The 60,948-nt window shown below is 44.0% G+C and overlaps 7 protein-coding genes across 7 annotated transcripts; 5 read left to right on the plus strand and 2 right to left on the minus strand.

The window, feature by feature from the left end:
- The first annotated feature begins 15,884 nt into the window (after positions 1–15,884).
- LOC128727152 (uncharacterized) lies at positions 15,885–16,732 on the plus strand. The gene has a single exon (XM_053821028.1). It carries the CDS (start codon positions 15,885–15,887, stop codon positions 16,626–16,628), a length of 744 nt encoding a protein of 247 aa, XP_053677003.1. The 3' UTR covers positions 16,629–16,732.
- Positions 16,733–16,953: 221 nt separating this feature from the next.
- Positions 16,954–32,753, minus strand: LOC128727120 (uncharacterized). Its single transcript, XM_053820988.1, has 4 exons — positions 32,621–32,753; positions 31,215–31,517; positions 31,025–31,135; positions 16,954–19,212 (listed from the first exon to the last, which is right to left on the minus strand). The coding sequence occupies exons 2-4, from the start codon at positions 31,375–31,377 to the stop codon at positions 18,038–18,040; spliced, it is 1,449 nt and encodes a 482-aa protein (XP_053676963.1). The 5' UTR covers positions 31,378–31,517; positions 32,621–32,753; the 3' UTR covers positions 16,954–18,037.
- Positions 32,754–34,966: 2,213 nt separating this feature from the next.
- LOC128727600 (glutathione hydrolase 1 proenzyme-like) lies at positions 34,967–43,945 on the plus strand. Its single transcript, XM_053821530.1, has 6 exons — positions 34,967–34,974; positions 39,108–39,908; positions 40,076–40,501; positions 41,956–42,759; positions 42,838–43,266; positions 43,346–43,945. Exons 1-6 carry the CDS (start codon positions 34,970–34,972, stop codon positions 43,863–43,865), a joined length of 2,985 nt encoding a protein of 994 aa, XP_053677505.1. The 5' UTR covers positions 34,967–34,969; the 3' UTR covers positions 43,866–43,945.
- Positions 43,946–44,376: 431 nt separating this feature from the next.
- Positions 44,377–45,622, plus strand: LOC128727124 (60S ribosomal protein L7). The gene is made up of 4 exons (XM_053820991.1): positions 44,377–44,428; positions 44,498–44,874; positions 44,954–45,146; positions 45,238–45,622. Exons 2-4 carry the CDS (start codon positions 44,498–44,500, stop codon positions 45,499–45,501), a joined length of 834 nt encoding a protein of 277 aa, XP_053676966.1. The 5' UTR covers positions 44,377–44,428; the 3' UTR covers positions 45,502–45,622.
- Positions 45,623–46,869: 1,247 nt separating this feature from the next.
- On the minus strand, positions 46,870–53,125 carry LOC128725190 (DNA topoisomerase 2). The gene is made up of 5 exons (XM_053818914.1): positions 53,111–53,125; positions 48,440–52,465; positions 48,237–48,359; positions 47,784–48,113; positions 46,870–47,689 (listed from the first exon to the last, which is right to left on the minus strand). Exons 1-5 carry the CDS (start codon positions 53,123–53,125, stop codon positions 47,615–47,617), a joined length of 4,569 nt encoding a protein of 1,522 aa, XP_053674889.1. The 3' UTR covers positions 46,870–47,614.
- Positions 53,126–54,697: 1,572 nt separating this feature from the next.
- On the plus strand, positions 54,698–56,281 carry LOC128725331 (MAPK regulated corepressor interacting protein 2). The gene is made up of 3 exons (XM_053819063.1): positions 54,698–54,829; positions 55,161–55,464; positions 55,775–56,281. Exons 1-3 carry the CDS (start codon positions 54,822–54,824, stop codon positions 55,922–55,924), a joined length of 462 nt encoding a protein of 153 aa, XP_053675038.1. The 5' UTR covers positions 54,698–54,821; the 3' UTR covers positions 55,925–56,281.
- A 1,133-nt stretch (positions 56,282–57,414) lies between these two features.
- LOC128723052 (E3 ubiquitin-protein ligase CHIP) lies at positions 57,415–60,513 on the plus strand. The gene is made up of 5 exons (XM_053816757.1): positions 57,415–57,537; positions 59,423–59,763; positions 59,876–59,981; positions 60,091–60,147; positions 60,216–60,513. The coding sequence occupies exons 1-5, from the start codon at positions 57,418–57,420 to the stop codon at positions 60,456–60,458; spliced, it is 867 nt and encodes a 288-aa protein (XP_053672732.1). The 5' UTR covers positions 57,415–57,417; the 3' UTR covers positions 60,459–60,513.
- Positions 60,514–60,948: the final 435 nt, after the last annotated feature.

The raw sequence follows: 60,948 nt of genomic DNA on the forward strand, positions 1-60,948 counted from the left end.
TCTTTTGCTATGAAGCTACTAAAGCGTGAACGATGCGTCAGGCATATGTTCCACCAGCAACCATTTCCCTACACGTATTTTGAGGGTTGATGGATGAATTTTGCAGGTGGCGTTCTGTGGCGGATTTGCCTCAAATCTGAACATCAAACGGATACCTCTCTGCACCTTCTCGCTCCTCTACGAGCCATGGCCGACACTCTTCAGGTTCACCGTCTGTGAGGGAAATCAATCCATGACCGCATGTCGTTGGTGAGCAAAGGAGTAAAAAAACACACACACACGACGTTGTATGTTTGTCTCTCTTTGTGCGTCAAGATAAGGTCACGAACGTAACATGCTGCTTTTGCTAGCGCTGGTATGGGGTCGAATAATGTTCCCAGTCACAGATACGCAGGTGTATGCGGTATTTATGATCCAACATCGCAACCGGCTCGATGAGACTGAGCGATGGTCTTCCACCTGACAGAGGAAGGGGTTCGGAGGAAACGCTGAGAATGAATAAGATAAACAAATAAAGATATTGATTACATCAATAAACACCTCACGATCGTTGACGAGCGGGTGACGAACGAGTCCATGAATGGGGGAGGATTGCTTCTGCGAAGGGTGCGTGCTGCAGCAGGATTGTACGGGATTCAGCCTGAGGACATCGATGAGCGGAAGAGGAGGGAGTGGACCGGACGAATGGGCGAAGATTTCCACGACCGGCATGACACACCTGCAGGGTTCTTCGTCGCCTCGGGAAACAGAGGATAAGCGCCCACGCGTATGAAAATAGCCATCTTCAGATAGGATCGGGTTGGAGCTGGATCAGGTTGGAAACATTCCTCGAGCTGGAAAATGGGCCGGCACGGTGATATCGTGTGTCCGTTTTGTGTGATAATATGTTTACATCATAGAGCCGGAATGAGTGGGTTTCTAGGAAGCCTTGATTCTAGGGAGTACATCGCAAGGTCGTCTGAATATAATTCGAATCACAGAAGAAACATCTTTTTGATACAAGACGAATAAGGAGCACAATCGGCAGCATGGCAGGAAGGATGCAATCAATTAATTCTGCGCGAAATATATTAAATTAAATTGTATTTTTTTCATATCGTTATTGTTCTTATCGTATCGTATTGTTGTTATCGTATCTTAATCGTATTGAAATTCATCAATCAATATATCAATACATTTCAAATTTTGTTTAAAAAGATGATTAAATTTTACTCTTTATCATTATAATCGAGGCACTAAAAATTATCTCATAGCAAAATTAATGGAGAATTCAATCAAATATCTTACATGAACGTGAGTGCATTACGCCTCGACGTAATATTCAATAAGGTGCATTTACCACCCAGCTCACGTTGAATCTCGAATCTCGATCGGAATTCCCTACCCGTACATGTATACCAAACGGATCAACAAGTGCCGAGTAGCGGTCACGAACCGCGGAAAAAGGGCTGATTAAGTACTTTACCGGTACACATCCTGTAATACCCAAGCACCGGACAATGCCCAAGCCGTTCGAAATGCCATTCCTTTTTTTTATGTTGTCCTTTCTGCTTCACCTGATTTTTCCCGAGTTACGGGAGTTAAACGGCCCACCTTCGCTTGACGGAAGAATGAATCAAACACCGGTACTGGTTGCTGCTCGACCGGACACAGCGAGACGATATTAAAAACTTGTGCAGCAAATCGTGCGGTAAATATTGACGATCGTGGAAAATTCCTCCCATCGCGCCACACCGGATTCGATTGGTGCGTGATCATAAATGGCTTCCCTTGGTGACGTGCCTGTGGCCCCGAAAGGGTGCCCTGTAGGCATTTTTCCACGCTCGATAAACCCGCCTCGATGTGGACAGTTAATATTGTGCTCCTTCCACGCGTCGACAATGCGTAGCCGTGGAGAAGTGCGGTCGTAATCATTGCGAGGATTACTTTCCAGCACTCAGCCGTTTCCCTTCGACCAAAGATAAAAGATCCACCACCCATTACTCTCCATTCGCGAGGGCCGGTGGCGTTAAGCTGGCGGAAATCTATTTCCGGTGACAGCACACTTCATTCGATCTCCCAGCCGACAGAGCCAGCCAAGTGTAGTAATGCACTTGTCACTGATGGCCTCATTCTCCGGTGGTGGATTTAATTCAAAAATATCCCGCCAGCAATAACGTCCTATGTCCATATTCTCCCGTTAGCATGACGTGCGCCACGCGCCCGACAAGAAGCCGCCTAATTCAGAGGCAAATACGCATCGTCGGCAAACGACGCCATTCGCGAGGTACGTGGTTTTGTTGACAAATTATCCTTATTTGCCCGACAATCGTGGGTTCCATTTTGGTCAAATTTTTTTTTGATGGTGGAAGGTTGACAAGGCATGAAATAGCCTGCCCCTATATGCATCCAACGCTGGACGCTCCCCACTAGGGGCCACGGCACCTTCATCTATTTCCCGTTCAATTTTCCAACTGTCACGAACTGAGCAGAGTGGGCGAGCAGCTCGCAAAGCTTAAAATACACACAATACCCACGGTCTTGTGGACGGACGCAGGTTAGGATGTACCATTTTTATCACTAGGCTATAATTTATTATGATTACAGTTTGAATGTTTCGAATTAATCTTACTTCCTGGCGTTCCCCGGGAGCTACGAGACATGGGCTTTGATAGGCCCTCCCTTGGCGAAGAGTCCATCGGAGCCATGTTAGTGCGTCGCCAATAAGGACATGGGCGGCTAACAGTTCCTTGCAATGTGATTTTTTTTCTGACCTCTTCTTTTCCGGGGCTGGAATGATAATGAGAGTACTGAGCGAGTTCCCTATTATGCTAACCAAAGACCTATTCTGTGGAACGGAAAAAGACACGAAAAAAAATTGTAGCATATAGTTGAATAAGTTTACGGGAGGAAACTTACAAACCAAACCTCAACGGCACTTACGTCTCGCAAGTTACTTGTTTACAGCTCCAACACCGGCACCATGTGTCCCATTCCGGTCACGTTTCTTCGCCTAAGACAGCCTTCCACCAATGTCGCCCGCGATTGGGTGGAGAGATTTCCGAGCACAACAATATTCCGACTAGCCCTCCTCCTAGTGGGCAGGATGGAACAAATCTGTCAAACGCCGTTTCCATCCGATATAGGGTCGAAGTAGGCGTTGATGTCGGGGCCCAACGAAAACATGCCAACGAAGGCGGCCAAAAACTTCTAACCTGTCCATCCACGCTTGTGGGACACATTTTCGCTGGGTTACCAGAGTTTGAAGCGCGTTAACTCCATTAAGCGCAGAGGGAAAATTATTAAAATTGACTGCAAATCTCCATCGGATGAGATGTGCGGCGCATGTGTGTTTGTTGGGTGCGTGATTGAAATGCAAATTCAATTTCAAAATCCTAACGCGTCCTTCGATCGTCGTCAAATAAACGTTAGAGGGATGCGAAAACAATAGTACAGGCTAAGGTCAGGAAAAATAGTACGTGTTGACGTATGTTAAGCCGATTGACTGCATTAGCTGGGCCAATTTATTTCAATACCTCAGAAGGATGTATCAATCAAACAGCATTTTATAAGTGAAAACATAACAAAACGTCTTCGTATACACTTTTACAACCTTTCTTTTGGTTTGGGCATATTGTATATTTAAAGTCTGAAAGCATAAAATGTAAATGAATCTTAATTTGACAAATAGCTCTGCATAAAGAAATAAGCATTGAACGAAACTAATCAAAAAACTAATGGATCAGTGGAAACCTGTTAGTTTTCCCCTTAATCCATGTTAATTCAAACATCCTTCAACCCGTGATTAAGCCACAAGAATTAAATTTAGATAAGCTACAAAAATTTTAATTTGAAACAGAAACTCATAAATCCATCAAATCAGAATAAAAGCAGCACAAAATGATAGTTCTACATATTTGTCAAACTCAGGATATGCTGCGACAGGTAAAACAGACACCCTGCTGTTACTGCAGCGTCATCAAGCGCCAGTTTTTGCTTTCGATTAGGCGCTATTAACATTCTATTTTTATTTCAACCCGTTACATCACTTCTCTTCCACTTACATGTTTTTGACTGCACCGTCAGTGTGCTTGACAACGCGATTGGAAAAAAACCTAGCCTACTCTTCCAGCGTCACAGCATGGCATTTCCCTTCGCAAACTCGGCCACTTTCTCAAACCCATCGAGCTGGTTTCAAGACGCTACCGTACATACAATGCCGGTTCTGCTTGTCGAACATCGGCAAGCCATCTTGAAGGATTAATGCCCGCAACCCTCTGCTTGTACAGCACTCGAAAGTGCGTCGGGTGAAATGGGTGCTCCCATTTTTTTTTGCTTCTTCTTCTATGCTCCAGCGACGAAAGCAGCAAGCAAGAGAAAGGGGTAAGGCACCAACCGGGAAAGTCTTCGCCATCGCCGCGCACCATCCTCGTTATATAATTGAGGTATTAAATGAACTGAGAGTGCTATTGACGTTTTCATTATTATCGCTATAAAGTATTATTGTTTCCGCCAGATGCGCACCGTCGGGGACGGCAAATGGGCGCGAGAAGGCGCCCGAACGGCACAAACGGAACGAGAAACTCCAAAGATGGCAACGCAAAATCAACTTATGAAACAAAGCAAACAGGAAATATCTTTAGAAACAAGTTGATCGTGATACTTTCGCTGACAGCGAAGAGAAAAGAACTATCACACTTTTAAGCAGCTTCCAAAGGACCGTTGCCGGTTGCAGGGAGAATATCTCCCAAGAAGCTAAATTGAGACAAATTGCATTAAACCAACGCGGAAACGGAAACTACCTACGGCCCGTCCTCCGTTTGATGAAAAGAACGCACCCCAAAAGGTGTACCAAGAAACAGCAACAGTTCCAAGTGAGCCGCTTCTAGAAGCTGAGTGTTTTCGGCCCGACCTCGACCCACTGGACGTAAAGCGATCCGAAAAACGGTTTCTCCTCTCGGTTAAGCGTTGTTTTCTCCCAATCATTAACGAAGTCATTTCGATTTAATTGATTTATACTAATGGCATTCAGAATTGGACCAATGTCAACTCATCCCGTGCGGCAAACGCCCGTTCCCAGCGGCTAGCCAGCGGTTATCCGTGGCTTCTCTTTCGCCAGGAACTCGCACGCACTTGCTCGAAAAGCAGCGAGGCGGATGATTATGGCTAAAAAGGACACCAGGATCGGCACCTCCATCGCGCTAGACCCCAAATCTTGTGGGCCGTACGTCACGGCGAAAAAATTAATCCAATTAAGCCAAGCGCAAACGCTTAGTGCGAGCACATAAAGTCCGGAGGGTAATAAACGGGGAATGCCTCGTAGCACGATTTATGGGGCCAGAAGGTTGATGGCTTGTAATCCTTCGGGTTTCGGTGGCGTCGAGGTGTACGGCTCGTCCTTGAGCGGAAGCGTTACGCAAGCACACGTTGCTCTTCCAATTTATCCCTGCCGTTCGGTTGCTGCCCGGTGGGATTAGAAGTTCGATGATTTTTGGGTCTGAGAATCAAGGACGTACTAATTTGAGAGGGTGGGTCGAAGCTTTACATTGCTGAACCGGAGGTACTCGTTACTAGCAAGTTCCACAAATCGTAAGAGTGATACCTATAACTGTTTTGAAAAAGCAGATTTTAGTGAGGAACGCACTTATGAATGGACACTGCGCTACCGGGTACGTAAATTTATCGATATTTAAATTGTAGATTTGTAACACATTTTTCCTCTGATTTCTTTCTTTTTTCCTCTTGTTCATAACCATAGTTTAAAAGAAGAATAATCCTTATAATACTCTATCTGTTATGCTAGACGAACAGCTCATAACCTCAATCGTATTTGGTTCGGCACGTGCTTCAACCCGCAAGAACTATGTAACACAATAATCGCATCTAATCGTTTTTCACTCTTTACAATCCATCTGCTCTGCCAACATTGCGTCAAACAATCCTTTGTATTCGCGTTAATCGATCCGCTTCGCATTATCGCCGTTCGATCCACTTTGCTTTTCGTCACTTTGCCGTTCGGTTGGGCAAACTACAAAAGGAAAACAACTGGCCGCAACCCATCGATATCGTTTGCCAGCCCCAATCGATTGGGAACCGCTTAACCGCCTCGGTGGAAGCGGTGTATTTTCTTCCATAAGCTTGTGCAAATATTGTTCTGCCCCTTCCGGGCACGGAGCAACCATGAATATACCCGGTCGAAGATCGCGCCAAGAACATCCTTTCCGGTGCATTCTACGCGCCTGAGGGTGCCGCACAACGACGAGGGACGACTTGTTGTTTTTCGACTCACGCCGCGGTTCGAGCGCGGGTTCGATCAGGGAAACTTCGTCCGTCTGCCGTCTGTTGACTTTGGGATGTTGCAATATGCCCCGCAGCACGCTGGATCGCGTCTGAGTTGCCGTTCGATTAAAGAAACCCGCAAAGTTTCGTCCTTCGCCGGATCGGATGCAGTTCCAGCTCGCTTCGATGGAGGCAATAAAATCAACCCAGCGCAACAAGAGATCCCTGAAGTGGAAACGGGCGGCATTACAGAGGCGTAGAGCGTGGCAGATAGTTTGATTCGCTCGGGAAGCAATAGAAGTTCATCGCCAATTTGTCGCGCGGAGGCGAGTGCACTTCCGTTCTACGGACCGCAGCGAGAACGGAAACTGATGTGGGAATGGGAAATTGTGCCCACAGATTGTACCGTCGGCAGAGATAACGCGTAATTGTGGTTTGAGGAGCAACAGTTTCGAGCCACCCATCCGACCATCCTTACAATTTCCGATTGTTTATTGTGTAAAATTTGAAAGCCATGCCGATTTGGTAACAGATTGTGTGAGATCGATTTGTTACCCTGTCGCGGGGAAATAAAAACACATAACATATATCAACATATCAACGTGTAATGTAAATGTTACCATACTTTAATTGTTTAGCTTTTAGTCCTTGTTTTACGCCGAAATGTATGCAATCATGACACTCTTTTTATCCTTATTAATTCTAGTTTCTATAATCGTTCCTCCAGTGACTCTGCTCGGAGTTTAATCGACCTGAGTCGGCGTCAAAATGCCGAAATGAAATAATTTCCAAATTTAACGAACCGAGCCCGAGTCTATCAACGCGCTCATTCGTCCTCTCGTAAATGGGGCGGCCAGTTGGCGCTGTGCAACAGCTATCGCCCTTCAGTTGCTTCCTCCCTCGGGGAGCGAATCCATTTTCCGCTCGCCCCTACGAATGGCACTCCCGGGAGCGCACTTTACACCCGCAATTGTCGATATCCATGTCAGTGGAAAGTGTGTGGCCTGGACTGGCGCCTGGCTGGCGATTCATTATCTCCGATGATGCTGAATTATAATTTGTAACCATTTTCCTCGCCTATAAAAATAGCTACGAGGCGAGTGTTGCCTTTCGCTTTCGCACCATTATGATAGTGGGCAATTGCCGGGATAAAAGTCAAGAAACAAATTTGAGATTTTTGGAAAGTTGTTAATTTATTCTGAAACTAAAGTGTTAAGCTTAGTTAACACCAAAATATTATGGATATTATGGATACATTCAGATCAGAAAATTGAGGCAAATTCACCTTCCTAACTTTAAATGAAAGATTATTTGAATGGAACCAGTATATTTATGAAAAATATTGTTCTTACATTTTGACTGTTGGCTTATGTTATGAGGTGTGGTGGCTTGTATAACAAATACTTTTTCCATGGAAAATCGTTGAATTTGTGGTTCAACGCCTAACGATCATGAATGTTTTTATTAGTCGGGTTCTTACATAAGTTCTATTGCACGTTATAAGCATTTGAAAGCAAAGAAACAATGAAGACATCCTTGTTACATCAGTGTCGTTTTTTTATGTAACATAAAATAAGCAAGCTCCGGTTAATACAGCTGAATCGGAAATAATTACCATGTCAAACAAGTGATATTTATTAAATGGATCAAATACGATATTAAGTCATAACGATATTTTATCAGTTCTAGGCAATTTAAGAATAAGTTTTGTTCCAGATAATAATATAAGTATACACTTATTGAACTGCAATGATATAATCGCACCTAAATTCCTATTCGTATCGCAACTGATCTTATTTGACGGTAATGTGTTCGGATTTTTTTCTCATTTGCCATGTAACGCTATTATTTATCTTACAACTATATTATTTAAATTATTTTGTGACTACTCCTTCATGAGAAATGATAAAAATTACCCGATTGCATACATACATCCGTTAGAATACATGAAAAAACTTTTTTAAGGATGTTAAATATGCAAAAGTGCAAGAATTACCAAAAACTGATCATATATCATTTTCATTAATACCAAATTGTTTTTTTCCATCAAATGTTGTGGTAAATAATGGCGCTAGACTTTTATCCCCCTGCTTGTATGGGAGTGCCCACTGTGCATTGCCGTGCTCATCGGCCCGGCTTCGTCCTGGAAACTTATGCTCGATTTTGTCGCCCTCTCTTCCACGCCCTTTTCAGCGATACACCGCCCCCAGAACTACACATCCGCTGGCGTACGAGGGCGGAGACAGAGGAAGCGACCGCGACTCGCATGAATGCACCCAGTGAAAGTGTGCCGTTTGTCTGATGGCGCAGCTTGGGACGCCGCAGAGAACCTAAGCCGCGTGTGGCGAACGGACAAAGTATGAGCCGCTACAGCGTAGTGACAAAAAAAAACAGAAGAATACCTAGAAAATCCTGCCATAACCCGGTGATGACATCGTCCGATGTGGTCGTGCGTGTGTGTGTGTTGGTTGTTGGTCGGCGCCAATCTGGAGACTTGAACGCCCCCTTTTTACACTAATAAACCCTTTACCCGTGCCCGAAGCCCAAAGGATGCCCGCCTGTGTCGGTTTTCCGAGCCCGTTAACCTTCCTTTTCCCGGTTAGGGCGACGGTGTAAGTGTAGGTTGAAATCGTCATTCTGGGATGCTGTGTAGATGGGTGTTTGTTTGAATTTTGATTTTCACCTTCCGGAGCGCCAAGCGGGAGTAAAGATGCCACGATGATAATAGTTTCAGATGCCAGCCCATAATCCGTTCGACGAACAAATCAGACACCATCATGAAATTCTAATTTCCCCGCCAATGAAACGATGGTCGAGGTTGAAAAAGAATCGTTATGACTGTACTCCTTGGTGACTGCTTGTTTCGGTTTAGACATGATTATGTTAACAAGAGTGTCTAGTAAAATAAACGGTAAATAAGTCAACATAATAACATAACCCTATACATTCGGAAAGCTTCTTATTACTACTCAATCGAAAACTAAAAATGGAGCATAGATATAACTGAACCAATAATTTTCAGCTTTATCATTCAGTTAGCTTTTAAAAAAAATTAAATGAATTTGCGAGATTTGTTATGGATATCAATAGTATTTATATCGATAGATGCTGATAATTTATTTTATCAATTTAATATCACACCTCAAAAGTCATTAACGTGTCCCATGAAGCCCTGCGCAACCTTTTCCAGTAGTTTGTAAAAAATGCCAACTAACCTGTGCTCCCGATCGTTTGGTACTCTATTAAAAAAGCAAAAAAATATGTACAATCCACGACACCGAAGGTCCTTCCGAAAGGGACGACCTTTAGGCGAATGGAAACCATTATTATGTAATTTAGTGTTATTTTCTCGCCTTCTTGCGATACAATGTGCGCTGATCTGCTTTCCAACGAGGCCAACGTTAAGCCCGGAGACCGGCACCGGCCGTGTCACGATCAGGAGATTGATTGAGTGCCCGATTGTCTGGCGATGAAAGGCTAGTTAGAAACTTAATTCCGTGTCGCGATTGTTCGCTTTGTTTTCAGTCCCATTTAATCAATTGACATTTGATAGCACTTGTGCTGTTGCCAGCGCACGTTCATTATTGCTGCCGGGATTGCAACGTGCTGTAACCTTATGGAATGTAATTGGTTTTCCATCATGTTATTTCAATCGCTGTCCAGCTGTTTGTTGCTTAAAGCACAGCTAGTCACAGCTAGTAAAAATTGTTTGCTTTTTACGCTCTTTTTTTCAGTATAAAGACTCAATTTATCTGTTCGTTGTACACGACGACACCTAATTTCCCATTCGACTTGCTCAAACGGTCAAATAACACCGATTCCCACCTAATCCTGGAGATTTTGCTCCGGGAATCAGGATGAGGTACTAAAAAACCCTCATCTTGTCACCGTGCCCCACGAGACACGAGATTAGTGCCAGGGGAGCTAATTTCCATCGGCGGGCAGGCGTGAAATGTGAGTCCTGAAGTTAGGGAAAACCTCACCACGTTTCGTGCGCAATTTATCCCTCCTCGATCCCGCTGAGGGGTTTGCAAACGATGCTCCTGCACGGTCCAAAATTTGAAAGTAATGAATTAATCACCCCAAACGAGGATTTCCGTTTCAGCTGGGAATGTAACGCTTCCCTGCCAACAAACGTATACTTCTTTTACGTTTGTCGATGGCTTAATGAAATCACCGAAAAATTTCGACAAACATACGATCTGCCAATGCCGTGAGACACTTTTCCGTTTTTTTTTCTTTTCCACCCTGGAGGGTGCGATCTGCGGGATTAGTCTCGGCGTAGGGAGCTAAGGAACCCCGGCGAGATTGCCTGAACTTGAAGCGTTTATCAGTTCGCTCCAGACGTTCCACAGGTTGCTTTTCGGTTCGATTGGTGTGGGAATTTATTTTATGTGACATTTTTCTTCCTATGTTTTCGTCGTCCTTGCATAGTGCGTGATTGGGTACTTGAGAAAGTTGCACGTCTTTGCTACGAAGTAAATTCAATACAGTTTTACCGTTGCGTAGTAAAATAACATATAACAAACACAAAACAGTGATATAAAACAAGCAAATACTGCACTGTTTAGTTTACGTATGTGTAATAAAAATAGCTGCTATCAACCACATAAAAAGCATACAAAAATCGCATTCCTAAAATATTTGTAATAAATTAATATCCTAAAACCACCAAAATGAATTGTTTCCAGATAACAAGCTTCTTGCTTAGGTATGTTAGAATGTTATAAAAATAGCTATAGCCGGTTTTGTTCCACCCCAACAAAAAATACCTCCCACCCTTCGTGTCGCAGCTGCAGCTGAACCGTTGCCAAACAGTAAATCGTCTATTGTTTGACGTCATTCGAAATCTCGGCTCGAAAGCCACCCACTCGCGTCACGCTACTTACGAGCAACGGCGCTAACTTCCATTGCTTACCCCTGCAGACATACACACACACACACAAATGCGTCCGAGATTGTCCTCGGTGGTGAGTTGTCTCCTTTCAGCTCCTTCGCCCCAGGAAAAGCCTCTCGGTGTCGAAGCGTTCCAGCAGCTTGCACTGAACATGGGCGCAATGTGCCAACAGTAAGCACACACGCAAACTTACCTATTCCGTCACGCAAAATATCCTTTTTTTGTGCTCGCTCTTCAAAACCCACCATCGCTGTAGGCTCAGAGAGGGGAATAAGTGGGATGGGATGCGAAATCCTGGCATCACTTTCGCCCATACTTTTATGAGATAACATGTGGTCCCATTTATCGTGTTTTTCGTATGTGTGCACCGGCGCTCACACACATGTGTGTTAGCAAGATACGCGCACTAGCGATGCTTGAAATCTTATTATGAACTTTTCAATACAATTTGGCGCCACTCTTCCCGGCAGTCTCTTCCTTGCCCATTTTCCGACTTCATTTTGTTTCCAGTCGTATACGTTTGCTTCATCCCGCCTGGTCCGCGTCCGGGGCAGCCTTCAAATCGATGAATATTTTCCCACCGTCCACCCTCGCGACATCCGCGGCCACCCTCCTCCAGCTTGCATCTGATCGGTGGGCGCAAATGATTAAAGCGAACACACGAAACCATCTCCCGGGCGGATCCGAGGAGCAAAAGGATCGAGTTTTCTGTTTTCTATTCATAGTTTTTTGTCCCGCGGTCGCGTCCCTCGGCCCCGCCTACCATTATTATTGTTGCCTGTTCGCGTTCCTGATCAGAAGCCCGGGAGTGGGAGCAGAATTTCCTTGCGGCGCACGTAAAACGACCTAGTCGCCCGAAGCCGGCGCTCCGGTTTCTGGCGATTGCCCCTTGTCACTACCCAGTTGGTTGCAGCGCGAAGGAACTAACCGGCAAAGAAATCAATCCGCCGGAAAGGGGGAATGGTAATAATATCAAAGAAACATAAAAAATAACTAACAGCCGCTGCGGTGGAAAGAAATTAGAAACTTCATAAATCTGCATATGAAAAGTGACGCTCCGGGCTGGTTCGCCCCGAAAGGCTCGGCTGCTGCATTGCTGCAAGTTTCCCGGGTCGGACGATCACGAGTCCGGCAGGAGTTATAAGTTATGGGATTAACAGGCTCTGGCACGGCTGACGTCGGGACGTTGTGGGAACTGCGACGGGCGATGCTTGAGATTGCGAGTTTCGTCGAAGAAGTGAAGATGTGAAAATTCGACACTCAATTACCGCAAGTCAAGCTGGAGAGTCGAATCGTTTTTCCGGAAATGCGTATGGGCGATTGACGTTTCCTAACGACCTCGTGTGAACATAAGGAGTGCAAAAATGATTGGAAATTACGAAATTTGAAGTGAGGATACATTGTTCACGTAACAAAGCTATAAAGCCATGTATCATAAATGGATTTTTTTAAACTAAAAATGACATCCATTTACAGAAAAATCGATAATGCTCACTCATCGAATCCTCATCGAAGCATAAGCTTTTATTACAAGGATGCCTGTGGGTTGGTTCCATTTTCGGGATTCTAAAAACTTCAAGTTTTGTCTAAAATTCAATGAATTTAACACCGATTGTTTTCTTTTTTCGAACGAATCTATACAATTTGAAAACACACTGGAAGATACATTTCTTAAACAGTTTTGTGTCCCCGAAAACGCTTGCTATCCTTTCAAAATAATTAACTGCTATTGTGGGCGACAAATCGGTTTCCTTGGAAACCACGAGACAGGCCTCAATGCTGGTCGCATAAATTCTCCCATCTCGCACAGCTGAACGCGCCCTATTTACGGCTCCTTTGTACAGCGTCAATAAACAGCTACTCTACAACGAAAATTCAACCGGCACCTCCGTTGCTATTCACGCCAGCAGCTTCTTGGCCAGCATCCCCGGATCTGCACGCCACGTCGGCCACCGAATATTACTTGCCGGGTCAATCTTCCGTTATCCTGTTCGGGCGAAGGGCACAACCGGGGTTTACGCCTGGTGGGTAATTTTCGTACGATTGTCATCAATCATGCATCCGGACGGGAGTTGCCCGATCTGGCCCAGCCTCCTCTAGGCACCTAGGCGCCGACCATAATCAATTAGCACCATGGGCACCGTGCTAAAGCGCACGACAAACGGACGCTGGATCGCTAATTAGCGTCGAACAATGAAGTTTCAATTTCACAATAATCGACTTAGCAGGGATTCAGTTTCTACCCGTTCGCCCGCCCGTTCCAGTTCCGGGGAAAAGCGCTAGCGAATAGGCTCGCTTAAGATGATGGTGACAACATTCAGATCGAACGAGGGGCAGAATCACACTTGTTCCCTTTAATTGTGGCTCCAGTTTTCTGGAAGGGGTGGCACGAGATTCGGAAGTCAACAAAACAACCTCGCTAATGGCGTTGTCCACACGTTCAAGGCGTCAGGACGAGTGGACGAAATCTGAGCAATGCTAGCAATGCGTGGTGGAGTAAATACTGGATGCAAACCAGGACGGTCGTATATGTAAGGATTCGTCACAAATTGGAAAACGATTATTGACTTCAGTCGTATTGGCTGCTTGGTAGTAATGCACTACAACACCAAAATTACCCTACACTAACAACTGAATTATTGATCGACGGACGACGATTAATGAGATTAGATAATCATATCAGTTCCCTTCAGCTTAACCATCATATTATATCAAGCAAATTTTGAATTATATCAAAATAGCATAGATATTTTTCTATACGTTAATGCCTTAAAAGCTGTGTGGGATCAAGCATTAAGGACTGTTTTTTGTTTTCATCTTCTTAACAATGGTTTTGGTTTTTAAGTATAGTTCATTTAAAATTGCTTCGTCAGTTGATATCACAAAGAAGATTACGATTATGCAACCAACTGAGATGGTTTAATAAGAAAATATCCTTACTTACAACAGGACGTTGCTTACTTGACGTCTTACATTAACAGTATGTCACCTATCTTACTTTGATCAAATTGAATTAGACTATCTCTGTAGGTTCCTTATACAACATGTTCTATTTCCTGTTAGCTTGTAATAAATAACAATGAGCAAGAGCTTCTCGTTGTTCTGTAATATTATTTTGCGATAAAGCGCCTAACAGAGCGTACCCATTTATCGCCTATAAAATAAGAAAAAATGGAGTTATTGCTGCTTTTCTGATCGTTTCATGATAAATGGGAAAACGATGTCGATCGGTGGGGGTAAGAATCGATGGAATGAGAGGTTTTGTGATTTGTTCATTTTCCGCCATCGCATGAATGACCGTTGGATCCTGTTTTGCTGCAGTTTGGCAATTTAATGTACCCATTAATGATGCATTGATGAAAGCGGCGTCGTCTCGCCGACAGAAACGGCTAAACTCTAGCATTTCTTCCTGTTCCATTTTCCATCTGTTAATTGCGTTAGTTTTTCAATTTCCATCCCGCACATCAGCCGGCTGCTGGATACAATATTGAATTTTACATTCGCCACCTGATGCTTCGGTTGCAGCCGACATTGCAGCAGTACAATGAATGCGCCCGACTGGATGATGCATCGTCGAAACTGTGCGTTCACGAGCGACGGTGATACACGACGTGAACGAGCCAGAACGGTAGCATCATCCATGCAGATTCGCCCAGCATCCGCGGTGCAATTGCACTCTTTGTACCATGCACCGGCACAAACTCGTTGGGAGCATGTCGGTAGCAATCCGGAATGGGATTTCTGTCAAAACAGCTTTTGAAGTGCCAACTGCAATTGGAATCTCATTTTTCCCGATTGTTACATTTACTGCGTGCAGTTCAGTTAAGAAGAGCTGTTTCGCTTTAAGGCCAATCAGTAGTGCATCAATAATAAAAATGGACACTAGTCTTGAAGTGAATTTTTGATGAAAAACATAATTTCTGAATTGTTTCACATGGCTCATGTTTCAGCATTTGCTCATGGAAAAATCAATGAAATATAAATCTTATTTACTATACTATTAATCGAAATTAATTAAACATTGTGGTAATACCATTAATGACCATAAAGAGCTTAATCAGTTGAAAGGTGTAAACCAATTTGTACTACAACTATTTTATTTATCATCAATGTGATTTCTTAATGCTTACCTCATCGCTTTATTATTCGGTTCATCGCTGAACAGCGGTTATATAAAAGCAAATTATATTATAAAATTTCAAATAATTTATGCAATGTTCTGACAGTATCGGTTGACATGCCACAGCTGTTCGTTTGATTTGACACCTTGCATAGATCTATACACAATAACATTAAATGCTGGTTTATTTTGATTACACTCTTTTGGCAATGTAATTAGGTTATATGTTTTGTTAAATTGAATATGCTGGTACACAAAAACATGGTGTAATTGGAGTGTGAGTAGTTTACGAATAAATCCAATTGGAACAAGATTTCAAGGACATACTCCGCTGCGTGTGTTGCTTTCCTGGAGGAGTCTTATAAGTCAGTTTCATGTTGCAACTTAAGCCATTAAATTAGTAGGTGATTAAGGTTAAGTGATCGTGCAATCAAGATCAGTTTATCATCGTCAGATACAACATTGAAATCGCATTTTACACTTCGTATAAAATCACGCAAGGTACGCGTGAACAAACATTGTAGATGATGAATAATAGATGATTGATGATTTTTATCTTTTTTTAGCGTTTGTTTATGTATCGATACTGAACTTCTACCGAAAATGGGAATGGAACTGATCGATTTGGACGAAGACTCGTTGATGGAAATATTTTCATACTTCCACTTTAACGAACTACTAACGCTATCTTCCGTTTGCTTGCGCTTCCTTCATATTTGTCAGAGGCATCTGCGTACTATACGCAATTTTGAACTTGACTATCGAGCGGTGGTTGCCCGTGACAACTACACCGAGTACCTCCGAAATGTTTTCGCAATCCTCGGTCCGACCATGGAGGCCTTCCGATTTTCTGGCGGATACATTATGGACGAAATACTCAAACAGACAATCGTGGACAATCTAGCAACGCATTGCACAAACCTTCAGCATCTGACGATTAACTACACGGTTCTCAATGAGCATCACTTGCGACCACTTGCTACCCTGCTACGCACACTCGTTAGCCTCGATCTTGGCCGATGCGACATGACGGACGAGAATCTAGGTGAGTTTCTACAATCAAGACCGTTGAAGCTACGTTTCCTTGCCATTCCGGGCAACCCAGCTCTGGAGGGTGCTTTTTTCAAACACTGGACCACAGCCGAGCAACTAGAGCAGCTAGATTTGAGTTACTGTTATTCGCTTAACATTGACGCAATGGAAGGTTTTATGCAGCATGCCAATCGATTAATGGCCGTGGATGCCACAGGCAACCTCTGGCTCGAACGGAATAAAGATATCTTTCGAAGAGATGGTCGTTCGATCACGATGGGTACGAGTATGCCTGCGTTGGAATACTTCAGAGCAGGTTGAAGGATGATTGAATTCAATGCGCTGCACGTTGAGTCATTCCAAAAAAATCCGTATATAAATGCGTCAAATGCATACGTGCTGTTCTACAAGAATATTTTTGGAACCGTTTTATTGAACGATAGATAAGGCTCTAAAAATCCGTCCAAAGTATCATAAACCGTAATTAAAGTTTCCGCTTATCCGTCATCTCTTCGATTCGATGATCTCATCGGAGCTTGGCGATAATTGAGATACTGCGAAACGCTACTCACCTGTGCAATTATTTCGCTTGCGCTCTCGGAGAACGATTCTTCTCAAAACACAATAAACCACAAGACGAGCGGTTTTTCTTTCCCCAATAGGTTTTAAAATTTAAAAAAATATATGTGGGGTTTTATTTTCTGTGATTATCGTTTAGAATCCTGTCAGTGATAAACATATTGAATTCGCTGCCTAATTTGTGCCTTATAGGTTTTATATGGAAATAAAATGTTTATGCATGTTTATGTGAGAGTTTTTTGTATCTTGTTTTCGACTTATCTTCACCGAACAGAAAAATAAAATGCTTACTCACGCATGGTACGGGGTTCCTATAGTTTGTTTACCTCCTCAACTGCGAATTCAATACGATCCTGTTCTAGATACTCTCGCAGTAACCCCGAGATCTGAGCTATGTTTCGCAAAGCTTCGGTACAGCGCAAACTACACGTCATACGCGGAAACATCGACCAATCCTCGAGACAACTTCTGGCAGAGCACGTCAAGTTTTAAAAATAGAAAAAAAAGGTAACGGCTAAAATAAAATCAACTGCGACGCATGCTAATCCGATCGAAAATCCTGACTCTCTACAACTAACTGCAATGGTGATGATGATCGATTGACAACGACAACCGAGTGGTAGTCAAGTGGACAGAGATCAGACATGTAATAGACAATTGCCGTTTTCAGTCCAGATGCTACCACATCGCAAGCCTAGCTCTGTTAAGATTCTTCGACTTCTCACGACCGTTCCTTTAAAATTGAGTCGCGGCTTTGCAATCGGAGGCGTTCCTACTGCTGAAGGGTATACCGTTTCATCATTTTTGCCGTCGTGAAAGGAATGAAGATAAAAAGTTTAAAATTATAGTAATCAAATGTGCTCAACCGTGACCCAGCAGCACAATGTACCGGGGATGCATGGTTGGTTTCGAACGTTCGTCTAGAGAACAACGACAATCGCTACATGTCGTCTACAAGGTAAAAGGTACGCAAAGTAAACGTTTCAGTGATCTCTCTCGAGCTTCACCTGCTGGGAATATTCTCGCTCACCACAATATCCTGATTATGTATTAATTTATTGCTTTTAGCAAGACAAACCGTAAGGGGGCGTAAAATATGTAAAGACGATTAGTGTCGGTATACTATAATGTCGTTCGAATGGGTAAACGTCTTAGATCAAACCCTTGCTCTGGTACAGCTCCCGCATCAGGTTCTTCATGCAGCGGATTTCGCGACCCAAGTCAAGCGATTTGAACTTTAACTCTTCATTCCTTTCGCGCAGCTTGCTCTCTACAATAAGAATCTCTTCGATTTCGGCCTTCTTCTTCTGGCGGTACCGCGTGGCCGCATTTTTGTTCTGTTCCTTTTTCCGGGACTTCTTCTCCTCAACGCCACGACCTCGGGTGGAAACTGCAACGCGCTTCTTCGTGACCGCACCTCCGTTACGTTGACCGAGGTTGAGCTTCTTGGTTTTCGACGGGCTCCAATCCTCGTCATCGCCATCGTTGCGACCACTGTAATATGCGGACGATTCCGCCGAATCGCTGTAGGTCGGTGAATGCGCCACCACGGACGAGGAAGACGACGACAGCAGCGTATCACCGTTCTCGATGGAACCGGTTTCAGAAAATCCGCACGATTCGTCATCCTCCTCGTTAAATCCACCAAACAGCGGCTGCATGGGCTCGCAATCCTTGGCCGACGAACGGGCGCGTAGCGACTCCTCCACCATCTGCAGACTGCGCACGATGCTCTCCATTTCGTTCATCTGCTGAACGGTGTATCCTTCGGTGCTGAGACTGAAGGGATTGGTACCGATGTCACCGGGCACCTGCTGCAATGGTTCGGAAGAACCTGACTTCAAGGGAAGCTGCTGCTGCAGCTGCACACCGCCGTTCGTTCCGATATGCGTCATGGCGGCATATTCATCCACTATGTAGTAATCGGATCCAGAGGTGTTATCTTGGAAAGACAGTTGCTGCTGTTGCTCCGCGATGGTCATCGGAATGTACATCGTTTGGAGCTGCTGCTGGTGCTCCATCGACATCGGGATCGGTTGCAAGGGTGCTTGTTGCATTGGCAGAACGCAACCAATGATGCCTCCAAACGCCGTCGATTGGGGTGGCGTTTGTGGAGGCGTCAAGTGGTTCATCAGCTCCATATTTCCGGGCGCACAGTCGAACTCCATCAACGGCACCGTGTTGCCGGCGATGCTGGCCTTTGCCTCCGGCTGCAGGTTGAACTCGTAGAATCCATCCTCCACAACCGTCGGCAGCGGATCGTAGTCACCGAGTATTACGGGTTCGCTGTTGGGCGACAGTTTTAGTTTGTCGTCGTAACATAGATCTAAAAGTAAAAAGGGAGAGCGTAATGAAACCAATTAAAAATAATGCAAAAGATGCAGCACAAGACATCCCAGTGTTGAACCTAATGTTAATAAATCGCCACCATTATCATCCTAATACATTGCCCAACAGAACACGTAGCTATTGAGTGATATTGCCCTATTCTTCATTCTCCGCACTCAACAGTCAATCCGTTCGTTGGTAAAAAAACGACATAACTTTTTGCTAAGATATGACAAACAAAAGAGAGCGAGAGTGTCAAACAGGTGATAAGAGGCATACTGGTTGGAACTAGCTTTTCGAAAGCTGCTTGTTAACAAAACCGGCTGTCGTTTCCTCAAGCATTATCACCTTTGACCGTCTTCGCGTTCGCCACCACATTATCGCAGCAGCAGCAGCTGTATCACAAGCGCAGCAAGCGATGGTCAATCAATGACTCAATGAGATTCCAAAGGGCGCATGCAAGAGTGAAAATGCGAGGCGTACGAATCAAAGAAGCAAGTCGCCTGCAAGCACGTTACCATCCTCATTTTAACGGACGACACATACTCGCCAAATAGCGAAACGAAGAAAATTGCAGTTTAGTATGAATCAAACAGTGTTGGAAAGCATTGAAAGCAGCTCGCGTATACATCCGAAAAAGAAACGAGATAACGATTCAGTTTTGAAGTGCATAAATTTTGCTCCCAAAAACAGATAAGAGAATGATAAGACGATTCAAAATTACTTTCACACCCTTAGCAACGCAAAACTAGCATATACCGTACGTGAATGTAGCCGATCCACGTCTCTCATCGCTTCAACATTTTTCATCGTTCCTACCTGCGCCGGAACAGTGGTAGTTAAACATTTCCGCTCGTTATGTGTAACGTAAGGCTTTTGCGTTGTTCGCGGGATTCGGCTCGAGGAATCTGATGTAGACCGCTACCACAGCAAAAACCGTGGTTCCGTGCCACCCAACAGCGGACCACTCCGCTCGCCGGCGTTGTTCTGACACCCGGCAAACAACGGTGCAGCAGATCGTTGGCTTTTATATTCATTGACACAAAAGGATGCTGATGTCTGTGCTCTCAACGGTAGGACTCGGAAAAAGGGACGATCAGACCCTTCCACCGAGGGTCACTGAGTCGTGGTTTGCTAGAACTTGAAGTTTAAAAACGGTGCGATAGTGGAGATGACCACTCTGTTTTCTTCCTCCACGGTAACAACGCTTTTCTAACTTTGTTGGTCAGTGTTCAAATTGCCAAAATATGATTCTTTTTCGTTTTAGCGGAGCCAAAATGGCAAACGATCGCTACAAAGCCAGCCAAAGGGAGACATTGGTAAAGCGTAATGCTAAAAATTATCTCGCACACACGATGATTCCCGGATGCACTAGCACGAGTAAACGCATTATGAACAGCTTAAGGAGCAAGGAGGACTTTCTTTTGTCAGTCAAATTTTTCCAGGCTCTCCAGAACAGCGCACACTAGCGGTCGGTTGCGAACTAACTTGTCCTTTCCGCTCGCAGTGTCCAACGCGGGACGAGTGCGACGCTTATCGGCGGTCCGAACTCCGATGATAAGGGAGTGCTGCCTGGTGTCGGTGGTCGGTGGCACGCGATCTTGAACCATCTCCCTCCTGTCAGGGGTTAGACAACTAACTAGGAGAGATTTGCCAATGACATATGGCGAAGGAACGCACGGTCATCAAGGAAGAAACATTCGCACATACAGCTTAAGCATACTGAAACAGTGGAGATTCATCGATCGATTTTCACTTTTTTGCTGACTTCAGCAACCGGTGCTTATCAGCCGGGGAGATCTGTTTCGGGGACAATGGTCCTTTCATCAGCACTATGATGGTGGCATCGACATCCTTATGCCCCATAGGTCAGGGTTTTGCAACGAGCAAGAGTTCAAATGGCAAGTCTAATATGAGATCAAATACGTTAGACATGTTATGCAGGGAGTAAAACAGCGAAAAAGCAAACCGACAAATGCCAACAATCTAATTTGTTAACAGAAAGAAAGCACACACAAAGTCTACAAAATAAAGTCATTGATCGGCTCAAGGATTTGAACTGTAGCAGAGGAGGCTCTTCCGGATGATTGTACTGTGGATCATCGCCACCACAGACTTTGCAACCATAAACAGCATGAGATTTACCATGCCAGCGTGCCTTTTACACTTTGTCACGATGGCCTCACGTGATCACATCTTTTCTTGATCTGTTTATAAACGTAGTTGTAGTTTAAAAAATAATGTGACAACAACATATGTTCCACATATCAAGTATCCGATGTAACATAAGGTGACACATGCTCGATTGCTACATATCGATAGAGAATTTGATCTCCTTTGCTGATTAAATCATTCAATTAAGTCAACGATTAAGACCGTTCGATGGATATTATGTACCTGTCACATTCTACAAGCTTGTGTGTCGCCACAATAATTCGAACGACTGAAACCTGTCTGCGTTTTGTCATGTTTTACTTGTACGTGGTACGATATGGCTGAGAAAAAATGTTTCAAATTTTGCGATCAAAAGAGTACAACAACATTTTACCACACCACCAGCAATTCTTTTTTTCTTAATCAATGAACAATATACTAGAAAATTCTGATTATAACATTATCACTCAATTTGTACTTGTGCTGTGCATCCTGCATCCCAAGGACTCGAGCAGCACAGCGCCATTGCGATCTCAATTTCATCAGAACGACCTAAACCTTCTCTCTGTGTTCTCTTTCGAGCGCTCCATACGCCAATGGAGTTTGTGCTGACCTACTTCGGAGGCTAGCAGTCCTCAATTCGTTTAAAATCAAAACATTGAAGAAATAGAAAGGCAAGGCCAACAGGTCAATTCATTGATAACTTCCACAAAAACCCTGTACACGCCTGGGGTCTTCGTTGGACGTGCACGCTTCAGACCGATGCGTGATCTAGTAGGGGTCGATGGCTTGGGAAATTTTTTTCGCGAATTTTGCGAGCTGTTACCCTTGTTTGCTGGTGGGTGTTCAAGGTCAAGTCGATCTTCGACGTTTCCGGAACATTTGATGATTCGAAATTCATATCCCACATTGGCTTAACATTATCACAAAGGAAGTATAAGGTCCTTGGACGGATCGTGACGATTAATGGGCGTTGATTGAACGTTTAATAAACAAAATTGCATACTTGTTACAAAATGGTGCGAAAAACAAAGTAATAAACAATGTTCATAGATGCAATATACACTCTATCTCTCTCACTACCTTCCTCGCACAAACACTTTTACGCCTTACTTTGGGAGCAAACGAGGCCACAAACTGCGTATTGCTTGCAGTGGATTATCGATGAATAAATATTCATTGGCATCGAATGGAAATGGAAACTGGAAGCACCCGCCGGTAGTGCATCGCCTCCTCTCGGTGTGCGGTCAGAAGTGAGAAGGTTTAACCAATTCGTGCATCCAACGATCGTTCCACGCTCGTTCCCATCCAATCCCGAGCCCAACTGGGCGTTCACAGGGCGTCCGTCAAATGGAAACCTGTTCCGTAAGCTCTCAACGAGCAATTCAGCAACTTAGCCAAGCAAACAATTCCTCATTGTAGTCGAGAAAATGCGGCGCTTGAAACGAGGAACCGAAACCTGGCATACCGCAAACAAGCCGGTTCTTTTCTTTTTTTATTTTGTTGCAGGTGCGCAATCGTTGACGGATTCCTGGACGCACGTAGTTGTCCTCTCTGATGGCGACCCCCGGTTGAGGCGAACTGGTTAGAGGCGGTTTATGCACTTAAGTGCATTTAGAACGCTGTCGCCGCCACCCGACGCGCGGCGTTCCCGAGACGTTCTCGGGGGACAAAATTGTCATCCGTGAGCCGGTTCAAAGGGAGAGAGGCGACGGCCACAACACCTGAACGACAGTTCAAATACCAGAGTGAGCGATTTACATGCGCAGTCAAATCGGTTCGTAATAAATGGACTCGTTTGCCGCCACCGGCTTATCCATCCGCCGGTGGACAGTTTCCTTCCACGTTGCCCCCGCACACGAGCGCATTATCAATGCAAATGATAATGTTTCACGTTGCGAAGGGTAAGGGCGGCGAATTCCCGTCCCGTCGATGGGGGAAAATCCCGCGCATGACCCGCACCTTCAGAGGGGTTGAAATGTGGTTCCACTGTTTCGATTCGCTTCCGAACCAACCAAGGGCGCTATCCAGCTTACTATCGATGAGCGTTTAACCCCACAAGCACAGGGAAGGAAAAACATCAATCTCGCATGCCCAAGGAATTGGGTGGGAAAAGCGATTATCTTACAATAACAGTAACACACAAGCACTGTGGATATGCGCTCTAATGTTACGATAAGTACGGCGATGCGTTCCATTCATAATAGCTGCCGATTCTATCTATGCCCAGTTCGTTTAAGATCTCAGCAAAAAAAATAGTTGCCTACGTTTTTACGCAACTCTACACTATAGCTCACGATTTGAAAGTCAATGGCAAACAATCATTCACAGCAGGTTCGCTGTTTTACTCCCTGCCTAACGGCTCCATTCTGACGCACGTTGCTTTCCTGTGCATTCCGCTCTCATGCTTTTGCGAATACATGTTCTGCATATCATTAGAACGCTCATAAATTATTAGCAAAACCATAATGCAAATAGAACATCAGCAATATTGGCCTCAACTCAACGTGCAACTGTCGGTAACCTAATTTTGAAAGCAATCGAATCTCGAAACATAACGAAACCAAAGTCACGGTTATCTCTTGAACTCCCCCCTTTGCTCCTGCTGGTGTCAATCAATTAAATAAGGGCGAATGATCGTGCCCTAGAACAACAAATGCGACCACACATACACACCCCACTCCGTACAGAATCAATAATGGTAACATCTTTAAGAAATGGGCATCAACACGATCCGCCTTTTAGAAGCGTGCGCATCAGAATGGTTTCAATTTGGCCTGGTTTATGCTTATCAGTGATGACGAGAACAATCCATCAGTAATCTGTACATGCTTCATCATTCGAAGCATCAGAATAATGCGTATGCCTTCTTCATCCTAAAGAATCAGATCGTAGAACAATTTTGCGAAAAATCTGCCTTTTGCATAGCGTACTGAGCGACACAGACATACACTGGAAGATCAAAAGTGGCAACTGATAACAGGCGAAAGGCTGATAGTGGCTTTGTCTGTTTTACGTTTGCAAGCGTACCCATCCGATGACCCAAGAACATGCTGATTCACACGAATCAGTAACCGTTACCTAAAAATCAGATTCCTATAGAACATAGTATGGTTGGATCATATTGCATAAATCATACGCGAGTGAAGGGAACTTCCATACTAACCGTAGACATTCATTTCTCGCGCGAATGATCGGGAATATTGAGCCCAAGCGAATACAAGCAATGCCTTGGAGCAGTGACTGTTGCTTTTGTTGTTGCTGCCGCCACTGAGTAGCCTCTTCCTTGCACGCCGAGCTTTCAAATCGACTATTGTTTCGTATGTTCCTATCTATTACAGATTTTCCTTTTTATTGCAGCAAATGCTCCGAATTGTTTCCGCGATGTTTAGACCTTTCTTAAGAAGCTCCGTCTTCCGGCTGCTATTTAAACGCTATGAGTGTTTGATTTACTACTTCCTGTCGAGTTGATACAATATTTTCTAACAGAAGTGCCTAATACGATCCTCAGAAGAAGTGATCGTTTCCTCCCTTTTACTCCCACAGACAATCTATTCGACGGTGTTCTATTGTAACGCTAAAATAATCTCGGTCCCACGTATTCTACGGTAAGCCTGACTGCTAAAAAACTAGACTTAAAAACACACCCTTCTATTTGCTATAAACGCAGTTACTGCTTAACATCCGCCAGGGACTCGTAAATATGGGCACAAACGAATTTTGCAACAGAATGCAATTTTTACTTATCAATAAAAACAGAGTTAAGAGAGATAGAAACGCTTCCTTTTTTTGTCGCTATCGACAGCTGCAAATGCCAAATACCGAACAATCCGAGTGCATGAAAAGATACCGAACGATGGCCACTTCTCGAACGCGACACGCGTCCTTCAGGCGTACTTCCCCCTGAGAGGAAAAACCGAGCTGTAGCGTAGAAGCCGAGATTAGAATTTCTTCTTTTTTACACTACTAAGACGCTCTAAATTTAAACAAGCTTCTATAAAACAATCCTAATACACACAAAACAAGAAAAAAAAAGCAAACAAAATGTATTTATCAAGTAATAAAAAAAACACAGCAATTTTCGATCACAGATATTGTTGTTTGCGTACCAAAAGAGAAACAAAAAAACCTCACGTCGATCGGAGCTTTCGATCCGAAAAGCTCTGTCGCCGTATCGGTATTCTAAATATTGAAGTGTATCGCGCTTCACGTGAGTATACAGGCGGACGTTCGTGATTTGGCAATGATTAGCCCTTAGAAGGCGACTTTGGATCGCACGATATATATTTTACTTTCCCTTTCGTACCTTTCGATTACCCTCCTAAAACAAACTTCAAGCAAAGCTGGCAAGAGAGCTTTCGTAATTTTCCTTCAGCTAATGGCGCTTCCTTGTAATGCTTCCGTTTGTCGTGGTATTTCCTTAGCATCGGCCAGTAAAACGAGTGAAAGGAATGTTCTTTATCATACGTCTGAACCGTTTAGTCGCAAATGATCGTCCCCTTCTGAACGCGCAAAGCAAAAGGACTCAGACGGCGGCAGCAAGCGATGGGCAGCAGCGCTCCAGTCGTCTCTTCACCAACTTCTGGGAGTTGAACACGATCTCGCGATTCCAAGTGTAACGATAGGCCACCGCAACGACGGCCACGCGGCTCATGCTCACGGGTAGTGACGGTAGCAGTGTGTGCCGAATTTTGCCAGCTCCTGCGAGTACCGCGTGATTTACATTAAGCTTCCGGTCCTGGGATGGCTCCACCGGACAGCACCAGGCAGTGGTTTACTACCTTCCTCATACAATCGGGCGGTGGGCAGCGCGATCCACTTGATGCTCACACACACTCAACGCACACTCTACAGCCACAGCACCTCCGCGAGGAAAGGCCACACGGAAAGGAAAGAAACCACCCCGTCGTGATCGGTTTCACTTTTTTCCTTTTAATGGTTTACGGCTTTACGGTATGGTAAGCGCTCGCTCAGCTACAGCTTAACACAACATTTTTTTTCAGAGCTCCTCAAAAAAGCACACATTCGTCACAAAGCACGATTGCAATTTTGTTTGTTTGCCCGTGGGGAAATAGGTAAAAACAAAAAAAAGAAGAACTGCGCAAAATGCTCAACTGACGCAAAAAAAAACAATCACGCGAACGCGATTCAACCGACGGCCTGAACACAACTGATCACTAGCCATGCTGTTGCAACCCCCTACGGAAAGCAGAGCGCCTTACGGTGAGCTTGTGGTAGTGTGGTTCTAGGGGTAGTGGATCCACCACATTCGATTTTTCATCCCCCTAACGCTGGTGTGATGGAGCGCGACCGGATCGAGCGTAAGAGGGTGCAAGTCTAGGGGATGAAATATGGTCGAAACGATCGACTGGACACGCACACACGAACGAAGCGCGTGTACGGTATGTGTCACATGTGGCTCCTGCTTCCATCGACCACTAGCAAAATGGCGCTAAGCGAGGTGGGTTAAGTGCCTTGTGTTCGACCCACACGATGGGAGAGACGTTGCACCAGCGACCACCTCACTGCACCCTCCCATCGGAAAGGGGTTCCTCAAAACACTATATCAGCGACTAATCGAGACGGCTGAAACAACAGGCCGCAACCCTTAATCCAACCAACACGCCGCCAGTTCCACCATTAACCTGGTCGCACACAAACAACGCACAGAGCTCAGGAAAGTTCGGTCGGAACAGATTACGAGGCCCTCGCCAAGACCCTTCACCCTTGGCACCCAACTACCCTTCGGTCCATTGTGCAGGGTGTGTTTGTGTACGCGTAATGGCGATAGTACCGTAGAGACCCCGATAACAAGGCTACAGCAGTCTCCTCACCCAGAATCTCTGCGCCGTACGTTTTCTTGACTCATGCATGCAATATAAAAAAGCACTAAAGCCACACAAAAAAAACGCACGTTTCATGGTGGTGATCCGCCACAACAACCAAACGAGCGAGTCCATCCACCAAAATATCCACCCCGATGTCTCTTCCAAATCTCCTTTGTCCTTCATTGAGACACCCAGCGGCACCACTGCCGGGGTGGGGCGAGAAAAGTGGAACCTGTTCAACCACTTCCCGCGTGGTACAACACACCGAGGTTCGAGGGATCCGAAACCCTTTGCCGCACTTGTCCGTTTGACTTCCCTCTGCCCACAGACACAGTCACTAATGGTTGCAGAGTTTTGCGTGAGGACCACGCCGGCCACTACCTGCTGGAACCAGACGTCCGATGCCCGAAAGCGGCGGCCCTCCTTGATGGCAACCCATTTTGGACCTGCAATAAACGGATTCCAGTTTCCCCAGGGGGGAGCAGACGAAACAAAGCAAACCACCGATATCTTGGCCCGCGGAGGGATGTTGTCTGGAATAATTTAACCAGATCACCACCACTGCACAGTGAAAGTCCACCGTGAAAAATGTGTTGTAGCGAGACAGCGAGAAGCAAAGGGCAGAGGGATTCATAGAGGACGGGGATCGAATCACCTGTTTGCCGTGAAGCACACTCGAAGCTATTAAAATATTCGAGGCCTCGACAAAGATGTTTGGTGTTTTCAGAGCCATAGCCAGGAGCCCTATGGTTTAAGGCATGAGTTGGAGTTTCCAAAAAGTGAAGAGGATTTGGAAATTGTCTACTTTGTATAATCTTATGCAACGGCGCTTACGTTAAGTACTGAGCATATCCAAACATAGATAGAAAGGAACCATCTTTTCCTTTCTGTCGGTACACATGTGAGCACATGTTGGCATTTGAATAGCACGATCAGCTAATAATAAGCTCTAAAATGAGTATCAGCCTGAGCATGGATGGAAAATGAACAGCTAAAAGACGTATGTTATGCTATGGATTAAGTGATGGATTAAGCTTTAAACCTAGGCATAGTCCAATTGCAACACGCTATTTGCTGATTGTTACATCCGGAAAATAGTCCACAGAGTGCGAACAATCGTGAATAGGTCGAATGAGATAGAGCCACTCGAGGGTGCATCTAGCGCCCAGATACATCTTCGCTGCACATTCCCACATCTTCTCAGCTTGGAAAGTGTAAGCAGCATGCATGAGCTCATGTGATATTCTTCTTTTGTCTTGAAAAAAAAAAACACAGCCTACAGGTCATCTGTAAACCATTAACCATCCCCTCTATTATCTTATCTCGTAGAACACCCAGAACACGAACGGTAGTCCTTTTTTCTGCCAACAGTGTAAGGCAACAATGCGGAGGACCAGATCAGCAAAATGGGAGGTTGGGATGAAATGTTTCAGGCAAAACCATCACAAATAGAACTACCATTCAACGAACAGCGCAAATTCGTCTAATTGAGCAACAAATGTCTCTGAACTGTAGCGTTTTGCAAGTCTCAATGAATGTGAAACTAAATCTACCATAGAGCGTGTTCGCGCAACAGAAGTGACATTTTTCCTCGGTCGTTCGATCAACATCACACCACGACGACGACGCAAATCCCCAATCACGGGCGTCTCAATTAAATCGTTTAAATTATTTATCGTTTACCAATGTAACTCACATCAGCCACCCTTGGCGGTGCAGATGGAGTAGCAGCGCCACGAGAGTATATGCAAATTGAGACACAACGCGACACATTATTGGCGGCGAAGCTATGTTATTGAGACAAATCACTTAACTGCTTTACCGCACACACTCTGAACCGTGATGGCGGTGAGAGTGAGATTGCGGAATAAAAAAACGAAAACACGCGGAATCGCGTGCGTCCGATTGTCCGACAGCATGACATCTCTCTTGAGCCCTTTTACGCTGCGCGGTAATGTGTTAGCTTAGGAGCCGCTTCGTAGTAATTAGGGGATTTCCAAACGATCGGAAAACGTAACAGTGTTGAAAAGGGTTTTCCATCTTTCCATAACCCCCGTCCAACGGAGGCGATCCGAACCGGTTTTCGAGTGGATTGTTTTTGTATAACAAAAAAACAACTCTCTCATGGAACAACCACGTCGATTTGAAGTAAGCCCTTTGCATCAGGCGATTTCAATCTCGTCGCATGAATAGTATAAGGGACAGTAGCAGCGCACTATCAACCACCAAGCGTTCCGTTTTTGTAGTAAAGTAACCCCGTCGATACAACCCAACCTGTAATGCCCAATGCAGGAAGCTATCTCGTCAAGGTTAAGCTGCTACTCCGCGCCTTTTCTTGTGGCGACAGTGCCACCTATCAATCCTACGAGCCCTTTGTAATACAGAAAATAACGAGAGTTCTTTTATAATACGGACGCGGTGCGGACGGATGAGGATGAAAAAAGGTTTACAAATATTTCGCGATCTGATCATTAGTTATTAATAATTAAACTCTAAGGCCCCATAATGCTTGAACGTTGAAACGTTACTATATTGAAACAATATAGTATTTCATTCTGCATTCCTCAGTTCGTGACTAACACGCCCGATAACCGGTTATAGAACCTCGAACAGAACATCTACCTCATGTAATATTGATTGATTACGTGTTAATCGATTAGCATATCATACATCTCATAGGAAAATGAAAAAAAAAACGTTTCCCTTCGCCGGAGGCTTTTAGTTATGTTTATAAACATAGTTAAATGCAAATAACATTGCCTAAAACAATTTGTACCTTTACAGAAAATTGACTTCAATTTTTATCACGCGATCACATCACATTCAACGAAAAATCACATCATCATCGAAAAATAGATATCTTATGATACCTGACGTATCGAATCCCTTGCCATTATAATTCCCTTGGAATTGCAAGTAATCGATTCATAACATATTTAAACCTCTCTATAGATAGGTATAACATATTTACGATGTTTACTATATGAGTTGTTAACGTATAAATTTTATAATTATAAAAATTATAATAAATTATAATTATATAAATAACTGTTTGCAATTTACAATTGATCGCACCGTGGGTTTATGATCGACTTAACAACAAATAACAAGAGGTTTGAACCAACACGTACAAGCAGCTTACTGGAGCACAGAAATCACCAAATGAGATAATCGAAATATGGCAAATTACTGGAACAAACAAAATTTTACTGGAACAGACATCATCAATCAAAGGCTTGGACGAAAATAAAAAAAAAACGTAGCCAACCTATAGAAAATATCCACAATTAATTACAATTTCATTCCATAGAGAAGTTCCTCTATTTTCTCCAACATAGGATTGATGTCCTTCAGAAAGAGGATTTCCAGCAAACATATCCTCTTTTCCACATCCGTGCTTCGATGCAAAACAGTAACATATGCATTTAATATTAGTAAACTAGGTTGTATTTGTTCAAACTAAATATTACAGTGCAGCTGACAAGAAATATATATATAGAAACTTTTGTTTAGAAACTGGCAATGTAGCCAGCAAAGATAAAAAAAAATTTAGCAGTGCAATTATATTCAGTTTGTATAGTAAATAAGCATTGCATGTTTGCAGAGAATTCAATATAAATTATATGTAAAAATAAAAGTTCAATTTGCGGAAATTTGCGCTAAAAAGTAAAACAAGTTCTTTTACATTTTCCAAATCTCTTTTTCATGGACTCGCTTATAATTGAGCTAGTCGTACAGACATGATTCAGTTCCTATTTAAAGTAAATATTAAATAAACAAACAACCAAAATGATCCCAATGTTTAAGACAAAATAATAGCACTCCTACCTTGGGGCAGCTTGGCAATGGAAACGGTAGAAACGTCTCCATTGAGTAGCTCCGACGGATTAGGCTTGAGGTCTTCTTCTAAATCGATGAGAGTGTTATTGTAGAGTCCTTCTAAAATGATTAATAAAAATAAAAAAACGGTTGAGTCTCGTCTCCTATTACTAAAGAAGAGAGTTTTCAAAAAACGCACCATTGCAGTAATCGTAGATGTCACAATCAAATATGCACTCCTCCTCAGCATGCGAATGCTGGGAGAAGTTCGATGGAGACGACGGCTCCATCTTGCCTTCCCAATCGATCTGCAAGGGAAAGGTCGTTGGCGTCGATAGCAGGTCCATTATTTTGGATTGCATATGGACGGAATAGTAGCGATGATGTTGATGATCCGCTAAATTGCTCTTCAGCAAGAGTAAATGATGTTAAAAATTGTTCTTGATCGGCGGCGTACGTCGCTGGGGACTTCATTTTTCTGGTGTGGGTTGCCATGATGGCTCTGAAATAATTCAAAAGTAAATTAGCACACACGATTCAATCATATTCAACATATCGTACCAATAATCCCTAAGCAATCGCTTCATTAAAAACAACAAAATCCCGAAATTAAGTCCTTTCTCACTCAAAAACGTAATCTTCTTCCACGATTTTTCCCGGATTTGTAAAGTATACTATCGCATCTTGCATCTCTCTTATCATTTCGAAAACGCAGTAAACAAATAAACAAACATCGCTCTTTCGATAAGCCAACACCGTCGCGTATACAAGTGTTCGATGCTCAGAAAATGAAACTACGGTCAACACCCAAGCGCGTGCCATGGTAACGATGACCGGCTACAGCGATGAGAATATAAATAGGACGATATGCATAGTATGCGTCGCCTACCGGCTTCACATGGGGTGGTAGACGGAAGAAGCAAAGCAGCATCATTTCAAAAAGCGCTTCGTCATTCAAACATGATGCTAATAGCAGAATGACGTCACCCCCATATATCGAACGTTCGTGCTTCAAAGGGTTGTGAAATTGAATCCAAACAGAAGTTGAAAAGAGTGCTTTTTTTCACTCTTAAATTGCAAACATGCACGAGATTTGAGTAAAAGTAAGTCAACATAAGCATTTTGGAAGGGGGTAAAATAAAAAAAAATTGTGCTCAAAGTTGCTATCCGAGTGCACTTTCCCTCTTCCTGCGCTCCTCATAGTAGTGCCTACGCGAGTCTAAGCGTAAACCTGTTTTGCTTTCTTGCCCTCCTCTGCTCTGGCCCCTGTCCAACCAGCAACATAGGTCTTTGAATTAGAGCATACCACCAAGGGACATGAATTGCAAGCGCGCGCATAGTACATTACATCATGGTACGCCAAAAATATTTTCCCTCCAATTTTCAGATAGCCAGGTGGCATTCAAAAGATGATTTTGAATCCTTTCATTTGATTCCAATTTTGGGCAGATTCGGCCACGATAAGCCTGAAAATAATCGTTTTTCGCTAATGCAATTTTCTCCCCCTCCCTCTACCCCTTACTCAAAAAGACAGAGTATACAGTGCACATGCCTCGGGTGACTCATCAAACCTAGAAATGTAAAATGTATGCGTGAAATACTCACAACTTGTTGATTTGCATGATTTTGGGTGTACTTGGGGCACCGGAGTGCGCTGCTTTTCAGCTAGTCACTTAATCCATTTTCACCTTTTTATAAACACAAGACAAAATTTCGACACGTTCTTTCTTTGAGGCTGCATTTGTTTTTATGAGAAAAATTTGTTGGCACCCTTCCTGACAGCTGACGTCTACTTATTGCTCGTTTATACGAGTCAAGCTGTGGAACAACAAACTAACGCAATTACGCAGCAATATAACGTAGTAATTAAAACATTAGAGTGATATAACAAAAATGTCTGCTATATTATTGAGGATTTGTTAACTATCCCTAATATTTTTAATTTCTGTGTTGCTTTTGGCTTATCCATATTTTGTATTGCTTTTTGCAAGTGCCGATTATTTAATGATATAATTGAAAGAAAATGTAATGTTATAATGATAGATAAAAATAAATATTTCGCAAAAGATAATTTTATTATATGAGTGTAGCTGTATTTATGCAAAAAACATCATTTATGTGGCAAACTACTATTTTAGAACAACTTTAAATTGTGCTAAAAAATCAAACAATATTTTATATAAGAAGAATTTTAACAAATTCAAAGCATTGACAATATCAAGATATTGTTTGTATATTACTAGCTGTATTTAAGTCCTTTTTAAATTTATCTTTGATTACACAGTATTAAGTATACAGCGCAGATTAGATTGATATCCGTCTTCGGAAGTGCGCAGCTTACCATCTTGATTATTGATATGTAAAATGTCAGTTGATCGTATCAATAACTTCGTTACGTGAAAACAAAACAGTAACAAATTGCAATAATTCGTGCCGATTTATCAAGTATTTCTGATAGTGATTTAATTTTATATTATATTTGATATTGAAATGTAGCTTCTCTTTTACATAACTTTTCAAAAGTCTATTAAATGTGATTGCAACAATTGTAGTGCAACTAGTACACGTGGTAAGTGGTAGAACGATCTTTTTTCTACAATATTATTAACAAATTTTTATGGTGTGGTATACTGCAATGGAAATATAAGATACACCTAAATATAAATTGAGTTACTATTTTCGCGTATTATTTATGGTTGGTTATGTATTAATTGGTTTAGATAACATTGCATAAATGTGTGAGGATTTAAAGAAAGGTGTTAAGATCGAATATCACATATTTACTTACTAGTGAAAGTTTACGAATTTTTAATAACCGATAAATAATTCAAGAATTCTTTACAATGTATATGATTTACAAAGGGTTTCATTCATGGTGTAACAAAAGCTAACGCATTTCCAAAACACGCAGATTAGCAGATATATATGTGGATTATGTTCCATGTGTTTTCATTAAATCGCTTCTTATCACATTATCGTATCACATTTCATATCAAACAGTAGGTTTAAATTATTTTTATTTTCATGCGAAAAATGCTGTAATATCAATGATGATCAATCAACTATGCCCTAAAAAAAGTAAAATATCAAAATCAGATCACACCGCAAACAGTACAATACCTAAATTCGATTGGTATTTTCAGGATTTAGCAGTTATTGTGTTAATTAACTGCAAAATTTCAAGAAACATTGCACGATCTATAGCTATGCCAAATTCATCATCACACAGACAGTTCTATTTGCAGTTTTCTTTCTTTTTTATCAATGGTTTTATATTGACGACTGTTTTTTAGTGTATTTAATAAACGAATCGATCCTTTATCAAATGCCGCCGATCGCTTCTATTCGAACCGTAGTCGACAATTAGATAATTAATATGCTGTCTCCTAAACAATTGCCACCGATTGTGTCGCGAGATCGAGATCGCTTTTGCCCTTATAGTAAACCCCACCGCAGCTTTTACGTACGGCGAGTGCATGATGCTCCTCGCGATCTCCGTCAATGCGCGAGTGCTCCCACCGGGCTGTTGCTTGTTCACTGTGTTAGTGTCCCGACGGGGGATACTTCTCCGGCCGCGGGAGTATATTAGGCGGTCCATATCGCGGGGCTCTGCTATCAGTCGTTTCAGACGAGGTTCGGCATCGGTTTGCGAGAGATGTGGTTTTACTACGGAGTGATCGATTTTCCAACGTGTTCCTTGTGAGGCAGACTTCACAGACATTCGTCCAATTCTGCTACAATTTTTGGGTTTGGATACTTAAGCTGATCTCCTTGTGATTTGCCGCCCGTACGGACCACCAGTGCTGCAAGTGATAAAACACCAGTGTTGTGATTCTAGCTGTGAGCTTTGCTCCAGCTCTGTGCTGTGATTTTTAGTAATCACCTATTTTGCCTCTGGCAATCATTTTGGTATTTTTGGCTTCGACCACCTAGCGCCCCGTGGGTGTAAAAAAAATGATGTAAGTGCCCTCAATTGCTAGCTTGACTGAAAATTAGCAAAATACAACGAACACCGCATCGGCTCGCACCTGAACAAACCTTTGTTCACGCAGGCAGGCTTGTGGACAGGTTCTGCACGCTCTACGGTTGTGTGTTTCTCCATTTTCCATATCCCGGCTGACAAGATTCTATCAGTAGACCACCACTACTCGAACTCCGTTGCACCTGCACATGCAGGCACCCATTCCTTCACTTTGTCGCACTTTACTAAACACGATGCACATCTTCTTGCGAACGATCACGAGCGAGTCCGACCATGCGGGCCGCCTTTATTTAACCCAGTTATTTAGCATGCACGGGGATGCCTTCCTTAAAGGCACTGTTTGCTGATAACTTCATCTCAATTACCTTATCCTTCATCACCATCGCGTTACAATAGTACGAAACCGCGGAGGAAATTTTTCCTTCCTATCTAGCCTACACATATGCGGTTACTATTCGAAGTAAGAACCGGACCCATTAAAAACTTCATTAAATCGCGCTCCTGCGAGTGAACGTGAGCGTCGACGTTCCACTTCGTCATGAGTAAACATCCCTCTCGTTTCGTACTAGTGCTCGATGTTATCGGGATGGGCTTTTACAACCCGAACTCGGTGACGATAACCCAACAGAAATAATAACCGGTAATAAGTTAAACCCTTTTTTTCCTGAATACTATAGCCGTTGATAACGCTGTCGTACGCCAGTACTCGATTGTTAGAGTTTATCTAAGCGAGCTCAGCGTATGACGTGCTGTAATCCGGTATTTGAGAATCATTGTGCACGATGATTTGCCATATCTTTGCCGACACGGTCGTTAGTTTTGTAAAAGAATGGTTTTAGACGAGGTTTGGGAAGGACGGTGAACATGGGGGGTGGGAGAAACAACCGGTGATTTTGCCTAAGCGAATCGCTAAAAGTTTGGCACAAATTTCACAAATTACGAATTGCAACAACAAAAAATGGCTGGAAAATGCCTTGCTGAATTGTGTATTCTTTTTCCCGGCAAAACACGAACCGAGAAAGGGCCAGGGAGGTCGTCTCCGTTGTGTGCTTCACCATGGCGATGAATACATTATCGGTAATGATGGTCACGACGGCGAGCATCATTCATCCTAGCTTGTGGGGAGGGCTATGAATGGGAATAATAGAATTGTACAAAAAAAAAACCGAACAGCATACAGACAATTAGTGTATGTATAGTACATTTGCATGTGCTTTTTAGCTACACAGGTACGCGATCAACCTTTGCTCATGTCAGCCTTGACCAGAGATAGCAAGAGACCGAGCGGGACCGATCATAACGATCAGCCTAGCCTAGCAAGCAAATCATGCTGGCGTGTGTGATCAGCATCGTAGGGAAAGCAAACGAGCATATGAGCGACCAGCTGTTGAAGCATAACTGCCTTGGTGGGCCAATCAGCACGCGACACGGACATCAAACCGTCCATCAGCAGTCGCAGCTTATGCAATGTTGTTTTTTTTTTTATTTTCGCTGCCCCATATTTCTTTCCTTCTCATTTGCCGTAATAATGCGGCCGTAAGATCGCCTTGTGGCCGTGACTGATTGATACGAGCGCCCGCCGGTGTCTGGATGTGAAGCAACCGACACACTTTAAGGATCACGCGGCGCGGAGTCCTTTCGTTATTTGAATGGGAATTGACGAAATAGGCGATAATTGAAGAAATGGTGCACAATAAAAAGCACCTCAAAAATAGCAAACAAACCCATTTAACAAGCGCAAACTGCCGTACTGCCCGCTCGAGGCGGATGTTCTAATCGTCTCGGAAGAGGAAAGAAGCAATAAAGAAAAAACACTCAACGCCCATTTCGTTCTATTTGGCAAATCAAAACATTTCAAACCAAATGTAGCGAAATCAATCACCCGCGCCATATACGGCCCGCTCGTGTGCTTGTATGCGTTCGCTTAATTGACGTAGGTCGTGCAAAATGGGAACGCCGAGGACCAGGACGCACCGGAAACTAGGACTAGTTCAACCAATCAATTGGCATTGCAATTGGGCTGCATTAAAGCGACGGGAGAATGGCTTTAGCGCCGTGTTGACTAAACTGTTGCGGTCTCGGGTGTGTCTGCTTTTTTACGTGTGCCAAACGGAGATCAATTGAAAACGACGAGCGGGAAACAAGATAAGACTGGCACTTCTCGTCGGAAAATTTGCTAGAATGTCAGTCTGTTTGTACAACCGCTGTCGACGAGCATTTTATCAGACAAAGTATCACTTAAAACGTGTTAGATGATTCTGAGTATAGTTTAAGACGTTACTGTCGACCTAGACACAAAACATTGGGAAACCCCGGAGGAGAACTCTGCCGAGGGGCGATCTTGATTTTTACGAACGACAATACAGAGATACGTTCGCATCGATTTGATATCGTGCAAGGGCAAGTGAAAAGCATTACATAGTGCCTCGTTGGTCTCGAACTTCCTTTGCTTTTGCGGTATGGGATGACCTTACGATATCGTATGAATAACGTACAAAATATCTCCGTCTCAGCGTAGCTCACTCTTGGTACAATTTTCGTATGTCTACTGCATGAGCTATTTTTTATGTAGTCTTTTCAGAGTTTTTTTTTTATTTGGCTAATTATTACTCCAGATCCTCCAGAAGCCCCAAATCGGAGTGCCAACATGTACTGCGATACAAGCGGCCACACTTTGTGCTTCAACCGTTCCCCTTCTACCCGTAATTGCTGTCCTCTAGACACACTAATTAGCCGCGGTAACCCACCGTGTGGCGGTTCTGACCAACAATTAGCAACAGTGGTTCAGTTTTATTGTTATACAATTGTCTCACGTACATACCGTCATGCACCACGCCGGCAAATATACGCCGAGAGGGAGCACGTGGAGTACTTTTACATTAGCGACATGCTGCCATATCACCAAAGCATCATTTACGGTTGGCATTGTTTTGGACAGACGCTCTAAAAGCTGGCAACAAGCGGGTGTTTAAATGGCCACCCTTGGTTTACCCAAAGCCACCCCTAGTGTGGTGAAGTTTGCAAGCTGTCCTTTAGAAGTGTTACTTAGCATTCGTTGCACCTTCTGGAGTGGGATGGGCAATTTAAACCACGCTTTCAGGGTAGATTAACTCGGTTACCCACCGTTGGGCTCGCAGTTCTGAGCAAAGCTAACTGCACCGTTGTTATGCGTTATTTTTTATGACACCCTTCATTATTAAGTGTAAGTGTGTCTCTTCTACCAAGCATCCTCGTTGCCGGAATATACCCACTTATCAGTGGGAATTATCTATTTTTATTGCTGTTTTTTTTTTTGTGGCGCAAAAATTCCGCAACATTCGAAGTGGCGCGAGTCGGAAAAGTCCCAACCGATCCCCTAAATCAATAACGTGTGCGTTTTGAAAATTGCATCGGCTTATCTTTAATTGCAAACTAATGGAGATGGTAAAGCTACATTTAAAGAATGTAGGACATGCTTTGATTTAAACGTTGCTGTACCTGTGCGATGAATGTATGTCTTTTACAACATCCTTTTACAAGTGTATCTAAAAGCGGAAATTTTGTGCATGAGTGTTTTGGTACGGTGATGCATACTATGAAACTGAGTAGGCAATGAAGTTGCGAGTTGATTGCCTTCTTTATCGCGTAATTGTTTCATGATGACTTGTGATATTTTTACGCACTGTAAAACATATGTCTATGAGTTGTGTTAAACATATTTTGATTGTGTTAAACAAGCACACGACTTGACCGTCTAGATTAGTGCAAAATCTGCTTAATGATAAATCTTTTTTTTTGCTATTAGTCATCATTATCATTTGATAACGTTTGTTGATTTGTTCAAACATTTTATAACACTTAACATATTACTTTTTTCGCAATATGTTGAAGAGCTTTCCAAGCGGAAGGAAGTCTCTTTATTCAATTCATGCAGGTTGCTTTTATCTTTTACTTTTGTCGAAGTTTCAATCCTCCCAGCTCAGAATTTTGTTTTTTCAGGGTGCATAAAAACAGCCTGTTTATTCCTTTCGCTTGTTAAATAGCTTCAATTCATATCCTTGATTTGCGACGCTCTCATAAAGGATCTGAAGAGGAATTCAATTCGGTTTTTGGTCTGGTATCATATTGCAGATTGAATATCAATAAGAAAAAGCTCTTGCTACTGTCGGTAGCGGCGACGCTAGTGATCATCGCCCTCGTACTCGGTCTAGTGCTCGGTTTACGTTCAAAAGATGATGACGATGCCGCAGTGGCACAAGTCCGCCTCACAGGTGGTGCCGTCACATCCAACGGCATCGAATGTGCTGGCATTGGCGAGGACATACTGCGCCGCAACGGTTCAGCCGTCGATGCAGCCATCGCGACCATGTTCTGCGAAGGTGTCACCTGCCCACAAAGCATGGGTCTTGGTGGTGGCTTCTTGGCTACGATCTACTTCCGCGACAGCAACAAATCGATCGCATTGGATGCCCGCGAAGAGGCACCGGCTGCTGCGACACGCGACATGTTCCTCAATCACTCGTCGGTGGTGGGTGGACTCGCGATTGCCGTGCCCGGTGAATTGAAGGGATATTGGGCGATGCATCAGCGATACGGTCGGCTTGAGTGGAAGACACTTGTCGAGCCTACAATTCGATTATGTCGTGAGGGTCACTTGGTCACCGGTTACCTGGACAGGATACTGAAAGGACGCGAGCAGCGCATCTTGGACGAACCGACGTTGCGAGACGTTTTTATCAACCCGCAAACGCAACAAACATGGCGCGAAGGAGACCGTCTGAAGCGTCCTGCGTTGGCCGACACGCTGGAGGTGATCGCGATAGAGGGTGTCGACGCGTTGTACAGTCGAAATGGAACACTCCTGCCGAAGCTAATGCGCGATCTCAAACTATTCGGAAGCATCATCACCGAGGACGACTTCTACAACTATGAGTATGTAACGGCTTTCATCCACCATCGATTGAACTCCACTGCAGAGCGAGCACTTAGTACAGCTAACGCCTTTGTAGAGGAGTTCAATCTCGTCATGCTCGTGAAAGGGGTTTTAAACTACAGCTAACGATTGCGTCTGTTTATCTTCGATCGATCCTGCATTGTAGGCCACGGTGGGAGGCCCCGTCACAGACCAGTATTAGAAAGTCTAGTCATGTCTACTCGATCCCGCTGCCAGGCAGTGGACCCGTGCTAAACTACATGCTTAACATCCTCGATAACTACGACGATCTGCGGCAAAATGATCCGCTGTCGTGGCATCGGATCGTGGAGAGCTTTAAACACGGGTACGGCTTGCGTACCCGCCTTGGCGATGCGCCCTTCGTCCCGGGTATCGAGGAGGAGCTGCACAAGCTGTCCAGCAAGGCTTACGCCCAGTACATCGCCGAAACAATAGCGAACGATGCGACTCACTCCGAGTACAAGCACTATGGGGCGGAATTTTCTTCCGAGGAGGATCATGGTACAGCTCATGTCGCGGTACTCGCCCCTAACGGAGATGCGGTGTCGATCACGAGCACGATTAACTATGTGTAAGTTTTTGGGACCTGCCCAGACGATTTTTTCATCCTCCCTTATCCTGCATTGGTTGGACATTTTGCCTGACGTTGCCACAACCGTTGTCGTCTCCTACAGCCTGGGTGCCATGGTGCGCTCCACCTCAACCGGAATCGTGCTGAACGACGAGATGGATGATTTCTCCACACCCGGCGTAATCAACGCGTACGGATTACGGGCATCACCCGCCAACTATATCGTCCCTCGCAAGCGACCCCTTTCATCGATGTCACCAACGATCGTGACGGATGCGAGTGGCAACGTGCGAATAGTAGCCGGAAGCGCAGGGGGTTCAAGGATCACCACCGCTACGCTGCAGCTGATCGTACGACACATCATTTTTGGGGAATCGCTTGACACGATCATTAACACACCCCGAATGCACCACCAGCTGGCACCAATGTCGGTGGAGTACGAGAAAGGATTCAATCCGGATGTTATCGCCGGACTGCAGGCTCGGGGTCACATCTGCAACGAGGCCCCATCGGACAGTGGGTTCGCCGCCATTACTGCGATCGTACGCCACGCGGACAATCTCATCGAAGCCACGTACGACCCGAGGAGGTCCGGAAGCATCGCCATATTGAAGGATTAGGGGATCCTTACGGCCTGAAACGGTCCCGGAGGAGACGCGAGTTGCATGATAGCTGTTGTTGCGTCATTATAACACGCCAGATAGGACTAGCAGTAGAAGGGTGTAGTTTTTACCAGGTGCTTTCCTTTCAGGGAAGCGAAACCTTCGCGTTCGTACCGAATGCTTGCCTTGTATTAGGGATATTTGTTTATTGCCTGCCAAGTTGTAAATCGTTATAGTGAACAATTTTGTATAATAAAATGAGCTATTCAAGAGCAATTTTGCGTTCAGCAGCGTGTTTCGTTTGGCGGCATTGGAAGGATCACTTTCGTAAGTCTGGCAGCACAATGATTGTGCGTTTGCCGACGGTTCATCTGCTTCATCCCGCATGCATAATCGTCTATCTCATCCACCCAAAGCACCCGGTGTGTAACACGTTTTCATGTATTTAAGTAACCATTACTTCTAACATCGACAACCGCGTAGCTTGGGCTGGGTCATCATCGGTTGCTCTTCCCCGGGGGCTTATCAACAGTAGCGGCGTCTATGGGAGCCTAGCTTCCATACATCTACTCACACACCCTTCCAATTGTTGGTCAATAAAGCAGCGTAGTGTAGTGGCGAATGTGCCAGGGTGCTCACTAACTAAACTCGCAGAGAAATTAGTTTGAATGCAAGTTTGCGCTTTTGTTAACTTATGGCTTAAACATATGTAGCTTCCCGGGTCAGTTTTAAGATCGCGCTTCTTTACGGTGGGTGCATCGAGTGTTTTGCCGTGTATAAATAGAATAATGCAAAACGTTTTCTTGTCCGCAAGATATTAGATAGTGTGTCGCCTTAAATTACTTCGCAAAGCACGATGAAACGGAGAACCATCCTTACCCTGCTGATCGCGGCGATCATCCTGACGATCCTGACGGTCGTGTTCGTGCTGTCCACACAGGGCAATATTTCCAAAGAACGGCTGAGGGAATCCGTGCGCCATCACACCGGTGCCATTGTTGCTAACGGTGCCGAATGTGCGGAGATTGGCGCTCGGATCCTTCGTCTCAACGGATCAGCCGCAGACGCAGCTATAGCGACGCTCTTTTGCGAAGGAGTCACCTGTCCACAAAGCATGGGCCTGGGCGGTGGCTTTCTGCTAACAATATACCATCACCGGAATCGCACGGTTGAAACGTTGAATGCAAGAGAAACGGCACCAGCAGCTTCCGAGCATACCATGCTGAGGGACGCGACGGAACAAGGACGGGATAAGCGAGGACTAACCGTTGCAGTGCCAGGCGAGCTAAAGGGTTACTGGGAACTACATCAGCGGTATGGTAAGCTTGAGTGGGCCTCGTTGGTACAACCGACGATTGAGCTTTGCGAGCGAGGCCACCTGGTCACACCGTACCTAAGCCGAATTTTGCAACGCGTGGAATCTCAGATTTACGCGGAACCATCGATGAGAGAGGTTTTCATAAACCCGGCAACCAATCGCACGTGGCAAGAAGGCGATAAGATCAAACGGCTTCGGTTGGCGGAAAGCTTACGAGTCGTGGCAACGGAAGGTGTTGATAGTTTGTACAGTCGCGACGGGACATTACTCAAAAAGCTAATGAAAGATCTGAAGTCGTTCGGAAGCGTTATCGAAGTAGAGGACTTTTTGAGTTACAGGTTTAGTATCATAAAATAAGTGCACGTGGCCGAGGTGTTGAAACATACATCAAAAAATCAATCTCATATCTTTGTTAGGCCTCGCTGGGAGACTCCCGATACGGTAACGTTGCAAATGGGCGACCAGGTTCACTCCATCGGTATTCCCGGTAGTGGAACCATACAGAATTTTATGCTGCGCATTCTGGATGGCTACAAGCACACAGATCTGAAGGACCCCCTCACGTGGCACCGTATCGTAGAAAGCATGAAGTTTGCGTACGGTATGCGCACGCGTGTTGGAGATCCCGTCTTTACACCGGAATCGATCGCAGTTATCCGCAACTTGACAGATCCCCACTTTGCGGCTCACATTCGAGATACACTGATCAGCGACGAGCGGACACACGACGATTTTGCGTACTATGGCGCTGAGTTTGCTGATGTAGAAGACAAAGGAACTGCACATATATGTGTACTGGCGCCGAACGGAGATGCTGTATCGGCGACAAGCACCATAAACTATCTGTACGATTATCTATTGCAATCATCGCTCTATTGAAAATATTTTGTTTAATATGCTTTTTTTCTGCCTGTTCCTATTCAGACTTGGAGCCAAAATTCGTTCACAATCAACCGGAATTATACTGAACGATGAGATGGATGACTTTTCTATACCCGGTACAGTGAATACATATGGTTTGCCGGCATCGCCTGCTAACTTTATTGCACCGCAAAAGATTCCACTTTCCTCCATGACACCGACGATCGTTACCGATCGTAATGGCTCCGTGCGAATGGTTTTGGGAGGTGCGGGAGGATCTCGTATCACTAGTGCTACGGCTGTTATGATCTACCGATATCTAGTATTCGGAGAGGATCTTCATACGGTTATGAGTGCGAAGCGCCTGCACCATCAACTAGCACCGATGTGGGTTGACTATGAGGCAGGATTTTCACCAGACATACTCGAGGGGCTCAGGAAAAAAGGCCATCGCGTAAAGGAAAAAACACCAGACGCTGGCTTTGCCGCTGCTACAGGCATTGTGAAGGATCCAATTGATTATACGGTCACAGCGGCTTTTGACCCACGACGTGGTGGTAGTTTGGAGCTAGTAGAAGAGTGATTAGGAGGAAGATTTAAAAAAAAACATGTTTAAAACGCGTTCATGGCATTCCACGTATTTGTAGAATACACCAGAAATAAATTGCAATATTAAAAGTATCTACTTGAGTTGATTGATTGGATGAATTATTCATATATTTTTATCTTTTAAGTAAAGAAAATTGAAGAGTTTTATGCAAATTTTCACCCTAAGTAAAGTTCATCCAAGAATTTGCGTTATTGTTATGGTTATTTATTTAAGAACATCCTAGCCATATTTAGATTTGAATAATTATTTGTGAGCTGAAAGGCATTTCCTCCCAACAGCCACAGTGAGCCTTATCCCGGGCTGACTCGGTTAAATAGTTTGCGTTGTAATAATCAATTTAACGATAAATCGCATCCATGGCACTAATCGCGCAATTTTCAAAAACAAAACGTGTCTTATATTCACCTTGGACGTCGCAATCTGTCATCCGGTTTGTATTGTCAGCAAACCAGCTGTCAAATATCAGTGCTACCAACTCATGACAACTTCCTTCTAACTCGGTCTTTTCGACGTACAACGTGCTGAAGATAGGAGAGGTGTATTGTTTTTCTCGACAAATTTACCAGAAATAGCATCACTAACTACACATTTTTGGTGTCTCGCAGATGGCTGATAAGGCTAAGACTGCCCCCAAGGCGAAGGAAGCCGTGAAAAAGCCGGCAGATGGTAAAACCGCCGTCAAGGAGAAGAAGCCGAAGGTAGCCGGCAAGAAAGTGAAGCTGCTGCCCGTGGTGCCCGAATCGTGGCTGAAGATTGGCAAGGGTAAACGCACTCAGCGTCCGAATGTGGTGGTTGCCCGGCGTAAGATCCGTGCCGTGCGTCTGCTGCGCCGCAAGCAGAATCTTCTCCGTGCTGCAAGCTACGAGAAGAAGTATTTGAAGACAGAGAAGAATGTCGTCAATGAAGCTCGCATCGCTAAGGCGAAGGGCAACATCTACATCCCGGCCGAACCTAGGGTTGCGTTCGTCATGCGTATCCGTGGGTGAGTGTCGGAAACGCCTTGGTGGCACTGGAGCAAAATGCATAACCATTAACGATGGTGCCATTTTTTTCCCGCGCAGTATCAACAAGGTGGCCCCGAAGGTGCGTAAGGTGCTGCAGCTGTTCCGCCTGCGTCAAATCAACAACGGCACGTTCATCAAGCTGAACAAAGCCACCAAGAACATGCTTCGCATTGCAGAGCCTTACATTACCTACGGTTATCCATCGCTGAAGTCCGTTCGCCAGCTGATTTATAAGCGTGGCTTCGTGAAGGTATGTTCCGTTTCGTTGAGTCCCCTCCCAGACCTTTTGGTGTCTCAAGCTCTTAATTTACGTTCTATTTCGTTTTGCTAACCCTTTCCAGCACCGACACAGCCGCATTCCGATCACGGACAACTTCGTGATTGAACGTAAGCTCCGAGGACACCGGCTGCAGTGCGTCGAGGACATGGTTTATCATATCTACACCGGTGGTGCGTCGTTCAAGAAGGTGAGCAATTTCCTGTGGCCGTTCAAGCTGAACACGCCGACGGGCGGTTGGCGCAAGAAGAACAACCACTACGTCGAGGGTGGTGATTTTGGCAACCGCGAAGATAAGATCAACGAGCTTATCCAGCGGATGGTCTAAAATAGTGGACCGGCAAAACAGCCGAAGTGAAAAACAAATTCTCCTTTCGGTCGTCCGTCGTTTTTGTGTCGATAAGTGGAATAAATGAGAAGAGAAAAGACAAAAAAAGGTGCAAAACTAATGCAGTGTTTTGAATCGAGTGTTTTTTTCGGCCAAGGTGTGGAATATGTCGCTTGTGATGATTTTCGGTAAAAAGTGGACCGAATGCTGGTACAGTCGAGCAAATCTGTATATTTGTGAACGTTGTGCTATTGTCAGTCACAGTCCATCTGCAGTGCTGGCTTTAGAATGAAAATACCCATTTCGCCGATCTCACTTCTTGTTTGATTCATCGAGTAGCATTTAATGATGTTTGTGCATTAGCAAAATTTACATTCTTTGTTGTTGCTGCAATAAGTGAAACTTTGATCAATCATGTTTTTTTAATAAGGACGATGAATTCTTATGTACTAAGCAATTCTTAGCAATTAATCGTAATTGTGTTACGTACCTCTATATTAGAAGTCTTGAGGAACTACACGAGCTAGAAATGGATCTAGTGGGCGGTTTCGATGTCGCCTTGCCAAAATTTTTGGTTGTTTTAAAATTTACAGAACTGAGTTAAAAAGACCCTAAAAACTGGAATATTTCTTGAAAGCAGTTGAACATATCTTAATTTAATGGTTCTGATTCATTGCTTTAATTATGATGATCAACTACTGATATATTTTTCCTGTTATTGTTGGTTATAAATGTGATCTGCTCTATTTGTGGGCAGCATCCGATAACTCCAAACAGGAACATTAACCTATTCTATGAAATATTTCGGTATACGAGCGTGTCGTTTTGTTGACCATCTCAGCGAATACGAACAATAGCAGTGAGATACCGACCAATGGGTTCTTTTATTTATTCTTTTTGTTTTAATACTGTTTTTGCCTCAATATGCATGGCAGTGTTTGAGGATGAGCTATTGTACGAATGCCGTCTCTAAATTGGGTTTTAGCAAACGACGGCGCCATTCGAACACGTGTGCTCCTTTGGTTGCTTCGTCGCCAAAAGAAAAGCTCTGCATTTACTTAAGTCTAACTGTGGAAACCCCTAAGATTAATGATCTCTAATGAGAATCGGACATCTGATATCCTTGATGCATTTGTTAGATTATTTTTCCGTGGGGTTTGATGCGAATGGATGACAAGTCGCCATCGATTATTTAAATTTGTTGGAAAGAAATGATACACAAAGGTATGTTAAAAATATCTACAGTACTTGGTTTATTAAAAAAAATAAGAGAGTGTTCCTTAGTCTGGAAGTTGCTATTAGAAAAGAACGAAACTAATGGAATATCCTTGGCTACGGCGCAACGAATATGCCATTTCAATACGGCTATACTCCCTTCTTCGCAACGTTAAAAATCCCAATCCAAGATAATTGTACATGTGTCCATTTACGGTAATATATTTAGATATACGTTCAGATTAAATACTAATATTTTCGGTATTATAATCACTCACTTCCTATCTTCTAACCATCTCTCGACGATGTAGTTTGCTCTCCCGACGTTTTTCATTCCTATTCCAAGTCGATGAGGATAATGCGTTGGATACATGTTACGTTTTTGCGTATTTCAACGGTTGGTAGCAAGGTGATACAGGTTGTGCGTTTGTAAGAAACGAAGCTATCACTGATTTTTAATGCTCGCTAGCTAATTCACTAGCAGAGCGGTTTAGAGTTAGTGTCAATTTTCACTAAAAACCGTACAGTGCTACGCTCATCTAACATTACAAGAGAAAATAGCAGAAAACCCGCACAACGATTGGCTGCGGTACCTTTAGCAAGTAGCTGATTCATTGCCTAGCATTAGTGTTTTACTAGGAAAAAGGTATGTTAAAACTATGCCGTTAAATAGATCCCCTCCAGTATCTTTCTTTTCTCCTTCATCGAATAGTACCTTCCCTTTTCCACGTCGTATGGATAGGTAGTGTATCAAATTTAAAAAAAATGCCCTACGAGGCTACATTGGGTAATCCCTTTTGCATAAGCTGAAATGCAATTTACAGCTTCAATTTACGCCAAGTCCCACGACGGGTCAAATACTAATGGGATTCGTCTCGCTGTGCGCGGTGGGGGTTGCTTAGAAGTCCGAATCATCATCAGTTGGGGAGTTTTCTTCCTCGCTGGAAGTGTTGTAGCTCTTCTTTTTCGTTTTCTACAAAGTATTATTGATAGAGAATAGGAAATAGATTAATATTACATTCCACGCATGTTTGCCATCAAATGTTCTACGATGTTCCGTGGCTTACCTTCTTGACGGGCGTTCCGGCCTCACTACTGCTGTCAGCTATTTTTCTGCCACGCTTAGGTCCGGCGGCGGCCTTTGGGCCTGCCATCTTCGGTGCAAGAGTACGTTTTTTGGCCGGTGCTTTCTTCACCGGTGACGAATCTGAATCAATGATTTCTACCATGGCGTTCAGATCTGGTGCCTGGACCTCGACATCACTGCCATCGTCAGCAGCAGAACGGACGGCGGTATTCGATCGTCCCGCGTTCGTGTTGTCAAACATTTCGTCATCCGAACGGTTGAAGTCGTCGTCCTCGTCATCATCATTACCAGCCAGTGCAGAATAGTTTACCTAATGTGAAAGTAGAACATACATATAGTTAACACTTTCGATAATACTCAATACTGTCTTCCAGCGCGAACAAAAGAAGTTTATCGAAGAAAGGCAGAGACTGAAGAACTTAACAACAAATACCTTGGCAGCTGCGGCGCGCCGTCCAATTTTCTCACGGGCCGGTACGGGAGGTGACGAAAAATCGTCTCCGCTCATGTCCGAGTTGAACATATTATCTTCATCTGATGAAGCACCCTTCTTCTTCTGTTTCCGAGATAGTCATAGAAAAGAAGGTAAATCATATAAAGTACTTTCAAGTTTGCTTATCATATCTCTCAACTTACACGTCCTCGTTTAGCAGGAGCCTTCGTGGCGGGTTCCTTCTTCACTCGTGGTGCCTTGGGCGCCGCCGGATCTTTAGGTTCTTTCTTAACCCTCGGTTTCGGTTTCGGCTTCTCATCACCACCGGCACCTGCCGTTCCTTCAACCAATGCATCAAACTCATCCATTTCACCGCCATCCCCATTTTCACCAGGTTCCTTCTTTTCCTTCTTCACCTTGACTCCCGCTGACAATGCTGCTGCTTTTTCGAACTTTTTAAACAACTCCTCCGTCACACGGAATTGCACAGATTCCGCATTCACGCTCGGTTTGGTTTCATCGATGGCGTGTTTCCGATTGCTGGTCATCTTACGACCCGTAGCAGTGGTCTTGCTCATAGAAGATTTCAGCTTCTTTTCGGTATTGATCGCCTCCAACCGTTCCTTATCTTCCACCTCGTCTAGCTTCTTCGACAGAGCATCGAGATCGTCAATCCAGAGCATCTGCACCGTTTTCGCTTCAAGGGCTTTCAGTTCGGCCAGTTTCATGTCACGCTGCTTCAGTATTTCGTTTTTTCGTTCATCCGTCAGCATCCACATGCTCATACCAAGCAAGTAATCGAACTTTTTCACATCAGTGAGCTTCTGGAATGCTTTCTCAGGATCAATTGGAGCCTTGCCACCCTTCGCCGACGATTTTCCGGGTTTCACATCTTCCAGCTGCTCCTCGTCCTCCTCACCATCACCGTCATCCTCTTCCTGCTCGTCCATCTGGATACGCCTTTTCCATTCTTTGACCGGATCCGCTCGGTAGCCGCGCTTGATGAGCTCGTCTATCATAACCTTACGCTTCTTGTTCTCAACCACCAGCGTACCGCTGCACTTCTCCATGATGAACCGTGCCTTATCAGACATACAGTCCGCTTCGGCCTGCAGCATGCCGAGCAGGTACGTTCGCCGCTTGCCATAGTACTCGAGTCGGATCGTGTAAAACTCTAAGAATATGTCGTTCGCGTGGGCGTATCGTTTGAGATAGTTCTTGTCGTCGAACGCGTTCATCGTAGACGTTGAGATGGAGCTGGTGAGCTTAAACACCCGATGGAATCCACCTTCTTCGGCGTACAATTTCGCATATTCACCGCTTAGGAAGGAAATCACAAACCGCACCGTGGTGTCCGTGTTGTACTCTTTATAGTCCGAAATGATTGCCTTCTGCTTGTCATTGCCGTGCAGCAGCGGTTCCAATACATTTTCCTTGTACGTCTGCGTCCAGGTGCCGATGGGCAGTTCGGAAATCTCAATCTTCTCATTATCCAACAGCGACACCTGTCCCGCAGTAATGTATCGATGCGGTCCGACTGCTTCGATGATGCCACGGAAGTTTTTGTACCACGGTGTTAACACCTTGGGCTCTTCCCCGTTCAGCATACGTCGTATGTTGGCAATCACATCACGCGGGTTATGGTTAGGAATCTTAGTCGCCCAACCAGTACCGATACCTTCCGCTCCATTTATCAGCAGCATTGGTATAATTGGCAAGTACCAAACGGGTTCAATGCGCTGATTGTCCTCGTTCTGATACTCCAGCAGTGGATCGTCGAGCGGGTGGAAAATGTGGCGCGTCAGAGCGGACATCATCGTGAAGATGTACCTCGGGCTAGCGCTGTCTTTTCCTCCCGTAAGGCGTGTACCAAACTGACCACCCGGATAAAGCAGATTAATGTTGTTGCTTCCGACATAGTTCTGTGCCAAATTGATGATCGTCGAGCACAGGGACATCTCACCGTGGTGATAGGCGGACATCTCCGCGACTGAACCGGACAGCTGAGCCACCTTCACCTCGCGCTTGTCGTTACGCTTGAAGCACGTAAACAATACTTTCCGCTGACCGGGCTTCAAGCCGTCCAACACACACGGGATCGATCGTACGTTATCGGCGTTGGAGAACAGCACTAGCTCGAGATTGACGAAGTCTTTGTAGGAAACGTGTTTTGTTGTCTTCGTGTACAAATAGCGCTCTTGTAAACCGACCTGCTTGCGATGGCGACACTCTTCCATGTGCGCCGTTAACCACTCTTTACGTTGTTCGATAGCCTTCTTTGAGAAAGCCATCAGAATCGAGTCGTCATCTCCGGTGTCCTCGTAACGGAACAAAACTCGATGTCGTTCCATGTTCTGGAAGTACTCCTTGGCCTCCTTAGACGTGGACGTACCCAAACCCTTGTAGTACTTTATGTTGTACGTGTGGGCGTTGGGAGTGTCCGCTTTCCATTCCTCAAACTCTGGCAGAGAAAAGAAAGACAGCTCTTCGCCATTCTTTTTCGTCGCCTTTACGATCGGCGTTATGAATTCCTCCAGGAAGGGCAAACGTAACAACTCCGGCCAGTTGGTGTGTATAAAATTTATCAGTAATCCCTTGATGTGGGACCCATCCTGATCCTGATCGGTCATAATCATCACTTTTCCATATCGTAAAGCCTTCAGATCGTCCATCGTTAGATATTTCTTCTTATACTGCAGGCCAAGAATCTTGATGAGGTTATTGATCTCAGCATTCTCAAGAATCTGCTTATGCGTAGCTTCGCGGACGTTCAAAAGTTTACCTCGCAGAGGAAAAACACCGTACGTGTCTCGACCAACAACTCCTAACCCTGAAACAGCCAACGTTTTGGCTGAGTCTCCCTCCGTTAGGATGAGGGTACAATTCAATGAATTGCGCGAACCAGCATCGTTGGCGTCCTCCAACTTAGGAATGCCCTTGATTTTCGATTTCTTCGAACCGGACGTCTTTGCAAGATCAGTTTGAGCCTTAAATTTGGCCCATTGCAGTACCGATTCAACGATGCCACTTTTCGATACGGCTGTAATAAACTTCTCGGAAAGGTTGCATTTTGAACCGAAGCTTTTCGATTGCAGGGTCATGTTTTCCTTAGTCTGCGAGTCAAACGTCGGATTGACGATCAGACAGTTGATGAAGACCCACATGTGGTTCTTGACCTGGAATGGTTTAATGGTCACACCGCCTTTGTTCTTTTTTTTCAGGACCTCGATCAACTGCTTCACTACCATGTCCGACACATAGTCGACGTGACGACCACCCTTTGTAGTGGCTATCGAGTTAACGAACGATACTTGCTGGAAGCCGCGATCTGATATGGCCACTCCCACTTCCCAGCGTTCATTGACGGTTTCGAAGCAAGCTTTCACTGGGACGCCGATATCATCGGTCGAATCCTTGAGGAACAGTTCGACGTAGTCTTTGAACGACTTGATCGGCACTTTCTGACCGTTCAGGAAGACGGTGACTCCACGTGTCGAAGCAGCCACATCGTAGGCTCGCCGAGACAACAGACCAACAATGTCGTTATCCAGTTTTTCCATCTTAAACTTGGATAAGTCGGGCGAAAACGTAATCTTGGTGTAGTCCTCTCCGTGAAAATCGTCCTTAATCTTGGGTTCGGAGGCCTTAGACATGTTGTCACCCCAACTTTGCTTGAAGCATTTTTTGTATTGCTTCGTAGCGGTCTCGACCGTGAACTTGGTGCTGAAAATATTGCAAAGCTTCGCACCATACCCGTTTCGGCCACCAGTTACCTTCTCTTCCTCGTCGTTGTAGTTCGAAGAGGTTAACAAGTGTCCGAAGATCATCGTCGGTACGAACATTTTTTCTTCCTTGTGCATTACCACCGGGATACCTTGGCCGTTGTTCCACACCGAGATGGTATTAGTTTCCTGATTTATCTCAATTTTAATCATGCTCATCTTTGCATCCCGCTGCTTATTATCTGCCGCGTTCACGAGAATCTCATCGAAAATCTTGTACAATCCCGGCACGTATGAGATCTCTTTCTGGACCATCTTTTTTAACTCCACATCGTATACCCACATCTGCTCTCGTAACAGCTCGATCGAACCGATATATGTATCCGGACGGAGGAGAATATGCTCCAGTTGAGATTTCTTTTGGTAAATCTTCTCAATCGATTTACCACCAATTTTGGGACTCGAAGTGGCAGCCTGTGCTCCATTTTGCTGCGCGGCAAACATTGTCTAAAATTAAAAATTGGAATAGAAATTAATATCCGAATATGTGATTCAGGGTTTTTTTTAACAAGCAGTGTGTGAACATAAATACTGCGATATTAAATACTGTGAACCAATTGAATTTTCGAACAATACACTGAATACTATATTTTTTACATTCGATTCCGGCTATTGATCATTTTTGCAGTTTATGTTCTATCAAACGGGTACACAATATTCACGAGCGGCATCGTAGCGTACTATCTCGCTTTATCCCATATCGCAGAGGCGGCACGCATCCTACACTGCGCGTATGACTGAAGAGGATAGTAATAGCCGCTCGAAAAAGCGTCCAACACAAAAATGGCGGCTAAAACAAATTCCACCGCAAAACGAACCTAACAGGACAAAACGCTTACAGTATTGTTATATAGAGCGAATTTTCACTGTCCCATGAGCATGTTAATGGAAAAACCTTCGCTATCTGATGCATCGTAACTGTTTGCCATGTTTGTAACGGAAGCAAAAGTATCTAGCTATCTGGCCAAACTCCTACAAGTTGCCGCCACAATGGATTGGCGGCGGATTTACCGGTAGCGCGTTGGTACAATGCAAAAACTGAATACGAGCAATTTTGTCGAAAAAGAACTATTCTGATTTTTTTCTACTTACCCGAATGTCCGCCATGGCCGATGTCTTTCAACAAACACACTGCTTCACAGATTTTTACGTCAGTTCACGTATAATTGCTGTATCTCGGCTACCAATAGATTTTTGATATGAGGCGAACGAAGGAATCAGCTAGTGTTGTCAGTGCTGGCTCGAACACCAGAATTACACGAATAACACGCACTATAACTTCCCAAGCGCACTGGCTGGGATGTTTAAACGCAATAAAAACACACACCTGGCAGAGGAGACGGATAACTCAAAATAAGTCATCAAATACAAACCAATGAAAAATGGCGAACGTTACCTGATCTACGCCAGTCTGTAGTATGTGGAAATCATACACCAACTTGATTTTTTGCGTCTAACTCAACGGTATTGTTAGCTTATCCGGGGCTACTTTGCTGTTAACATAACAGTAACACTTATCTTTGCCTGTAGCAAATGCGAACGAGACTGTACCAAAGTGATCTTTTGCACGATGAAGCGAACGAAAAGTGAATGAAAACCGCATACACAACAGTGCCACCTTCGTGTGGCTTCTGTGACGCCGGTAGTGCGAAAGAGCGCGCACCCTTGGCCCGAACTGTCAGACTGATGGTTAGCAAATTGCCGAAAGCTGTTATTTTAGCCCGGTGATCTGAAACGAATATGTCTGCGAGCCACAAACGGCGAGATATATTTAATCCTACATATCAACGAGGGAATAAATCAAAGCAGATTACATTGCACTTTCCAAATAAATGATGTAAATGTAATATTTGCTCGCTGGAATCCGCTGATTAGTTTAATTGACTTACCGTTATCAAACAGACGCTGTTTTGAAAACTTCTTTGAATTCGCAAATGCCAAAATAAGTTAGCCGCCGGCGGCGACTTTTAAAGTTCAGTTTTATCTTGAAAAAATTTTCTAAATGTTTCGGTGACAATCCACGATTTAAAAATATTTTAAAGTAAAGGTTATTGGCAAAAGAAATATAATTTAAGAATAACTAAACTGCCATTACGTTTTACTCGTAGAATTACTGCACTATTCATAGAAGCGTGATAATTCAAAGACAATTCGTCAATGTGTAGATCATGCACTAAAGAGTAAAAATTCACTTAGTTCTTTTATTGTTTACATGATGGAAATGACTAAAATATATGAATTTAAACGTAAAACATATACATTTTATTTGGCGATGAGATCAAGTTTAACCACTGGCGAATATCGAAAACTGCTCGACATAAAGCTTGGGTTACGCTGTCAAAACAAAGAAGGATAAAAAGGAAAAGGGGTAAAAATCTTTCGACCTGTTTCGGGTTTTATTTTCGTTTTCTGTTTTACCCTCAATCAGAGGCAAAAGCTAGGAATAAACGCAAAACCTCAAAACAAAATTCTGTTCGAGACTAATTTGTACTGCGGTGCGTCGTCATTGGCGTCGTTTGAGGCCGCGCTCCAGTAACAACAGCGACCAAACAATTCTGTCCATCATCACCGTCATCCAGATCGTCATTGGTGCGCGTACGAAAGCATCTAACGCAAAACGGGAAGGCGGGCAGAGTGAGTTGTTGCAGGGAAAGCGCCGTCTTGTTTAGTAGTGTGGAAAGAAAACAGTGGGTCACATTTTGCTGGTGCCCATCGTGTGTTTGAAGGACAGGCATTTTTCGCGGTTCTCCTGCCCCCCAGTGTGATCTAATCGAAGGCTTCGATTCGCCAAATCGACGGAAATATGGATCGGTAGGTATGTGCGCCAAGTGCGCGCCCTCATGATAGGATGCGAAAGAGAGCAGGAACGTTATGTCAATAGGTTGAAGAAATCGGATGATGAAAGGAAGGAGGAAAAATGTTGGAATGCACTTCCGCATACGTGTTGGCACAATCGAAACAATGGACGCGGGATACCAGTGACCGCGATGGTGTGTGCATTTAGCGTATGGGAGGAAGTGTGTGTGTATGTGTGTTCGTGCGTGCATTTTACTCTAGCGTTTATTTGTTTAGTCGATTTGTTTACGGTTGAACATACCGTTGCCTCCACCTTCTCACTTCGTTCTTTCTTCCGTTTCACCAGCCGACAAGGAGCTATGTCCATGTCACCAGGCACTATGCGGAGACCGGGCGGAATGTCCAGCAGAGACATGCATCCACAGAACCATGCACCCTACCAAACACAACAAACCCTGCCTTCGGCATCTGCAAGCGTGATGATGAGCAATGGCGGCAATGGACCGCCACCTCCGGCCACAGTTCCGTCTTCGTCGGTGATGCATCAGGTGCACCCTCTACAGCCGAACCATCAACAGCTGCACCAGCACCAGATTCAACATTCGCAGCACGACGAGCTCATCCGATACATAAATGAGGCATGGCATAGTGTAAGTATCGCACCCATGGAATTCCCCTGTGGCATATGATTTTGCTAAGCACAGAAGCGAATCGAGGTCAACTGTAATTGAAGCGCCGTTTCGCGAAGCAACAAAGCTGGCTTTCGACAGCCGTATGTTCAACTAACACCTGCAAACTTTCACTTTCATGGTGAAGGCTCGGGTTTGTAAATGGTTTGTGGAAAATGTTTTTTTGTTGCTTATGCCTCAATCGCTCAATAGAATATTTGAAGCAAATAGTCTGCATAACCTTCTTTCCTTTGGACCGCCATCACTCATAGCGCGTATCACTTCATTGCAGATAACAAACGACAAGAGCCAGAAAGCACCAGAATTTTACAAGAGCGTACTTGAGCCGCGATTGTCCGGATTCACACCATTCGATTTAGAAGGTTGGTGGGGTCAGCGGTTGGTACATCAGCTCAATATCGGCTCCCACGGACATCAATGAGTGAACGGGAGGATAACGCATTACGCCGCTCGACCCATTCGGTCGCAGATAACAGGAAAACTCCGTCGTTCGTTTTACTCCTTTCCCTCCTTTTTTATTTTCCCCACCATACTCACAGTAACGGGTCGTTTTAGAAATCGTCGTTGAGGAAATCTGCATTACCTCAAATGTAGAAAAACGTGAAGGATCATGTTGAAAATTGACATTACTTGAATGATTTAGTTACTTTCCTTTCTATTTTAACAATCGTGGTATTACATACTATCATATTTGTGAAAACTGTGTACGGTGGAAGCAGTTTCTGTAACGATTCTTTTAAAGTTGAGTTTCGTTTTTTAATATACATGTTTTGCTAAATATCTTTTATTCTTGTTTACGGAAATCAGTTGATTGCACGACGGGACAAGGCAGTGTGAGAGAATGCGAGGGGTAAGGCGTTAGATTAAGGCGAATAGGGAAAAAAAGGATGAAAGGTAGCATGAATTTTAACCCTAAAAGATATGCAATGTAATGCGTGGGGGTAACAGATGATAAGAAGCCGGCGAGCGAATTCATGGGCGAATGCATATTATTTTCGACCTTTGTTTACAATTCGAACTCAGTACACAAGCAACAAATCGATACCAACAGGATAGTGAAAACCATCTTGTTTACTAGTTTACTTCTGTTGAATAATTTATATGGAACCAATAGTACCATTCACAGTTGCAAACAGGAAATGAAAGCCGTGTAATGAGCATTTCTGCAAAAGCTGAGCAGAGGAGGCTGCGAGTGTAAGAATGATGCTTGTAAGGGATTGGCGGTGTAATAAAATATAATTCGAAAAAAAAGGAATATCCATTTTCATCTAGTTCTTTTTTGAGTTATAATGCTTAGTACGAATGAAAACAGTAATCATGGAAGCTTAAGTTAGCATAATTCTGTATTTGTACCGAAAATTTCAAATAGATTTGTTGTTCGTTTACTGTCAAAATGGCAGCCAGGATGATGGTCCTATAATACCCTACGAACCGGACTTGTATCGGTGCACTTTGATTTTTTTTGACACTTGCAAATAAAGAAATTGACAATCTTTAGTGTGTGGCTATTTGTTGTGCGTGCGAAACACTACAAACCTACTTCAATCGTACGAGCAAATGCAGCAGCATTTGTGAATCTGTTATTTAGATTGCAACATCGTGGCCGTGCGTACCGCCTCGTGTTTCAGTCCTAATAAGGGCAGTGCATACTAATCCACAACATTTCCAACCAGTGAAGTGTCAACCTCTTGCCCTGGATGGCCCGTGCCTCGATATGTATGGGTTGCTAAGCTAGTGCAAAAGGAAAACGAAGTCACTCGAGCATCAATGTTTCTTGATTGTGCTACAGTACAGCAGAGAATTCGGCCGTTATCGCAATAGACGTACATGATTGTTGTCAGTCTCCATAGAGATTTGATAGGTCAGAATTTTCGAAGCTGCAAAACAAAGGTGCCTTTCGTCAGCACCAGCAACATGAGTAAGCATATGTATACAACGGCAAACTTGTCGGATGTTGAGCTGAAGGATCAAGGAAACAGGCTTTTCTCTGCACGCAAATACGACGATGCCGTCAATCTCTATACGAAAGCGATTGTAAGTATTGTCCCAATCATGTAGTAAGTATTGGCCGACCATCTCTTGAAACAATGTTCACTTCTATTTTTTTTCCAAAAAAAATCTATAATGCGTCACTCAGATAATTAAATGCTTGTATCTGTTCCCCTGTCCTAATAGGGTCGCGTTTCCACACACTTATCGAGTGCAATTTGATGTCAATAACTTGGAATCGAGTGCAATTTTATGTTGGTGTCCATGGGAAACCTTATGTGAAAGAGTTGAAGAAAAAACATGCAAAAATTTCATATAGAACTCAGCACGAGCGTTCAACACAGTTTAAATAGGGATAGGTCCAGCATTGCCTGCTAAGAACTAACGAATTTGGGGTCAACGAAAGAGCAGACGAGAGGAACGGAACGAACGCGTGCTAGAGTGGGCTTTTAACCCATTTCAAGGTTATCGTTTTATCGATAAGATGCTTTTCTGTTGCTCCATGGCAATAGCAAGGCTGCTGAAAATTATGTTCATCGTCGAACAAAGTATGGATATGGGTGTTTGTGTCTATTAGTATGGATTTTTAAGTATTGCATTATTACTGAGTTTTTGTACTTTAAAAACCAAAACATGCAAGTGTCGAAACTACTTTAAGTGAAGTCAATAAGCCCAAAAAGAATAGCATAACTTTGTTTTTTTCACAATATTTGCCGAACTTCTCTATCAATTGACCTATTTTATGTGCAATTGACCTGATCAGAATACTCAGAATGTCTGTTCTAGAACTATGTTCTTATGTTCGCCTTACAGACAAAGCCGGTGGGAATATAATGCTTACGGAAGGTAAACGAAGAATTCATATTGGGCCAACGAAAAGCACAGCATCAGAAATTTGTGCAGATTTACAACTTCCGATAAACAAGAGAACGTGTGCAGAAAATCTTGTCCAGCATCGAAGCCATGCGTTGCCACGAAAGGTTCGGCTATTAGACAGAGTAGAGTTCCATATAGCGATGGACCATATACTCTTGTCGGATGTAAAGAAGCTCAGTTAATGGTCCAGATAGTTGGTAATACAACTGGCATGATCAGTAAAATATCCAGCCGTTCAGATGAATGCTTGTGGCGCATGCAAATTGATTGATTGCAGCTTTTTCATTTTCAGTAAATGTTCCAAAGCCTATAGTTCTGTATATGTTATCTGTACGGTTGTCGGATTTGAAGAGTATTCAGTTCCTTGTTTCTGAAACGGTGGGCGCAATTAGATTAAACATGAATCCCCTTATTGGAACATACGAATGCCGTCAAGCAAACCCGTGACGTTATCTACGATTTATGAATGAAATATTAAGCTGTAGAGGAACGAGAAATGGTTGTTACTCTAATTGGATTAAAGTTGATACAGGGTTCCTTCTTGCTACGGTATCCTTACAACGTGAAAATCATGCCCCTACGCTCACTGTCGCGAAAAGCTTCAACAAAATCACTCCCCTGAGCTGTTGGTATTTCATTGAACTCTCTACTCCTGAGACCTTTACGACAAAGAAAAGAAAACCGATGGACTGTGACTGTTGAAGGTAATTGGAAATAGACACCTTTGGGTGTAAAATGTGGCTTTATTTTTGTCGGCATACCCTGCGACATGATCGCGCACATTGTATTACTAGTTTCGCAGGGCTAGTGTTGACCTACGCCAATGTTTCCCCCTCGAATTTTTTGAAAGCCGGTAACATCATAGTAGGACACGTGCAACGACAGCAGTGCACGTGTCGCTGTCGCGTGTAGGAGTATTTGATTTCTTTTTAACGTTCCTTGCTTATCTGCTTTGGATTTTCCAATTTTAGACATGTAGAGGCCGCTTAAATTCATCCTGTGTGGTGTTCGATATTGTATTAAATATATTTATTTTGTTCATTTTCTTCTCTAGATCAAAAACTCTACAAATGCAACCTATTTCACCAATCGCGCCCTGTGCCATATCAAGATGAAGCGCTGGGAGACGGCATGCAGCGATTGCAGGCGTGCGCTCGACATGGACCCGAATTTGGTGAAGGGACATTTCTTCCTAGGGCTCAGCCTGATGGAACTGGACTCGTTCGATGAAGCGATCAAACACCTGCAGAGGGCACATGATCTGGCCAAGGAACAGAAACTCAACTTCGGTGATGACATTGCTTCACAGCTGCGCCTGGCGCGGAAGAAACGCTGGAACATACAGGAGGAGAAACGCATCTGCCAGGAGATCAAACTGCAATCCTATCTCAACAGGTTGGTGAACAGGAGAGTAAAAAACAGTACCATCATTTTGGTGCTGTTATTTTAGAACCTTTCCAAGGTCTGTTAAACTTTAATTGCCTGCACCTTTCGCTCTTCTCGATAGACTTATCAACGAGGATATGGAAAACCGTTTGGCCAAGCTAAAAGTGGACGATACGATCAACGAGGAAACCCTCAAGGAGAAATCCAATGAGATCGAACTAGAAAGCGTAAGTGTTTTCGGAAGCTATTTCATTATTGGTGGCTTGCTTTCGTTAAATCATATCAGTTACTAACTGCCTTTATTGATTCGATACATTTCCATATTTTTTTTTACAGGAAAATCACTTGACTGAACTAAACAATATGTTCGCAAAGGTGGACGACCGGCGACGGGTAAGAAAGAAAGCGCGAGCGAAAACGTGGAAGATTCTTGATTGTAATATTGATTTTTTTCGTTCCAGAAACGAGAAGTACCTGATTATCTGTGTGGCAAGATTAGTTTCGAGCTGCTGGTCGATCCTGTAATCACACCCTCTGGCATGACGTATGAGCGAAAGGACATCGAGGAGCATCTGCAACGGGTGGGCCATTTCGATCCGGTGACACGAGTCAAACTCACACAAGACCAGCTGATATCGAATTACTCGATGAAGGAAGTCGTCGATGCGTTCCTGCAGGAAAACGAATGGGCACTGGATTACTAAGCGTGCGGAGTGGTGTACTAGTTCTACTAGGCAGCTGTGTTTAACAGATTTTAGCGCCTATAGCGTATGCCACTCATCGGCGAGAGGCAATGAATGCGATTTTTTTTCGGCGGATCCCCTGTTACAAACTTAAAGAATTTTAATGTCGGAGTTTTCTGGGATATCCATTCAAACATGGTACGACGCTCGTACAAAACAGTGTAAAGGAATTGATTTTTTATATTTATTTGATTTGTGATCCCAGTCCTCGGTGCACTGTAAAATCACTATGATTGTGTGCTAGGAGCTAGCTAAATAGAAAAAAAAATGAACTACTGAAATGCCCGCCCGTCAGTGTTTTTTTTTGTTTTGTGCCAGGAAAAGGAATAGGAGCACTGAATTTAGAGACGGTTACTTCACAGTTACAATTTGTATCGCTTTCTCTTCCCGTATGTAATGGCTTTGGGTAATGATTGCGTTTCGGTACGCCAGGGTCAGGGATGTCCTAGCT

Source organism: Anopheles nili, chromosome 3, assembly GCF_943737925.1.
Source record: "Anopheles nili chromosome 3, idAnoNiliSN_F5_01, whole genome shotgun sequence".
Classification (NCBI taxonomy): domain Eukaryota; kingdom Metazoa; phylum Arthropoda; class Insecta; order Diptera; family Culicidae; genus Anopheles; species Anopheles nili.

What these genes read in the sequence shown, in the direction of transcription:
- LOC128727152 (XM_053821028.1), top strand. Translation starts at nt 15,885, where the DNA reads ATGGAACTGATCGATTTGGACGAAGACTCGTTGATGGAAATATTTTCA.
- LOC128727120 (XM_053820988.1), bottom strand. Translation starts at nt 31,377, where the DNA reads ATGCAATCCAAAATAATGGACCTGCTATCGACGCCAACGACCTTTCCC. An exon ending in CATCTACGATTACTGCAATG is followed by an intron (nt 31,136 to 31,214) that starts GTGCGTTTTTTG and finishes TAATCATTTTAG; the next exon opens with AAGGACTCTACAATAACACT. An exon ending in CATTGCCAAGCTGCCCCAAG is followed by an intron (nt 19,213 to 31,024) that starts GTAGGAGTGCTA and finishes TTTTACTTTTAG; the next exon opens with ATCTATGTTACGACGACAAA.
- LOC128727600 (XM_053821530.1), top strand. An exon ending in ACGAGCACGATTAACTATGT is followed by an intron (nt 40,502 to 41,955) that starts GTAAGTTTTTGG and finishes TACTTCGCAAAG; the next exon opens with CACGATGAAACGGAGAACCA. An exon ending in ACAAGCACCATAAACTATCT is followed by an intron (nt 43,267 to 43,345) that starts GTACGATTATCT and finishes GTTCCTATTCAG; the next exon opens with ACTTGGAGCCAAAATTCGTT.
- LOC128725190 (XM_053818914.1), bottom strand. An exon ending in CTCCTGCTAAACGAGGACGT is followed by an intron (nt 48,360 to 48,439) that starts GTAAGTTGAGAG and finishes TCTCGGAAACAG; the next exon opens with AAGAAGAAGGGTGCTTCATC. An exon ending in CCGGAACGCCCGTCAAGAAG is followed by an intron (nt 47,690 to 47,783) that starts GTAAGCCACGGA and finishes AATACTTTGTAG; the next exon opens with AAAACGAAAAAGAAGAGCTA.
- LOC128723052 (XM_053816757.1), top strand. Translation starts at nt 57,418, where the DNA reads ATGAGTAAGCATATGTATACAACGGCAAACTTGTCGGATGTTGAGCTG. An exon ending in ATCTCTATACGAAAGCGATT is followed by an intron (nt 57,538 to 59,422) that starts GTAAGTATTGTC and finishes TTTCTTCTCTAG; the next exon opens with ATCAAAAACTCTACAAATGC. An exon ending in ATGAGATCGAACTAGAAAGC is followed by an intron (nt 59,982 to 60,090) that starts GTAAGTGTTTTC and finishes TTTTTTTTACAG; the next exon opens with GAAAATCACTTGACTGAACT.
- LOC128725331 (XM_053819063.1), top strand. An exon ending in TAAATGAGGCATGGCATAGT is followed by an intron (nt 55,465 to 55,774) that starts GTAAGTATCGCA and finishes ACTTCATTGCAG; the next exon opens with ATAACAAACGACAAGAGCCA.
- LOC128727124 (XM_053820991.1), top strand. Translation starts at nt 44,498, where the DNA reads ATGGCTGATAAGGCTAAGACTGCCCCCAAGGCGAAGGAAGCCGTGAAA. An exon ending in TTCGTCATGCGTATCCGTGG is followed by an intron (nt 44,875 to 44,953) that starts GTGAGTGTCGGA and finishes TTTCCCGCGCAG; the next exon opens with TATCAACAAGGTGGCCCCGA. An exon ending in ATAAGCGTGGCTTCGTGAAG is followed by an intron (nt 45,147 to 45,237) that starts GTATGTTCCGTT and finishes AACCCTTTCCAG; the next exon opens with CACCGACACAGCCGCATTCC.